This window comes from Quercus robur, chromosome 1 (assembly GCF_932294415.1).
Source record: "Quercus robur chromosome 1, dhQueRobu3.1, whole genome shotgun sequence".
NCBI classification, from domain to species: domain Eukaryota; kingdom Viridiplantae; phylum Streptophyta; class Magnoliopsida; order Fagales; family Fagaceae; genus Quercus; species Quercus robur.
The window spans coordinates 9,938,512-10,010,600 of record NC_065534.1 but is presented as its reverse complement, the minus strand read 5'-3'; the positions used below and the strand labels follow the sequence as shown (position 1 = coordinate 10,010,600).

At 34.7% G+C, this 72,089-nt stretch overlaps 4 protein-coding genes across 9 annotated transcripts; 3 read left to right on the top strand and 1 right to left on the bottom strand.

Moving 5' to 3' along the window:
* Positions 1-617: 617 nt before the first annotated feature.
* Positions 618-1,327, top strand: LOC126719843 (arabinogalactan protein 13-like). The gene has a single exon (XM_050422358.1). It carries the CDS (start codon positions 769-771, stop codon positions 949-951), a length of 183 nt encoding a protein of 60 aa, XP_050278315.1. The 5' UTR covers positions 618-768; the 3' UTR covers positions 952-1,327.
* A 5,054-nt stretch (positions 1,328-6,381) lies between these two features.
* Positions 6,382-32,211, bottom strand: LOC126719824 (mediator of RNA polymerase II transcription subunit 13). Of its 4 annotated transcripts, XM_050422341.1 has the most exons (24): positions 31,841-32,211; positions 31,594-31,713; positions 29,683-29,756; positions 29,410-29,549; positions 29,204-29,290; positions 28,378-28,465; positions 28,213-28,293; positions 26,547-26,624; positions 26,344-26,423; positions 24,830-24,908; positions 24,399-24,728; positions 23,987-24,046; positions 20,378-20,624; positions 17,984-18,220; positions 15,780-16,347; positions 14,998-15,686; positions 13,812-14,079; positions 13,591-13,738; positions 12,603-12,690; positions 12,405-12,483; positions 11,340-11,635; positions 9,255-10,359; positions 8,375-8,746; positions 6,382-7,336 (listed from the first exon to the last, which is right to left on the bottom strand). In XM_050422341.1, the coding sequence occupies exons 2-24, from the start codon at positions 31,615-31,617 to the stop codon at positions 6,732-6,734; spliced, it is 5,823 nt and encodes a 1,940-aa protein (XP_050278298.1). In that variant the 5' UTR covers positions 31,618-31,713; positions 31,841-32,211; the 3' UTR covers positions 6,382-6,731. The 4 variants fall into 4 exon arrangements, with proteins under 4 accessions (XP_050278298.1, XP_050278294.1, XP_050278302.1 ...); XM_050422337.1 differs by having other exon boundaries at positions 14,998-16,347; XM_050422345.1 differs by having other exon boundaries at positions 13,938-14,079; positions 14,998-16,347.
* Positions 32,212-35,645: 3,434 nt separating this feature from the next.
* On the top strand, positions 35,646-43,664 carry LOC126719811 (uncharacterized). 3 transcript variants are annotated; one of them, XR_007653198.1, is made up of 12 exons: positions 35,646-35,983; positions 36,067-36,097; positions 36,227-36,240; positions 36,325-36,375; positions 36,487-36,556; positions 38,526-38,595; positions 38,729-38,796; positions 40,451-40,574; positions 41,778-41,998; positions 42,077-42,116; positions 42,604-42,671; positions 43,366-43,664. XR_007653198.1 is itself a non-coding variant. In XM_050422325.1 (11 exons), exons 1-11 carry the CDS (start codon positions 35,741-35,743, stop codon positions 43,376-43,378), a joined length of 792 nt encoding a protein of 263 aa, XP_050278282.1. In that variant the 5' UTR covers positions 35,647-35,740; the 3' UTR covers positions 43,379-43,664. The 3 variants fall into 3 exon arrangements, 2 of the variants coding, with proteins under 2 accessions (XP_050278286.1, XP_050278282.1); XM_050422325.1 differs by lacking the exon at positions 41,778-41,998 and having other exon boundaries at positions 35,647-35,983; XM_050422329.1 differs by lacking the exons at positions 42,077-42,116; positions 42,604-42,671; positions 43,366-43,664 and having other exon boundaries at positions 41,778-42,002.
* A 10,237-nt stretch (positions 43,665-53,901) lies between these two features.
* LOC126715139 (uncharacterized) lies at positions 53,902-56,904 on the top strand. Its single transcript, XM_050415628.1, has 2 exons — positions 53,902-54,817; positions 56,066-56,904. Exons 1-2 carry the CDS (start codon positions 53,902-53,904, stop codon positions 56,902-56,904), a joined length of 1,755 nt encoding a protein of 584 aa, XP_050271585.1.
* The last annotated feature ends 15,185 nt before the right edge of the window (positions 56,905-72,089 follow it).

Here is a 72,089-nt window from a genome sequence, read left to right as displayed (position 1 = left end):
CAACCTAAACTAAATTTAAAAATTGCCAATATTCACAAATTAAATCAAATGAGATTGAATTTCAAAATTCAAATCCAATCTTTTCATTTGAACTTTGAAATTATCGTAACAATAATAATACTGATAAAAGATTGTTATTTTTATAATTATAAATATTTGCCAATTATTTTAAAGATATAATTGATGAAGATACTCATGCCCCCATGTTCATTGTAGCACAATCAATTGGAACAAACCTAAAACAAAGCTTCAACATTCACAACCAACCAAGCTCCAACTTAGAAAGAAACCTAAACAACTCATCACTTCTCATTCGTTCCTACCAAACAAACAAAAAAAAATCAAAATCAATTCATTTCCACCCAATAGTGATTATTGACAAGATTAAGAGATTACAAAAAATTATAAAAAATAAATAAAAAGTGGGGAAATGAATAATGATCCACACAAAAAAGCCAAAACAGTAGTTAAAGAAAGACAGCAAAATATGAGGACCCCACAAAGCTTGACAGCTGTATGGCAACAATGACACAGCCACCCTGTACATTGTACCCCCAACGTTCATTCTCTCTCTCTCTCTCTCTCTCTGTGACTGGTTTATAAATAACACCAACTAAACCCTTTATTTTACACTGCATTTCTACCATTCCTCTTTTGCCAAAAGAAAACCCATTTCCAAGGAGGAATCGTAGTGGTTCAATCTCTCTCTAGAAGCTAAAAAAAAGCAATCTTTTCTTCTTTTTTTTCCTAACACAGCATTTTAGAGAAATGGAGGCAATGAAGTTGAAGTTCTTTGTGGCATTGATGGTGGTTTTGATGGCCATCTCTTCTGTGCAAAAGGCTGCTGCAGCTACTGAGGCTCCAGCTCCAAGCCCAACATCTGATGCTGCAATCTTTGTGCCCACTTTCTTTGCTTCTCTTGTTGCTTTGGCTTTTGGTTTGGTCTTCTGAGCTAGCTAGCTAGCTATAATGGGTCAATTCCAATGACCCACATAGAGAGACAGCATGATGATTTCATTTCAATCCCAACCCATTTTTCATTCTCTCTGAATTCACTTTTTGTGTTTAGAGTTTTTTCATGACTATATGAGAGAGTGAGAGAGGAGGCAAATGGGTTGGGATTTTTATTTCATTTTTTTTGGGAGGTTCAGGTTAAGTTAATTATTGTTGATTATGTTATGATGGGATTTCCTTGGTTGTGACTTGTGATTGATGTGTTTTTTGGTGGTATTGTAATATAGATTTTATTTAATTGTGTGATTTCTTCATCTTCCTCTCATTTGTATCTGTGATCCCATTTGATGTAATAAATTCTATTCTTGTATTATATTACACTTCTGAAAATTTCAGTTTTATTTTATTTTATTTTGTAGCATTAGTTTTGCATTGGACAAGGATTTGAGACTCACAAGTTACTATTCTCCTACCCCCAAAAAAAAATGTTAGCATTAATGTTAAGTCTGTTAGATAATATTTTTCAAAACTCAACAATCTTCTGACATCAATTTATTGACAATTCAATCCCTTAAAAACAGTTGGGAAAAAATTTATGAACATAAAATTATGTAGATTTATTGTAATCTTAGTGATGAGCCATGGCTTGGCAGTTTCTGAATGGATTTTGTGTGGCTGTGTTGATGAACGACAGTAATTGTGGGGTCTGAAATTGTTTTGCTATTATTAATGTCATAACCAGAGCCCAGAGAGGCATGTGAATTCAGAAAAGAGGGTGTTCCAACTTCCAAGTGGAGCCTAACTTTTTGAATAACAAAATACAAATAACATGAAGTATCACTGAAGCATTTACTATTATATTATTTAAGTAAAAAGAGGTCTCATTTTGTCAAGATACATGTGAAATTTGTGGAAGAAATTGGAAATTGGAAGCCATTCTATGGCTGTGTTTTTATTTTATTTTGCTAAAATGTAGCTTTCTAACATTCTTTAGAATACCTAACGAATCTCTTGGATGTGTAGTCTTCTGTCTTACTCTTACATATATGATATATCAAATAATAACAGTATTTTTTGTTGTTTTTGTTAACATATGTGTCCATTCTTAGAACAACCTACTTAATCTCTGATTCTTTATTCCCGCTTACACCAATATTCAATTAGTGTTTTAGTTTGAAGATAAATGACGATTATTTAGAGCAGACATTTTAGATTAAAACTCTCCCTAAAAACCTGACTTAGATGGGGGAATTTTTTATTGTTACTTAAAAGTTAAAACCCAAATAAGTTATATAATTTTTGTGTTCTAGAGTATGTTACTTAGATGGCCCAATGAAACCCAGTAATGAGCCAGGTCTCTAGTCTACACTGTGTCATATTTCTAGCACATTTGAGGAATTAACTAATGACTTAAATGACTTAAAAATTGTGGTTGTGAATTGTGATGAACCAGAATCATAATTCATGGTCACATGGGAAGATATTTCTTTGTGAAATCACTGAAATATGGACATGGGGGAGAATTGATTGAAATTCAGGTGATGGAGACTTCTGGATGGCCCAGATGAAACCCATTGTTGTCAGTGAAAGCTTTCTCCTCCTTTTTTCCAATGCAAGAAGAATAGGTTGCCTCAACCGTCATCTCGTACATTTTTTTTCCTTGTCTTCTAGTTAATTACACTTTTTTTTTCTTAGGTGTGATCTGGGTCGAGATTATTTAACATGTCAATATATTTTAACCAAAATAATAATAATAATAATAATAATAATAATAATAATAATAATAATAACATGTCAATATGCAATTTAAAATTTTGAATTTTATCTATTTGATAATTGATATCACGTTCTTTAAAAAAAAAAAAAAAAAACTCTTAACTCATTAATTCTTATTACCTTAGATGCCCTGAAAAAAAATGAAGTTTCAAAAAGCACTATAACAATTTATTAAAATATAAATATATTAAACTCATGCATATAGATATAAAGACAATTAAATCTTTGATGTATAAAGCATGACCTGTTTAAATTTCAAGTCTACAAAAAGTGATCAACATAGAAAAGGAGGGAAAAAAACATTTATTCTTTTATAGTAGAAGTTATAATAAAGCTCTCACTTATGTAAATAATATTTTTTTTTAAAGCTAAAATAGACAGTTGGTTCCCAAAGTTTACCGAATGAATGCTTTTCATCCATGAAACTTCAAATGAGCCTACTGATTTTTTAAACATAAGGACTAATAATGCTTATTTGAAACTTTGAGAATAAAAAATACTCACTTGGTAAATTTTAGATACTAATCATGTATTTTAGCTCTTCTTTATTTCTTTTCTCAAATGCGACACCTCCATTCTTACTTTCCTTCTTTTTCTTTTCTTTTATTTATTTTTTTAATTTTTCAGTATCCTATTTATTATTTATTAAAAATTTATCAAACATTATTAAAAAAAAGATAAATTTTTTTCTTTATATATATATATATATATATATATATCATTTGTTACTTTCAGAGTAGTTATATTATATTAATGAGGTGTGATCACTTCAATGCAAAAGGATTTTTTTTTTTTTTTTAGCTGAAAATGCAAAAGGATTGACCATTGAAGTTTGAAGCGCTTGGTAATGCTAAATTGCTAAGGTATCATACCAACTCTATGAAAAGAGAATATGGCCGAACATACTGTTGAAAACTATAAAGTAGTTGAAATGAAGGGATTGCATATGATATGATTGAGCTCATAATTTTCTCTCTTATAGGTTCCCTCCTACTATGCTAAAATATGCTGTATTGAAGGGAATTTTATTATAGAATTTCTCGTCACAGTCATATATAGACTCAATTTAAGTAATTGATTTAAAGAGATCTTAGGACAAAATATAGGGTATTGCATTACTATGATTTGCCAGTTTCTTAAGTATCAATCTGACATTCAAAAGTAAATATATGTAACGAATGAAGGGGAAAAAAAAAATCTTCTTGACTTTGAATTTGAGAGCAATTACTAATATTTCTTGATATTGTTAGAGTTATTTTTTCTTTATTTGTTCTATTAGCATATTAATAAGGTCAGGGGCGAGTGTTCGCATGAACACCCTGAGTTGGGGAAAAAAACTATATACCTTTAAAAAATAAATTATTTAAATTAATATAAGTTGTTGATCATCCTTAAAAAAAATACTTGAACACTCTAAATAAAAATTTGAACTCATGAGATTTTGCTCACCGTTGACATAGTTTGTATTTGTGAGAGGCTTTTAAAATAAATTCAAGAGTTGACATTGTATAGAACCGTGTGTTACATTACTACTGCTCTCTGCACACAGTATAAAAAAACACTCATTACCACACACTTTCATATTTCATTATATGTTAATAGTGGCATCAAGTCATGTGGGTTATATATAATTGAACAATACATAATGATACAAAATTTGGCAAGTTCACTCACACAAACATTTGTGATGTGATAGATTTGAAATGACATATTATAGCATTTTTTTAAGGATAAAAAAATGACATTTTATAGCTAATCATTTAAAATTCATGTATACATTTATTTTCATAGATATAATAGAATATAACTTATGACATTCACTTCATTATAATTGTTATTTATTATTAGGTCAAAACACCAATTGATTTTTGGCATAGGTAGTATTCAAGTTTAAGTCCCTGACTAACTTAGCTAACATGAACGCACTTTAAATTAGCATATTAATAAAGCTCAAATCTATCCAAAAAAATTCATCAATAGCAAAAAAAAATGTTAAGTTATATACCCTTATTGAAGTCATTTATACTAAAAATTGGAATCCAAATCATTCACTTTAAATCCATTTATCAAAACCAACCTTAAAGAAAATTGCAAGAAAAATAGAAGGCCAAAAGTAGTTGTGATGTGAACTTGTAAAGAGAGACCACATGCCTCTAGGGTCCAGGAAAGTTGGGGACCATGTGGAAAACTAGTATTCTCTCTCTCTCTCTCTCTAGAAAGCTCACTTATTGCCTTAATTCCAAAACCTTGGCCTAGTTTGATTTATCTTCTTCTTCTTCTTTTTATTATTTTCTTTTCATATATATAAATATAATGCAAATAATCCACCCACCACATGTACAAAATGAAGTAGATACTTCCCCATTCTAATTTGCTTTGTTGAAGCATAAAATTGATCGAACCAGAAAGACAGCATATGAGAAATATTTTAAATATGATACAAGGCAGATCATATCATATGTTATGCACATGGAGTCTAATTATATAAGATTTTAAGGCCGAAGAAAGAACAAACATATAACTACCCACAAGAGTGGTTTGATTTGATTGGGGTCAGCTTTGTTTATACGTCAACATGAATGGGGGGCACAAGAATTAGTGCCCACCATGTTACTTTTACTCCATTTCTTTTCTTTCACGAAACAAGTTCGATCTTTCCTTGCAACTTACTAGTGTCATCATTGCAAACATCAATATCATTTTTTTCAATTGTTCTTATCATAAAATACTTTATTTGGTGAGAAAAGTTGAAAGCCTCACCAAATTAGATAAAGTTGGCTACAGGAGTGAGGAGACTCAACATTAAGTTTCTTCTAATGGTATTACTAATTCAAGAAAATCATTTTCATAGTTCTTTTTACAATTCATTCACAATTGTATAAAATTGTGATTGTATAAAATTGTCAAATGAAAGAAAGGATTAAAAACGTAATAAATATATTACAATTTCAAAAGTGAGCTTGGATTTAGATTTACTCACCTCTTTTGTCATAAAGATAAAATTGTTAAAGAAATGACTTGAAAATAGAATAATTCTTAGGTACTTTCGGAATACGGAAAATAGTACTCCCTCCTTTCGTATTTATGATGAAGTTCACTTATTAAATTCATGGTAGAATCTATCACGAATGTAAGAAGAGAGAACATCATTTCTTTGAACTCCAAGAGTATTTAAGAATTTTTCTTGAAAATAACCTAGCCGTTCGGGTTGTGTACTTTCCCATGCAAAACTTTCTTTAAAAGAGGTTGATGATCAATTATTTTGAATTTTTGAGTACACTGAAAAATTCAACTCCTACCATACACTCGCACATGTTTTGCTACTAAAGCATACGGGTCATTTGATTCATTTCCATTGCTCGAAGATATGCTAAATAGATAGCATGTAGACTCTGACATAATAATTCCTTTCTGGCTTCTGATAAGCCCTTGGTAAAGAATTTAAGTTTTTCAGCGACAACTCATGAACAGTCCATTACTAGGTAAGAAGAAATCAATTATAGGTCTCTTTAATCTCATACTGAATATGAGAGAATTTTTATAAAAAAAAAAAATTATCATGAAGAATTACAGTCTGCAATTAGTCTTACAAACCATTCATAAAGAATTAGACGAATGAGTATCAAAAAGTACCACAAATTAACAAAGTACTAATTGAAATGTACAAATCACATTAACTAGCCGAAATATCAGCTGTCCTAGAACGTTCATATACATTCAAAATCTTCAGTCAAAAGCTACAACCGTTACACCTATCTTTTTTTTTGGGTGAGTAAGACCTAACTATTTCTACCCAGACTGTTAAATTGCTTTCTGAGAATTCAAAACTGTGGATCATTGGACTAAAACTACATATACAGATCACATGTTACAAATATTGTACATTGGAATAGAACACCAGGCCCACTATTAGTAACCTAAACACTAATTCAGGTACTCATCCTCCAATAGAATCCCCACTAATAAACCAGCCAAAGTCATTTTCAAGTTTCTATTGTAACCTACACTTGTGACTTCTCTGGCTGCCGAGAGAGCTCTTTATCAGCAAAATGAAGAAGCCTTCTGAGTCTTAAAACCATGTCACAGTGGAAAGGTAATGCAGTTCGTCGCTCTAAGTATGCAGGGCTAACAGTCATCCATGATAGCGCATGAAGCTCTGCTGCAACAGACTCAAGAACTAAATGGGTTTCAATTTCAAAATCTTTAGCCTCTGAGCTTAAATTCCTACCTTTGTGGACACCTCGAAAAATTTTGTCTTGCAAAATATTAGTGCCTCCATAATAATCAATAAGACTGACAGAAAGAACGGAAGGCCATTCTTCTTTCAAGTTGCTTCTATAGTCTTTCCTCATGGAAGGTACAGCTTTTGAAACCACAAAACCAGTGGAAAGTGGAATTGCAGAGCCCTTGCTGTGAAGGAGATGGGCCAGGGGAGGTGACTCAGCAGTGAGGCATGTTGGGAGCTGAAGAGGTGATGGAGGGAGAAAGCGCATGCTGGGTGATGGGATCAAAATGTATGAAGCAGATGTAGCACCGAGAGACTTTACAGGGGAAAACCCTTCATGATAGCCTGATGGCCCCATACTACTACCACCTTGAGTACCTCCTGCAAAATGTAACTACATGAATATTACCACAATTTTCTTCAGCATAAAGCCGAGCAAGTTTCCACAGTTAGTTACCTTTAATTGTACTTTACAACAGTATTCCCAATTATTATTATTATAATTTTACAAAAGAAGAAGAAAACGGGATCAAAAGTTCAAAACTTCGTACCACATGGCTTCAGTGTAACAACTTCCCACACTCCCCCCCCCCCCCCCCCCCCTTTTTCTCTTTTCTGTTCTTCCTTATTTTCTCTAAGCGGAGGCAGACAGGATTCACACTTTTAACACAAGCAAAGTAAAGCCAGTGTTTCACATGTGGACTAGACCATGAGTATGTATATAAAAGCTTGCTATGTTCAAATAAACTCTAAAAAGTCATACAACATCTATAATTTGTTTCTCAGTGTATCCCTAAATTTTCTGTACCAAAACCTTCTGAAAGTAGCCTCTTCAAATAAACTCTAAAAAGTCATATAACATCTATAATTTGTTTCTCAGTGTATCCCTAAATTTTCTGTACCAAAACCTTCTGAAAGTAGCCTCTTCATCAATAACAAAAAGGTTGTTAGCAAACCAAATCCATGTCTTTGAACATAAGATTGAACCCCCAAAAAAATGACATTATTTTTCTTGAGAGGAGAAAATTTGGTTGTGTAACACCCCCCCACCCCCCCCCCCCCCCCCCAAAAAAAAAAAAACCTTTAAAAAAAAAAAGATAAAATATAAACATATATCCCAACAATCAATGCCTGATCCGTCCATTAATCATGTGCACATGCATACAGATTCATCTTACATTTAAGAATTTACGGCCCCATCAATACTTAGCCAGGGTAGACAAAAACAGTATGCATCACAGGTACAGCATTAACCAATAACGTTCTCAGAACAGTAAGCAGAGGAAATTGTAATGCATATGCCCCAGTTCCAAGTTTTTAATGTTTCGCATGACTGATGCATATTACTTTTGATTTAAAGTGATATGGACAAATTCAAGGGAAATGACAAATAAAACTAAAGGAAGTGTGGCCACTTACCAGGGGATGACGAATCTGATTGAAAAACTAAATGTAAAGAATGGTCAATTGAAAGTGAAACAAAACTGATACTCTGCACCCACTGAAGCAAACCTCTAGAGCTGTCAACCACAGTATGGCCACCCATAAGCTGCTTTCTAGCTGCAGGTTGTCCTAAACCACCTTTTATAAATCCAGAAGCTTTGGTGTGAGGGCTATACAAAGGACTAGGTGAGGAAGGTAGGTTTCTCTCTTGAATCAAACTCATTTCCTGTTGCTGTAAGGATGCACCATTGCTGCTTGCAAGAATTCCATCACGCACAGATCGTCGCAGTTGAAGAGGCCATTTTTTCACCTCAGAACCCCCAACTGAGTTAATGGCTTTCTGCCACTCTTTTTAAAATCAAATGGAAAAAACTAAATAAAATCAATGTCAATGCTAAATGAGAAATGGATATAAAAGGATATGTTACAATTTACTACCATGTTTGAAAATACTTTCAACATATAGGCTAAATCAATTTAATTAGAAGTGGCTGTAAAATCAGTAATAGCAAAGAACAGTATATGCAAAAGAAAACAGCTAAATGATATGTGAATTCTTCATATCATGACAAAATTGTCTCCTATAAACCAAAATATGGCAACTTCTCCACACCAAACTACATGCCGGTGGTGGGAAGAATCCTGAGGATAAAAAATTAATCATTTTAAATAGACGTATACAATATTGTAGATTCATTCTACAATACACAGCTGTACGCCAGCTACTACTAACTATTTAACTACAAGGCAGAGCATATAAAACATATTAACAATTAATTGGTGGTAACTTTCCCAGCACTAAACAAACAAAATGTGGAGGACTAAAAATATAAGATGACGGAACAAACTCATATACCTAGGTATTCAAGTTCAAAGAAACTTCCAATGCGTGCAATCACAAAATCTCTAGGCTTGGCTACACCAATATCAGGAGAAGAGCAGGCCTGAAGTATCTGACAGCCTTGCTGCAGAACTTGAATGAAAAGGCATTGCAGACCCTTTGTGTCCTGCCTGCTGCTGATTCCACCAAAGGGGAATACATGGCTGTCAAGCAATTCTCCCCTTGAATCTGTCCAGATGCATACTAGCCAACGCCAATCCTCTGTCCATCCATAACAACAATGCAGGCTTGGAGGAGTCTTTTGATGGCTAGATCCAAAGCCATCAGGTTCAGTACCATCAAGTTGAGAGCTTGATCCAGCATCTGCACTTCCTGCCGAACTTGAACCCTGCATAAAGCCTGCACCACTATCATCAGGCTTTGAAGATTCTGATACTATGTTACCAAAAATTGCAGGTGAAACTCCATGCTCCACAGAACCAGGTTCTGCTAGAATAAAAAGAGGTTCAAACATGTAACGAATTTCATCTTGCAGGGAGTAATCTCCAGTTCTAATTGGCTCACAACTTAAACCCCCAGTCCTTGTTGTTTGCCAAGAATTTTCCCAAGCACCAGCCCTAAGGCTAGCATCGATTTCACCCTCTCTTGGAAGGGAATGCCCAGTAATTCGAGGACCTACACAGTCCTTCCACATCCCTGAAATAGGAGAAGACATTTGTGTCATGACTGAGGAAGATCTACTAGATAATGATGATGACTGGACCATATCATTAGAGGATCCTCGCGAAATTCTACGAGCTTTGTTGTAAACAGTGAAGGCTGTCTCTTTAAGAATGACAAGCTCATGAAGTGATGGACTAGTAACTCTAAAAATGGCATCAACTGTCACAATCTGCAGTACTATTTTAGGAATACTAAACCCCGAAAGTACTAGAACATTTGATATTGTTGCTTCATCCACGGCTGCTGAGCAGCTTAAAGCCTTCCCAACCTGACTGTGCGATATCAATCTTTTCTCTCTATCTGATTGGAGAATGACTGATCCAAGAGCAACAGAAGATTCAATAACAGTTTGTAGAACTGCAATAGGCTCAGGGAAAGGGCACACCACATATATTACCTGGATACAAAGCACCAGTGAATCAGGTAATCTCATATCTGTTTGTCCATGATAAAATATACTGCAACAGCAAGCACAATGCAAAAAGAAATTTTTTTACTTGTATATAGCTGGTGAGCTATTGCCTGTTGAAAATTATTAAAGTCAGAAACAGCATTCCCACTCCCCCCACCCCTTCTTCCCCCAGCAATCACAAAACCCTTCATCATTGACTGGGAAGCACTACATGCAATTAATTTCAGAATTGAAGCAATTCCAAGAAAATGTTTTTCCATGTTTCTATCAATTGAAAAAATGCAGTTGGCTCGGTTAAAATAGCCCAAAATGCATCCAAGGTCCTTTCTTGGGAACAGAAAATGACAACAAGGTGATCCTTCTTTCAGAAAGTCATGACGATTTTTTTTTTTTTTTTTTATAATGAAAGTCATGACGCTTGAGTCAAGAAATAAGATCTAGATCAAACACAACAACATAAAATATGAACTGAACAACTTTAGCTAAATCAGATAGTGGAACTTCAGCTACTAGACTCAAACTCTTAAGAAATATTAATGAACATATAGATGCTCCAGAATACTGAAAATGAATATAAATTCATAGATTCCACCTAAATTTTTGAGAAATAAGGCTAAGAGAGTATCCGAGTTCCAATATTAAAATGGTGTATCGTGCATGAATCTAATTAGGATTCACTGTGGTGGAGGAACTGCATCAGGAAAAGGAGGAATTCCACTAGTAAGATATCTAATGAAATCATTGCTGCAATTGAGATCTCATTCAAAGAGAGATATCAAATATTTGGAGTTTCTTTTTGTATTTTATATTGATGATCCGATCCGCATGGCCCATGGTTGGGATTTGTTTGAATAATTAGCATAATACATCATCAAAATCAATATGTCAATCCACAATAATCAGGAAAAAGGAAAATAAAAACATTTCAATTTACAACACGATGGCAAATGATACTTGCCACTTACCATACAAGGACCGCTGCTTCCTTCTTTTGGATTTGTGGACAAGCATGGACCAAGTTTCAAGCCTTTTAGAACCTTTGAAAGTGACTTGAGATAGCTCGTCAAGTCCCAACCATTTGAAAGGGAAAGAAAATAATCGCTTATTGAGCCCACAAGAGATGCATTACTGCTTTCTATCTTCATTGATTGAGGACAATCCAGTAGAACAAAACCAGAAGATGACCCTTTTCCAGAATCTATTTCCATTTGGTTTCCCAAACATTGTGGTGAATGACTACCCAGTTTACATGTCTCGTAGACTGTAGAGAACAAAAAATAAAACAAAGCAAGAATGAAGGAACAGTTCATTATTCAAACATTAGGGTGAATGACTGCCTAGTTTACATGTCTCATAGACTGTAGAGAATGGAAAACCAAAAAAAAAAAAAAAAACGCAGTAAGAATGAAGGAACAATTCATTATTCTCCTCTCTTTTGCAGAAAGAAAAAAAAAAAAAAAGATTAAAACCTCATCGATAAGAAGGGAATGGTAAAAGTATTCTGAATGAAAACATGTAAATTTGAAGCATAAAATTGGCATTTGGTAAAAGTAAAATTTCATGTGATGGAACTCAAAATCCCCAAATGCTTAGCCATTGTAACCGTAACCCAGATTCTAGATAGTGTAGATAGCAGAGGCCTTTTGTCTTGGAGCTGTATATATATTCAATTTCAATAAAATGGTGCAAAAGGGGGTACAACCTAGTATACAGGATATACAAGAGGAACCTTATGTCTAGGAGCTAACCCTATATCCTTTATAACTAATCAAGGAGAATGCTTGATTCCAATAGACCTAGCACTCAAAACAGTGGGTAGAAATATTTGATATCACTAATAATCCAAATCTGGTTTGCTTGTCAAAACTAGGATAAAACACGAAACACTCTTTCAGCAGTAAAACCCAAAAAAAAAAGGATAGAATCATATAATCAGCAAGGTTAAACTCTCAATGCATACGCATACGCATACACAAGCTAAACAAAAGCCAATTCATTCAGATTTAAAGCATAAAATACCACGCACTCACCAGTTCCTAGTTGTTGGAAAAAATCAGCAGCAGCAGTAGTAAGTGGATCAATGTCAGGACATATAACACTGTAAGTAATCTGCAACAATTAATGAACATCAAAGTTGCAGAATTATTGAAAATGGAAAGCAACTTCTCAAGGCCCAAGGAATATAGCAGAAATGTACGGTATGTAAATAGATTTGATTTTTAGCTTACAGGTTTCTGCAAAGCATATGGTTCAAGAGGAGCCTTCTCCCACACTTGTAGGGAGCTTGCAGACGTCTTAAGCCAATCATCCTGGTACCTATAACAAAAATCATGATTTGCACCATCTCCGTATATGATAACAGTCAAATTTACACTCTGAGAAGCAGCCTATGATAGTCTACCATCACCATAAAACACATAATGCACAAAGAAAAAGGTCATTATTTGAAGCACCCCAAGAAACCCAAATCCCCCACTAATATCTTGAGAAAAATAATTTTTTTTTTTTTTATAGGTAATAAAACTTTTATTGAATGAAATGAACATCATGTTCACGATGATGAACACTCTGAACATGAAACAATAACAAAAAGCTCAACATATATATATATATATATATAAAGCAAAAAGATGACTACAGCCATTGAGTAATATAGTTTTCTAACGATATTTCTACTAACTATGTAGAAATTTAAGGGAAAACTTCAAGGATGAAATGGATTTTATGGATCACTTAAAACATTCAAAATTGCTTCATTGCACAATCTTGCAGTTGCTGTAAAGAACACCAACTCATAAAATATGTTATATTTCATATGAAATAAGGCAATCATGTCTAAAACAAGATGTCCTGAATTCGTAGTTTCAGGTATGAATATCAAAAGGCATTAGGACTAGATGGATGCCCAACCTCAGAATTTTTTTATTGAAAATTAAATATATTCATACTAAAAAATAATATGCTAAAAACATTTTATGAAGGACAGTTCTAATACGGAAAAGCAGTCAGTGCATTATTCTAAGAAAAAAAGATGTAATAAGCCTCTAATTTGTTATGAATGAGTCCTGATCACACATCTTCAGACATTAATATTAACTCGGGAATAGATGTATTATGCACGCTCAATGGAAATAAGCTTTCCCATTTAAACAAATTGCTATTGACAAGTAATTTGATCCATCACATATGTAAAATTTATTTAAATAGGTACCATACCCAACAAGTATAGCAGGCAAAGGAAGCACGAAAAGTGTTGGTCTTAGCCGGGTGCATAGTTGCTGCTCTGAATCTGAATTACAGATTTCTTGGTTAGATCTCCTTTGGGATGACTCATCCACCTTAGCTCCATCCATGGCACTAGACACTGTGTCAATGGTCCAACTGTTTGTTACTAAAAAGTCATTAATCTCATCATTTCTATACAAGCATAATTATACCTTTAAGGCCAGATAATCCACCAGCAGAAGACTGGGATGGGCTTATTGGCTCTGCAACAGAATGTGTTACAGTACTCAAAGAATCTCTACATTCACTCATAGAAGAATCAGCAGAAAATCCATCACCTGCACTTCCAGCATCACCTGATTGATTGCGGCCTTTGCACCAATCAGTGACAGATAATGGCCCATCCAAAGTGTTAAAGGCGGATTTTAAGGCAGTCTTTATGTCTGACTGCAACAAACTAATTGCAGACGAAGCATGAACCTGGAAAAAAAAGATATCGGATGGATCATTACTTGACCAACTTCCACGTGTATCACACTGAAACATCTAATTAAGTTCATTTTTTTTTTTTGTCCACAACCACAAAGAAAACTACTAATATATAATTCATTTCAACTGATCAAAAGAAAACCATAAAATTGTACAAACAGCAATAGCATCTTAATCTCAATTCTAAAGTTCCCAAAGTCCAAGCAGAAGGTTGCTTTCTAGAGGAAAAATTATAAGCAAGGAAACAATACATATTATATACCTAAAATATCAGAAAAGTATCCTGCTGTGAATATATTGACCCTGTGCTATTCAATGTATAAGTATTCATCATGCAAAAATAAATTCTAACACAGCACAGCCAAATACCATGTATATTTATTTAGGGACAGAAGCGTGGAATTAGTGCAAATATTTTAACAGCAAATAACAGATCAGATGGTTAAGTCCCAAACTAGTAATCGAAAATCTTTAATAATATAGGGTATAGTTATCCATTTTCTAGTTGCATTGTAAGCAACAAATTATGTAGCATGACATCAAAATATAATCAAGATCAGCTCCAACCAATTTATTCTCACATAAAAAAACTATTTTCCATTAGAAGCTAGAATATGTGGGCTGACAGTGACATATATCTGAGATCAGCAGCAACTTTTTTCTTTATTGGAAACTTTCATAAGCATTTGATGGGTATTGATTCTTGAACCCACGATCTCACCCTCCACCTTGCTCTTATTACAAGGGATGGAGGTGCCATTTGAGCTAGAGCTCATTGGCTGAGATCAACAGCAACATTATCTCAGCAAAAGCAATAAATATTATAGTAAAAACCAACTCCTAGAGAAACACAAGGCATATCTAGTAATGTAAAAAGCATTTCGGTGGACATAAAAAATGAAGGCTTACATTAGTAGAAAGTGGATCCACTAACTCCACACCAGCAATGTCTAGGGAATGACATGAAGCCAGTGTCCCGCCACAACCTGCATGAACCATAAAAGGCCCACAAGAAAACCCCCGCCTCCACTGCTCTTGTAATGCAAGCCAACCATAAGGACCATCACCACAGTCTCCATCTAGGGCCAGATCAACAGAGGAAGTAGCTTGTTGGACAAGTAATGCCATTCCATCAAGAAGCTCCAGAAGCGGCTGCCTTTTCCCAAAAGAAAGGATACCTTCCTCATGGAATGAATTATGAGGCAAGGAAGCGCTAACTTCCATACTTGGAGAATTTGAGGTCTTTGAAACTTTAGGAACTCCAACAGAGCGCCAGACACCAACAGGTGCATTCAGGTGCCCATCCAGCACTCCCCCATCAAAATCACCAGCTATTCTAACTGGTATAGATTCTTTCTTTTTCACCTCATATTTGCCAGATATATCATCTGTCATGGTACCCTGGTCACCAGGCAGGTGATTCAAAACGGTACTTCCAGTTAATCTACTAAAACCAATAGGTGAAAGGCTACTGGAAGCTAATAGTGTGTGCCTAATCCTGCACATGGAGGCCTGGAACATAATGCATTCAACTTCTGTTGCAAGCACTGTCTTCATAGACAAAAGGAAATGTGCCACTTCAAGGGTGCCTTCAGTCACTTTCCTCAGGGAAGATTTAACAGCATTTGTAGAATTGAGATTAGAAAATGTAGAAGGTGCCGCCCCCTCAGATGTAAGAATACTATTATTACCTGAAAATGATCTTTTATCATGTTGCTCTTTCCCTGCATCAACATGAGTGTAATATTTTTTTGAGTCGCTAGGACATGGTTTTGAGTTCATGGCCATGCTAGTCTTCTCGTCAGATCCATCATAGCAAGGAGAATAGGGTGGTGTTGCACCATAAATGTAATTGTTAGGACTTGAATTTGAACTCTCAACTTTTCGAGATTTTGGAAAATATGGACTTCTGAAAATCGATGAGGACAACTCACTTGTGGGGGTCTCCACAGCTCCATATTCAGAAGCAAATGTCAACAGTGCTTCAGCTTTTATTATATGATCAAACTCACCTGTAGAAGATGCTGCAGTGTGGTTCACCAGACCTGACGACAGACTGTTATTTGCGACTTCATGATTTTTGCTGAGACTCTCCTCTTGGGCTACTGGAGGAGGTGGATCAAAATTCTCAAAGGATTGAAAATTCCCAGGCAATAGCATCTGATCAGAAACATCCATCATCCCAACTGGACTACTACCTACATCTCCGCAATCTGGTGCAGAAAAGATAAGCGCCTGTGATTCTGCAGTTCCTGGGGGCTTCGCAAAACAAAGGATCATCATGAGATTTAATGGAAGTTTAATCATGTTACCAGAAAGCATTTTAGCGGGGGAAGGGGGGAATCTGGGTGAGCAGTTTGCAATCAAAATTTCACTTGAGGGGGCAAAACTATTTCAACAGATAGTTTAACATCATTTAGCATTACTGATATATACACAAACAACTCATCCTCCAACTTAACTAAGGATATATACTTAGAAAAAGTAATAACCAAAAAATTTTATTACCAAAGTAAAAGGCATGCCTCAAACATGCAGCCACTGGCTTCTTGAGGGAAAAAAGTTTTTTTTTTTTTTTTTGGAGAAACCAGACTAGTAGCCTGAGGGAAAAAAGTTCAAACAAAATATATATATTTTTTTAATTCCTTAAAATTAATAGAGAGAGAGAGAGAGAGAGAAACTTAAATACAATTGAAAATATCAAAGAATTCCGATAAATGAATGATACATTATACCAAAAAGGAAAATTTTGAAGCTTTTTGAGGTGACTAATATTGGGTCAAAAAATTCTCTTTCAGAAAGGTTCATGTCCTTGAACCTTTTCCGTTTTCTTTTTTTGATAAGTAAAAAGATTTTATTGAGGAATAGGAAATATTTTATGCACATATGTTATGTACACAAAATACTCCGAAAATAAAATCATCAATCATTACATGAAAGAGAGTGTATCAATAAAAATCGATAAGAGAATTCGAATCATTTGTGCCTATGACTCGGGGCCACTTGAATAATGCTCTTAAGAAACCAGATTTCAGCTCTAGAATAGTTCTTTTTTCATTGATAGAGCAATTGTTCCTCTCCCTCCATAAAATCCACATTAAACAAAGAAAGCTGCATTCCACTCAAAACAGCTTAAGTTAATATACCCACTGCACTAACCAAATAAAACTCTATCCCTCTTTTAGGCATTACCACTGCATTACGAACATAGCAAACATGAAATTCAACAATTCAGTAGCAATTTTGAAATGAAGTAGCAATTGGTCCATTAGTGCAACATATACCCTTCCACAAAATCTTGTGCCATTAGAACCATGAAGAACTTCTTAGCAAGACTTCAAATCAAACTTACCCTCAACTTTTGGTCTCCATCTCAATCGATCTTGGGTACAGCTCCATGCAAAAAATTCAAATAAAGGATGCCAAAGAAAAATATGTCTAACTTTGATGCTCAATCATTTAAAACATGGACAGATCTGCTATTCTATAATGAAGTCCCTCCTCCTACCAATTGTTCCAATTAAGAAAATATTGTTGCATCTTCGCCTACTGCAATTGAGTACAAATCTAGATACAGCTCTTTCAGTGCGTGATCACCACACTGTCATGCCAAAATCTGATTCAAATTTTTTTTTCCCAACTGTTCTATTATGAACACTTGAGAAAGAGAATACCTGAGGACAATTATCCCAAAACTTTATGCAAATAAAACCATTGTTCTATTGAACTGATAGACAAATCTTTTATCTCAAAGTTCAACACACAAAAATGTTTTTTCAAAAGAAAATATATCAGATCAGGTGCTCCACTATTCTTGTAACAGTAGTCTTATCAACATAGATCAAAGAAGTTATGCAACAAGAAACTGCAATTCTTGTAAAGTATAAGAAAATACCTCCCCGAAAGGCAAAGTGTCATTTTCGAAGAAGTCGCCAAAATCTCCAAACTCAGAAAGCAGAGCTTGGATATCCATGGGCATACCTCTGTCATCATCATCCCAATCCCACTGCTCATTTGCAACTCCTGTTATGGCAGAATTGTTGACGTCCATGGAACTAAAATCAGACTTGCTTGCATCTTGCACAAGAGCATTTGTAGCTGCACCCATCCCAGTTCGAGGACGCTTCGAACCCTGCATTGACATTAAAGTTCACTTGATTCATGGAGATCACAAATTCAATTCAGAGAACAAGAATGAAATTAGGAACCCATTACTTAATTGTAGCATGAAGATATCAAGTGAAATCACATTCAACATCCACCGAAAGAATTCCTGATATATCCTCACTTAACTAGCACTTGATCACCCCCCACTATGTACTATGATCATGAATATTGAGAAAGATTAATTGACTTTCTATTTAAACAGGAATGCAGACAGATGAATAACAGGGTCATTTATACTCAAGGGTACATCCATACCACATATGTCCTACTTAGAAAGAAAGTTCAACACTCCCCCCAAAACCATATTATTATTTAAAATGGACTTCAAAACATTAAGGGCAAGTGCCACAAACAATAAGAACAAAGTACTAAATAGAAGAACAAACATAGAATTGCTTAATTTCAGTTAGCCAACACACAAAAGCCAATTATGCATTAGGAGCTCACAATTTGAATAAATAACAAAACTGAGCATCCACAAGAAGTTCCACACCTTAGTCCTTTGAAGACATTCCTAACACACTAGGGGGAAGACGGCCAATTTGAAAAAGACATGATACATCATAAATAATACTATAATTTCAATCAAATGTAACACTGATATTGTCTTAAAGAAACCACCCTACATTTTTTTAATAAGTAATAATGTTTTATTCAAAAAAATATTAAGGAATACAAAAAACGCAGTGCACAAAGGCAGTGTGCTTAGGACCCATCAAAAAGATAAAAACTATGATGCATAGAAAGTACAACCATCAAATAAATCAGACAAAGTAAAAACTTCCAAAGCAGTTGTCCACTCAACACAAATCTGGAGGAGAGAAACCTTCAATTCCTTATTCGATCTCTCATTCCCTTTAAAGGTCTGAGCATTCCTAAACAAAGTCACTAATGTCACCAATTAATTTAAAATTCCACCCTTCCCTTATTTACAGCATGGAAGTTTTAAGGTTGCACCTTCCAAAAGAAAGCCTAGTACTAGCTACATGGAGACAAAACTTATTATAAAACTGAAGATATAACCTAAACATTAACTCTTTTTTTTTTTTTTGATAAGTAGTAAAAATATATTAAAAAGAAGAGGGGTGTCACCTGAGTATACAGGAAATATACATCAAGGACAAAAACATACCAAGTGCATAAAGTACAAAAGTCCAAGAAACCATGGATTGAAGAAAAAGAACGAAAGCCTAACACTGTAACCTAATCCAGAAGAGTCTTAAGGAAGAAGAGTTTAACTGCATCGAGTATGACAAAGAAAACTCCTTTTTTAAATTGCATCTGCCACTACCAGCTATCCATCAATACTAAAACTAACCCAGATAGGAGGCATTTTTAACCACCATTCCTAATCATTGAAATAGATCATAACCAAAATTGAGTTTTGTCCCAACACCCAACTACAGCAGGATGACCACCCCTCCGAATTAATGAAACTTTAAAAGAGAAATATTGTTATTACAGGTTACAACACTCAAGGATCATTTTTAGTCATTGTAAGTTGGGCGCACCAGCTGAGTCTTGAAACCATGGCTCAACTCTCCATATCCTATTCTGCTACAGGTAAAAGGTGCTTTTTTTTTTCTTTTTTTTTTTTTTAGCAAGAGCTTAATGGTCAAGGATCAAATTTTGTTCTTAGATGGAACTAAATAATTATAAAAAAGCTGTGAAAAATTACATAATAGACAATACATCCACCATCACTGACTAGATATGAATGTACCTATGATATGTAGAAAATTGGCTTGTCAGACACCAATTAACACTAGTTTGGGAAATTACAGAAGACCTAAACCTTTACTTCAACAATGTAAAGAACTACATTGAACCTTTCTGCAAGAGAGATTATAACAACTATACACTTCTTCATTCTACTATATATTGGTTTTATATACACATTCAATAAATCTCATATACATCTAACCATAAGGACCACAAAATGTATTCACAAACATGCATACACGTAGCCATGCCCTTATTCTATAGACTGCGAAATTGCCATGTTCGAGAACCTATGTCCATCTGCAATTGTTTTTTTTTTTTTGACGCACAAGTCCGTGGCCATGGAACATTGGTGAATTCAAAGATATTAAAAACTATTTATTTTTAGGTAATGAAGTACCATTTTTGTGCAATCATTCTCCGACTGATCATTAGAAGATAAACCAGACTGTCTACATGTTAAAGAATCAGCATCTGCCTCAAGTTCTCTGGCTCCTGCGGTCATCTTGTGATCACTCTCACTGGAGCTGCTGCTTATGCTGCCAATACTGCTGGTGTTACTATTGCTACTACTATTATAACCATGCCTGGTGTGTATTCCATTGATTTCAGCCGTTGATCCTTCCATGAAGTCCATATTGCTAGCACTGCAAAAACCAGAACAATATTCAGAGAAAAAAGAGTGCAAATTCAGGTACCAATTTACAGTATTGGGATGGACACTTTGTGAGGACAGCTGCATGGGGGAAAAAGTTATGTGAATCTTATTAGAAGAGGTATCTTTTTGGTGGATTGGTGCGACAAGCATAGAAGTAGTGGTAAAAGGGTTAACACTTGTTTGTGCATTGCGATGTTGCAAAGGAGTGGTCCCTTGTTTTCCTATGTTCAAATCATTGAGTGATGCCAAAGACCATTTTGGAGTTGCTTTTTGGATGGAGGAATTGGTTTGAATTTTTGAATGTGGTTCCCTTATGTCTAATGCAGATAATTTGGAGAGACAGGAATAATCACACTTTTAAAGGGGTGGAGGCGTCAATTATTGAACTTCATTCATGAGAACTTTGTTTGAGCGATCTCGTATCATGGGAGGTAGTGAGACACAGTCATTTGTAGACTTTATTGTCTCTTTCATTTAGATTATGATTCTTTATTTGTACAATTCGTTAGGAGGTTTTTGTGTATAGTCCATGATTTGGATAAACTTATATCTAACTCTCAGAATTCTTTTGTTGGGGGGAGACAGATTCTTGATTCCATTCTCATTGCTAATAAATGTTTGGATAGCAGAATGAGTGATATTCCAGGTGTGATTGTCAAATTGGATATTGAGAAGGCCTATGATCATGTGAATTGGGATGCCTTGTTTTTTCTCATGGAGAGGATGGGTTTTGGAGAGAAGTGGGGGAGGTGGATGAAGTTTTGTGTTTCTACCATCCGATTTTCAGTTCTTGTTAATGGCTCTCCAGTGGGTTTTTTTGGTAGTACTCGGGGCCTTTGCCAAGGGAAATCTTTGTCTCCGCTTCTTTTCCTGTTGGTGATGGAAGTTTTGAGTAGGCTATTGAAAAGAACAGAAGAGGGAGGCTTTATTAGAGGTTTTCAAGCGAATTCCCGTTCACAAGGAGGTTTGCATATTTCTCATCTTCTTTTTGCTAATGACACTATCCTTTTTTGTGATGCAACTAGGGAATAACTTTTATATATTCGAATAGTGATGATTTTCTTTGAGGCTATCACTGGCTTGAAAGTTAATATTGGTAAGAGTGAGATTGTTCCAGTGGGGGTGGTAGTGAGTTTAGATACTCTGGCTGGTGTCTTAGGTTGCAATGTTGGTAGGCTGCCCATGATTTACTTGGGTATGCCTCTTGGAGCTCATTTTAAGGATCCATCAATTTGAAATCCTATTATAGAAAATATGGAGAAGAAGCTTTATGGTTGGAAACGTTTATATTTGTCGAAAGGGGTAGATTAACTTTATTGAAAAGTACCCTTTCAAGCCTTCCTACCTATTTCTTATCCCTGTTTACTATCCCTTAGCTATGGCAGATAGATTAGAAAGGATCCAGAGAAATTTCCTGCGGGGTAGTTATGAGAAAGCTTTCAAATATCCACTTGTTGCTTGGAATAAAGTGTGTTGGCCAATTGAAACGGGAGGTTTGGGGATAAGGAGGTTTGGGTTATTTAATCAAGCCCTGCTTGGAAAATGGTTGTGGCGTTTTGGAAGTAAAACCAATCATTTATGGCGTCAAGTTATAGCTACCAAGTATGGAGAGTCTAGTGGAGGTTGGTGCACTAGAGTTAGTAGAGGTGCTTAGGGATGTGGAATGTGGAAGAATATATGTATTTTTTTGATAAGTTGTGGAATGTGGAAGAATATTAAAGGTGCTGAGTGTTTCTTTGGTCATGTGTTTTACGTAGCAGAAGAGGGTCTTCATATTTGATTCTGGTAATGATCTTTGGTGTGGGCACATTTTCTTAAAGGATATTTACCCTAATCTTTTCTCTCATGCTATAGGTAAAGAAGCTTGGATTTCTGAGTTGATTAGTATTTCACCAAATGGTGGTAGTAGGAGTTGGAATATTCAATTCCACAGGACTCCTGATGATTGGGAGGAGGAGAGAGTGTTTGCTTTTTACGAGCTTATTTATTCCAAAATGCCTAGGGGTGAGGGGACTAATAGTTTCTTTTGGAAGTTAACCCCAAATGGTGTTTTTGATGTGCGCTCTTTCTATAATTCATTATCTGCTACTCCTACCTTTCCTTTCCTGTGGAAATGTATTTGGGGTAGTAAGGTACCTAAAAGAGTGTCTTTCTTTTTGAAAACTGCAACTCGAGATAGTATTCTTACTATTGACAACCTTGTAAAAAGGAACTTGTCTTTGGTTAATTGGTGTTGCTTAGGCAATTGCGATGGAGAAACAATAGATCATCTTTTACTTCATTGCAAGTTCGCCCATGCCTTATGGAGTGAAGTGTTTTTGATGTTTGGTTTGCAGTGAGTGATGCCAAGGAGGGCTGTTTCTCTTCTTTTTGCATAGGAGAATTATTTGGGGTTACACTCTTCTTCGGTCTAAATATGGTTCCAGCCTATTTGATGTGACTAATTTGGAGGGAACAGAATACCCGCACTTTTGAGGACATAGAGAAATCTGCGGATTTTTTGAAGTCTTTGTTAGTTGGGACATTGCTTGGGTGGTCTTGTACTTGGGATTTTACACAATGTATTTCCATTTTTGATTTCATGCATTCTATCTCTGTTTGATTTGTTTGTATTTGTTTCTAGTACATTTTGTTCATCATCGTGAACATGACGTACTTTTTTTAATGAAGATATCTATTACCTATCAAAAAAAAAAAAAAAAAAGTGTACAAAAATTTCTCCTATTTTTCAATAAAATTATTGTTTATTAAAAATAATCAAAATATCATTATATACAAGTAAAAATAAAAGTAAAATTAAGTTTGTAACCAAAATTAAAAAACATGAAGGATTAAAAATTTAAGCATCAAATTGCACATGCATTAAAGAAGATTACAATGAAAAACAGATTCAACATATAAGAGAAAACTAATTAATAAGTATAGGAATTAGTAAAATCCAATGAGCTCTAGCTCAAATGGCACTTCCTCCTTCTATAAGAATGGTTGGAGGGTAGCCAAGAGCCTTGTAGATCAGTGGCATTGCTTGGTCTTCTTTATGAGGAGAACTAAGGTTCAAATCCTCCTTCCCCCTTGTTGTAACAAATGAATTATCCAAAAGAAAAGGATGGGTGTAAGGTCATGGGATCCACTGGGTGCATTACTTACCCAAAAAAAAGAACTAGTACGTACATACATTAATTAGATCTAGGGCACAAGTTCAAATGCTTATTTGAGATACAGAGTATCATGAATTTATGTGTCTTTATCTTTTTTAGGACTAAAAGTAGCTGAAAAAAAACTTAGTCAGGAGTATAAACGTTTCATTATTAGTCTATTAGAACATAAACAACTCATAAAAACAGTACTAACCAGTGCATAAAGAAAGATGATCCAGGTAATGAAGGCCCTATCCAATTTTGTAGCCAAAATCTGCAAATAAACATAATCAGTTTTAAGTAACATATAACAACATTTAAGGATCTAAACACATAGAGGAAAATTAAACCTGTGTACGCACACGCACATGCACACCCCAAAGAAAAAAAAATGTGGAGAGAGGAAGGGAATTTTCCATTGAGGGTATCACTTAAGTAGATAGCAGAAACAATGTCAGTGTTATATCTTAAGACAGAATTCTCAACAAATATGTGTGGCTCCATCACAAAACTAGACAAAGTGGAACCACCTTACTGGCCAGATTCATTCACCCCCCACGCCCCTCTCCTCTTCCCCCAAGAAAAATGTTGAAACATAAACAAAATCTGTAGAACATTTAAAGAACCTTTTCAGAGAAGATCGGGCAAATGATGTATGCAAGACTGGGACAAGCACTGCCTCAGCTGGATATATGAATGTCTTCTCATATACTGGTAATTGATCCGGTGATCCCTTCTGATCACCTCTTCCAACAGCAGGAGATTCAGCAACATGATTCTTGGGCAAATTTCTCGTGGAAACGGTGTTTGATTGCAACGCATTGTCACTTCCAGATCTAGGGCAGCCAAGAGTAACTTCAACATAACAATTTTGGCCCCTCATCTGGCAACCAGAACCTTGAGAAACATGATGTGGTAGACCTATAAATCCATTTGAAGTCTTAAACCTGCCAGAACTATTTTGAAAAGAAGAAAATATCAATCAAGAGAAATTTATTTAACATCAGAAGACACATTATGTTTATAAAAATGAATAAATAAATTTTAAAAAAAAAACCTGAAAAACACTTGTTTGACAAGATCACTTGGACAACATCCAGTAAGCCTACCACGAATTCCATGAGGAGAAACAATCACTGCCATTTCATAAATATAATACAAAATCAGTTGAGATGGCAAGGAAGCAAAGATTACATAACAACAGTTTAAAATCAAGGCAACACAATGTGTACAGCCAGTACTTACAAAGAAAATTGGGAAAAAAATAGAGAGAAAAAAGGGGAGGTCAGAAGTCAACTTCATTATCTCCTGTAGTAATGGGATGCTATGGTAAAAATTCCTCCTACAAATGCATTTGAATGATTGAATCACACCAGATGAAGACTATGTATAGAAGGGACACAGAGATATCAAAACCGTCAACACTAATTTCTTCTTTCCCAGTTGATGTATTTTTTGGATAAAATAAGCACGAGTCAGGAATGACAAGATATCAAAATCAGAATGACCTGCTAAAGCACAGCTTAATTTGTGCAAGTCCAACACTGAACTTCAAATAATATCAGCAACATCATGATCCCAACTACTTGGGTTGACTACAAAATTCCTATTCACCATCCTTACAGCCATACCTACTAGAAAATAACAAAACATCACTTGCTGATTTAAATCAGGAACCAACATTTTATCTTTTGCTTTCCCCTTGCCCATATAGCAACTTCAGTCCATGCAATATTGCTCATTACCAGCAAGCATGAGTTACATGTGGCCAAGCGTCCCCAACAAACTTCTGCTTGAAATGTTCTCATCCTCAATTGGTGATACTTTAAACAGTTACAAATAATTTCTGATTCTATCCTTTATTGTTACCATTCCATGAATATCTACATACTCTACCACAACTCATGATAGGTCTCATAAAAAATGGTCGTACCCAATGCACAAAGCTCCCACTTTTGCGGGGCCTAGGAGAGGTCATGTTAAGCAGCCTTACCCAAACTTTTGTTTGGAGAGGCTAATTCCTAGACTTGAACCCGCAACCTTATGCTTTTGGTGGAAGGCACTTGCCATCACACCAAGGCACATGGCTATATCATAAACTTCCTTCAAATAATTAATATAAAGCAATCAAGCAATACCATCAAAGCATTTCTCAACTTCCATTGTACACCCTAATTCAATGGAGAAGAGTTTTCATTGACATGTTAATGATCCATCAAAGATGACAAAACTTCTGCAGACAATGTCTCAAAATGGATTATCAAACAAAGATGAACACTTTCAGATATCCGCTGACCATAATTTTATTTAAACACCTTGCCACTTTAGTATCCTTTTTCTTTTATGCCAAGTAAAATCTACCAAAAGGTGGAAGAAAGTGGCACAACCCAAGAAGGCTAGAACATGGAAAGTTCCTGCTACTTTAGTATCATTATATTGTTTGGTGAGCAGCAAGAATCATTCATTATGATGACGTTAAAAGTTAAAACACAAGCATGCATGTTTGTCTGGCCATCCAGAAAAGACACGATAAGCAGACCAACAGAGGCCCAGCATAGAAATTACATCAACCTGGAAGTCTGTAACCGGAATTATTGGACGAACGGTTTAATACTCTTTCAACTTCACCACTTGACAGTGCCCTGATATGCCTAGAAACAGATAGGAAAAAGAATACCAATTCAACATGAATGGAAATAAAAACTGTCAGCCCAACAGAAGAAGCACTACGATACTAGGAGCAATAAACAAAATGAGGTGTGAACTTAACATACTTTGCTGATACTAGAACATGTACAAAGACTGCCTCTTCTGTGGCAGCAAAGATGAACTCAACCGTAGGTTGCCCTTTCCTGCAGATACACTAATCACATATCAACAACAACAACCAAGCCTTAATCCTAAAATTTTGCAGTTGGCTATGGATCCTCAACAGACTAATCACACATCAGCCAAAAAAGAAGTCCAACCTGATACTACCAAAATGACATAATACGGCAACAAATACAGAGCACAAGCAAAGCTAATCCTCACACATGCACGTGAACACAAGAAGGAAAAAGAAAGAAAGAAAGAATTTCCGACACTACAACTCACACTACAACTCAGTTCTGCTTAGGTATTATTTTCATAAACAAAGAGTAGCATATAAAAACATTTCTATATGTGTGTATGCATGCATCTAGGTTCGAGGCAAAGCCCAATTGAACAGCAACTCAAGGCAATCAATGGATTTTAACACTTTAAGATCCCTAGCACAAACTGGTCACGCTTGTGCAATTCCCTCCTAATACCAGGTTAGCAAGTTCAATGCCTCATCAGTGCTCAAAGTAACCAAATAAATTTTCATAGATACAAAAACCACAGATACTATGATTTAATATTTTGCACGAATAAAACCAACTTATATAGCTTAGCCAAATTAATGCTCCAATGTGAGAAGGAATGCTACCAGCAACAAATGAAAAATAAATCAGACCAAAAAATGCATTTGCAATAGATTAAGACAAATATTATGAAATTTCCGGATTTCAAGACAACAAAATTTTAATATTTAGACATTTTCAAGCAGAAATTTGCTATGGCCAGCTTCCAAGGATAACCCCTATTTGTCTTGTGATTAAAAGCTTAAAGTATCAAGAGGTCTAAAACACCATATGGCATTTTTTTTTTTTTCTAAAAGAAAAGAAATTTAAAAAAAAAAAAGGAAAAAAGAAAAAGAATTACAGGTCATCAGTCTACTTGAGACTATAGTCTATACTAATACATTTGTATTATTATTTTTTTTTTTACTCACTTCTGAAAATGGGGCTTTGAGGTCCACTTATAAATACCCATTTGATAATTTTATCTGAAAAAGACACGAAAATGTTGTAGATGTTGGCATGAACCCTTCTTACCTACATTCATAAATCACTAGATAGGTTCACAATCTCCTTTCACTCATCACCATTACTTACTGGGGTTACAGTTGCATCTAGATAGAATCATGGAAATTAGTAAATCTCCAAGATGTCACTGAATAACCAGGCTTTTGCCCTTATTCATTAAAGTAAGACTAATATAAGCTATTGAAGGAATGTGACAAATTTTGTTATTTCTCAACGAAAATTCCAAGGAATATATTATCACCATATTTGAAAACTGAAACCCAAAAAATTAAAATAAAAACACCAACTGCATTGTAGCAAATGTAGGGAGAAACCAAGTCATGTAGCAGACCAAAAGTAGTTGGAATGAGTTCATTTGAGTAGCAACATCAACACTTAAAATCATATAAAATAGTGATATCGTTTCTATTATATACTTTATAGCGACCAACATCATTGCCAGCAATATTACAACTAGTATTATTTCTCCTTTTTTTATAACTAAATCCTCTCTACTACTATTACTAGCACTGCCACTACCACTATTAATTGACTAATGATTGTGACATACCTCAAAATTTCCTCGCTTTGAGATGGACAATACTTCGAAAATACATCTCCAAATCTCATGTAGGAAAGTCCAATCAGTGATCTGCCAATTCCAGTAAGATAAATGTCAAGTTATGAACATGACAAGCTTCATTGCTTGTAGTTTGGAAAATGGATAATTAGTGACCTTTCTATACGATTCCTTAAAGCCTGTGAAAGGGCAGCAGCAACCTCTTCGGAATCCCCAGGAGCCAACCAAATTCCAGATGCAACAACTTCAAATCAAATATTATTAGTATAATCATATGGCACAAAAAGGTAATGCTATATGAAAATAGTACAAAGAAAGTTAGAAATATAAATAACAATATAATAAAACCAAAATAAACATTCATAATTTAGACTTTAAAACACACAGACACCAAGCCTTTGTGCCAAATTTTGTGGTCAGTTAGGGATCCTCAACAAGCTAATTAGGGTCAGACACATGTATTTTTTTCTATCATTCTATTGTATTTGAAGTCATACTCTCTGTTACTTCCTTGATTGAATTTTTTATCTTCCCCTCCTTATAAGTGCTAGGTGGAGGGTGAAGTCATGGGCTCATTACCCATTGGGTGCATCCGTAACTTACTAATCAAAAAACAAATGTTATATTTGCTCTTCCTCTACTTAAATCAACTTATTATTTCTCAGCAATGCATTCATCGCTCTCATCTAAACATTATCAAAAGACTCTCCCTTAACTTTTCATCAATAGGGCCACCCCTATCTTTAAATGAATTTCCTTAATTCAAATTCCATCTTTCATTGTATTTCTACTTATCATTCAAAACATTCTAATTTCAACTACACTTAATTTCATGCATATGTTGCTTCTTAACAACCCAACATTTAATACCATGGAGCATAGTAGTCTTGTAATAAAAAATTAACAACAAATAACATTAATTGAAATAAAAATGTTTTTAAAAAGAGTAAAGCAAAAGGAAAAACTCGAGAGCACATGATACCTCTTAATCTGGAGACTGCACTTTGAGTGTTTTCAACAACAGATGAATGATGCCCAGGAAGAAAAAGCCATAGCTTGATTTTCTCATCTGTGCATGTTGTATCATGTATAAGTATGCAGCGGTTAGATGACCAAAGTTGGTAAGCTACAGTATAAATACTACATGACAACAGGATAGTGAAAAATAACTATTGTGGCGTATACTACCAGGATTGTGCAAACCCTGAGATGGATCCCAGGGCCCCACAAAGGAATTGGTCCAGGTGCTGAGAAATCCTTCCTTTTGTAACTGCAGATGCGATGAAAGCACCAACAACGTAGCGGTATCTTTTTGCTCTACTTTCACACTGTTCATTTTCAAAAAAAATAATAATAATCTTGATATCACACTGCTTATACTACGTAAATAACTTTCTGATTATCTAGATCAACTTGGAGTAAAATAAAACTTTAAAATAAAAAATAAAAAAAATTCCCAACCCTTTATCAGGTAGAGGGTTCAAATCTGCTTCATGAGGAAGAAACTGGAACCATGATATTTGATTAAGATTTCCCTACAGATATGGTCAATAAAGTGAAAATGATTAAACCATATATATCTCTTATAAATGATGAGGAATAGCTAGTTCAGAAGAAGTAACAATAATCAATATGGAAGAAGACAACACGTATAGGATATACAAAGGCCAGATGGACAGTGAGAACCAAGCCATAACAAAAATTTTAAGTTACCAAATTTTTTATTAACACAATAAACTCATTGATAAGAGAGCCGAATTACAAACTCAGCACCAACCTTAAACAGGACTTTAACTTTAAACAATTATATTATCAGATTTGTGTAATCAAACATAACAGAAATCTGATAGAACAAAATGATTTGATCTAATCGATCTTTTAAATACAGTCCAAAAAGAGCTTCTTCTTCTTCTTTTTTTAACTCACATTATCTATATAATTTCATACTGTCTGTTAGCTTTAGTGATTCACGTGGTGCTTTGACAATAGATTCCTCACAACTGGTCATCGAATTGATGAAATAATCACAAGTACACAAAAGAACACGAGTCAGATTCCACTTTACAATTTACATCTTTCATGAAGGCTTGGTGGTTATGTCAGCCAGCATGTGATGTATGGTAAAGGCATAGTAGTAGGTGGTGGATTTGAAATTGACTGCGTTGTTGGAGGTCCCACAGGTGAAATGATGGCCATGGCAAGTTGGCAACAATAGTTCTGGCATAACAGCTGAGTACAGGAAATACCAGCAGGAGTTGAAGGCAGAGCAAGGGAGAAGTAAACTAGCATAGCCTACTACCCTGCGACTTCCCTTGCCAGGGGAAGCAGCAACTTGTGGGTTCTTGTTGTTGCAGGGAAGGCATCATAGATGCAATGTGGTAAGAACTGAAAATACAGACCAAAAATTCTAGTGACTGTGTTGGGTTCCAACAAAATGTTTTAGGTGTACAGTCCAGTATGCATCTCCATTGTTTATCCTCCTATTTTCAGAATACCCTATAATTTCTAACTTTTTCTCCTTTTTGGACAAGTAACGAATATATTAAGCACCAAAGGGAGCACAACCCATATAGTACGGAAGTATGAATAAAATTACAAAAAAAAACACCTATAGGTTATTCAGATTAAGCATGAATTGAATTTTATTATGATTCAGAAAATATCTTAATTGCCAATGCACTCTCTATCCCAAATGACAACTCCAGTTGGAGGGTGAGATCATGGGGTTCAGAATATCCCAATCACCAATGAGCTCCAGTTCAAATGGCACCACCAGGTAGAGGGTGAGATCGTGGGGTTCAAACTATCCCAATCGCCAATGACCTCTCTAGCCCAAATGGCACAACCAGGTGGAGGGTGTGATCCTGGGGGGTTCAGAGTATCCCCATTGCCAATGAGCTCCCTCCTATGGCACCACCAGGTGGAGGGTGAGATTGTGGGGTTCAAACTATCCCCAATTGCCAGTGAGCTCTTTAGCTCAAATGGCACAATCAGGTGGAGGGTGCAATCATGGGGTTCAGACTTCAGAGTATCCACATTGCCAATGAGCTCTCTAGCTCAAATGGCACCACCAGACTCACTCAACGTGTGTGAAATTACCAAAAAAAAACAAAAAATCAGAATTTCACAATCAACAACCCATCCACACTCACAATTTCATTGCACCAACCAAAGCTTAAAAGTCTTTCAATAAGCAAATATTGCAGAAAACAACCATGCCACTAACATAACCTAATAAGAGGCACCAATATGTGTGTGTGGTAACTAAGTCCAATTCATGAACCAAAATAAAGCATGCAGAGCAAATATTTAAGAACAAAAAAAAAAGAAGTTAATATGTTATAATCCAATTTCAAATTCAAAAACACATACAATTTTGAAAACATTGGTCCACATGACTTCAATTTGCAGTGAAGCTCCCTCACTGAAAAAAAAAGCTTCTCAGCACTGCAACAACTACTCTAGGGCACGCATGGTATTTTTTTTCCCAGCCTGCAAACACAACGCTCGTACAAACCACGAAGATTCTTAGTTGTTTCTCTTTCAGTAAACGAAAATTTCAAAAAAAAAACAAGTATAAGCTAATTCTGAATTTGAAAGTTGAAACCCTAAAACTAACCGTTTGTCCCGCGGAGCAGTTGTACGGACAAAATCGAAGAAGTCGGAAACGAGTTCGAGAATTCGCTCTCCTTGTTAGTCGATTCCGAAGGTTTTTGTTTTTATTTTTTTTCTCGCGAAACAAACAGGTAGAGGGAGAGAGAGAGAGAGAGAGAGATTGGGTTGAGAAAGTAGAATTGGTTTTTGAGTGTAGTTGGAGAGAGTAAAAACAGTTCAACAGTTTTTATTGAATCCAAGGGTCGAGATTGAAAGAATCAAAAAATAGTAGTAATCAAAGAATGAAAGAGGTCGGGTTCATAGATTTGATTCCTTTTTATCTCATTTTCCCCATTTCCCAGTAATATCGGGGGAGCCTCTGCTTGTTCGTGTCAACGGATCTCGTCCCGATCCGACACATGGACCACTTGAGTCCGTTTCACTTTTATTCCAAATTACCCGGATCCGATCTTAATTTTTCTTCACAAATATTTACTTAAATTTAAGGCAAAAATAAAAAACTAAAACTCCAATTTTTAGTCATTTTTCATTTCAGTCCTCTAAGTTTTAATTTTGTCATTTCAATTCTCTAATTTTCAATTTTTATCAATTCGGTATTTAGTTAACCATCTATTAACTATCTCCATTAAATGAGCAAAACAATGTCGTTTTGGCTCTTTTTTTTTTTTTAAATCATAATTAAAATCAATTAAAAAACCTATTATTAAAATAAAATAAAAAACATTTAGGGGAACGACGTCATTCCCCTTACCTAAAATCAAAACACAAATTGTGAAAAGTTTCTCACAGCTCTAACGTTTCTCTCATCAAATTGGTTCTTCTTTATGGCAGCTTCAGCTAGAAAAGAAATTAAACCAAGAAATCCAAGGAAAAGAAAAGTGAACAGAAACTTCTTCATACACACCGAGAAAAAGAGAGAGAGAGTGCAAGAGAGAGGCTTCAGAGATCTCAGCTTGTTATCGGAAATGGTTACTTTCAAGTTCCACTAGTACCAAATTGTTGGGCGTGCTTTGCCCACTGAATCTAATGAGCACCCTAAGATTTACTGCATGAAGCTTTAGGCCACGAACGAGGTTCGCGCCAAGTCCAAGTTCTGGTATTTTTCTGAGGAAGCTGAAGAAGGTCAAGAAGAGCAATGGGCAAATGCTTGCTATTAATGAGGATTTTGAGAAGAACCCAACCAAGAAAAGTGAACAGAAATAAGACTCTAGCCATTTTCCTAGTCAAAAAAAGTAGTGTTTGTATGGATGAGACACTGAGGTGTAATGATTTGAGGTGTATATATGTATGTATAGAGGTAATGGTTGGATATCAGTTTGTTAAAGGAGAAAAGGTTGTGGATGATTAGGTAGGAATTGTGAAGATGTTGTACATCAAAGCTTGTAAGCAAGATACTGATAGAGATTTCATATGCCATTGACTAACATAGATGTTGAGATTTCTAAACCAAGAAGAAGATTTCAGAACTCAGTCTCTCTCTAAAACTTGGCCTAAATGGTTTTTTTTTTTTTTTTAATTTCTTTTAATTACAATTTTTTTTTTTAAAAAAAAGCTCATTTAATAGAAACAACTAACAAATGGTTAACAAAATACTGAATTGACAACAATTGAAAGTTAGAGGACTGAAATGAAAAACGCTGAAAGTTAGAGGGTCAGTTTTGGATTTTTGCCTAAATTTAATAACAAAGTCCCGAATTATATATCATATCATATGGTATACTATATCAAACTCCTTTGTTCTGCCATGTGGATATCAAACTTACCCCTTTGCCCAACTGATTCCCTCTCATTCTCCCGCATGGATATCAAACTTACCCTTTTGCCTGGCTAACAACCCTTTAAAAAAAAAAAAAAAAAAAAATTTGAAAACAAACTCTTTTGTATTAATGGAAAGTTTTGGCATCTTAGGAAAAGAAAAATAGAAAGGTCTATGAGCATGCATATAGTGCGTGCGATGAGACTACTATTATTTAAGAGAAATAAACCTAAGTCTTTTTGTAGTTGGAGACTTATTGAGTAAAGTGATCCTTCTACGTGGTACTAAAGATCTTTATTTAGGTAAAATGTAACCTAATTAGGAAAAGTCATACTTAGTAAGTGAAGCTCGTAACGGGAATGCATACAGCAAATATTCAACAAATGTGAAATGTCCTCTAAGCTTGACAAACAGGAAACATGCGGAAGAAACAATTAACAATAATCGCTAAAGCCTTGAGTATAAAAAAGAGGCTTGGTTCCAAGAGAAAGACACCACGAACAATTCAAATAACTTATTGAGATCATTGTAGTTTGGTTTTTGGGACTCACTAATTTTTTTTTTTGAGAAAGAGGACCCACTAAAATTAGTTGTACTTAAGTTTGATTTAAATAATTAATTGTTAGTCTCATTTTATTTGAATATATTTGCTTCCAATCAATTTCATGTTAATATAATAATCTAAGCTTTGATATGTTTATTGTGAACCATTCAAACATCAACATTTTAGATGAATTAGACCTCAAATTAATCTATTTGCAATCCAATGTCGTCATAAGATAATGTAGCATTCAATATTGATACTAGATAACTTAGAATCTTATTTACTTATTTTCATTTTTCATTATTACTTGCATTTTTTTTTAAATGAAAATCCTCTTAAGTGAGATATTTTTTAATCTCATCCCTAATCCATAAAGTCAAATAATCCATCTAACCATCACTTTCAAGCTTGAAATAAAGTCTCGCACCATATGCAATTCACATATACAATGATCATGCTTAGAAAAATTATTCTATGTTCAAACTATAGTTGTGACTAGTTTGCATCTCTAAAATATGCATCACGTTAGTGGGAAAAATGACATGTCGGTAATTTTAACTAATTGGTTGAAAATCTAGAGCTTACCTCCACAAGAATTTATACATGTAGAACGACTATTACAAGAACTAAACATATATTCTTCCATTTTATTTCTTCTACTTTTTGCGGAACAAAATGGCACCGTTTATACTTTGCCTCTCTCCCCCCCCCCCCCCCCCTTTTTTTTTTGAAAATAACACTAAAAGCCAAACTATTTTGTTAGTTAGCACAGTTTTGAAAAAAATTTGGCATCTAACAACTCGAGACTAAAGGACTCAATTTCGGTGTTCTAAATCGAGCACGACCGATTCGATTTCAACATAGAACTCGAGCCTATTGGACTCGATTTCATTGTTCAGTTCTTCCCTTCAACAAACTAAAGCAAAACTCAACTCCAGCAAAACGTAGGTCCGATCCGATCCGAGCAAAACCTAGGCGAGCTTCGGCAAGGAATGAGAGATATGGAACAAGACAAAGTGAGAGAGAACCACCGATCCGATCCAATCCTAGCAACTCCAGCAAAACCTGTGCAATCCGATCTGAGCAAAACTCCAGGTGGGTCTTGGGTTTGTTGATGTCGTTGTTTCTCTTTGGTTGTTGTGTTTGATTGTTGAAGAAGATGAGTTTTTGGAAATGAGTTGTGTTTGATTGTTTGAGAAGAAGATTGTTTGATTGTTTCTCTTTTCTCTTTGGTAGTGTTTCTCCTTCATTATTTTCGTTTTTGTTGCGAGTACTGAAATCGAGTCTAAATAGCTTGATTTCAATTTGATGGAAACGAGTTTGATGGACTCGGGCTTGGCCTTCCAAAATCGAGTATATTACTCTCAAGTTGTTAGTTTCTTAAATAATTTTAAAAATGTGCTAATTAATGAATTTGTTTAAATCAGTCATATTTTGAAAAAAAACAAAAAAAAAAAAACCCTCTCCCCCGTCAGTCATCAGTCACCACTATAAAACCCACCGAAATTTAAGCCACACGGTCCAGACCCCAACGAAAAGAAAAGGCGTGCTCAATTTTACTTCACCAGAAAGCGGAAAGCAGTGTCTGTAGTACAACCATAAGAATGCGAGCTCTGCAACTGAGCAAGAAAACTCTCTCTCGTACTCTCTTCCTCGCCACCTCCACTTCCTCTTCCTCATCACCGTACCGAACTATAACCACCGCCGCTCTACTATCCTCACCCGCCTGTCACAACCACATCCACCGCTGCTCCGACACGTGGCTCTCCGCCTCATCATCCGCCAACCTCCTCCGCTCTCCTTGGTCCCTCACTCAACACCGCGGGATCAGAGTCTCCGGTTCCGATGTAAGCTACGCTTTTCCTTTTTGTTTAGAAATTGAATATGTGTTTGTTTCGAAAATGTGATTATTCCTAATTAATTGTCACAGGTCAAAGTCGGAAACGTGATCGAGAAAAAAGGTTCGCTTTGCTAATTGCGAATAACACTAATTAATTCTAATTTAAATTAAACTAATTCCTTTTTTTTTCCTCTTTAAATTGTGTGTATATATGCTAATGAAAACGTAATTTTCGTGTTGTGATTTTCAGGACGTATTTACCAGGTGATTTGTTTTTCGTTATTTAATATATATAATTTCGATTATTATGATATTAGCTTGTAACGTGGTTAATATTACTTGATTTAGGTGGTTAAGACAGATCATTCACATGAAGGAAGAGGCAAGGCCACTATAAAGGTTAATTTTAGTATTGATTTTGATTGTAATTAATTGTGTCATTATTATTTTTCGTGATCGAGCTTTCGTTTTCCACTGGTGTGAAAATTAAGTTGATTTTTCGAAATGTAGGTGGAGCTTCGTGACATTGAAAGTGGAAACAAAGTGTCTCAACGATTGGGTACCGATGAGAGTGTTGAAAGTATGCATATTTTAACTTTGTAGCTCCTTGAAAAATCTAGTGTGTGTTAAAATTAGCTTTTGAGTAGTGTTTTGTGGCTTTGTTCAAAAATGGGTAAAAGTACAGTCGTACTTGGAAAAAGTGTGCTTTTAAAAAGCTGTGTATGTACTTTTAAAAGAATTCAGGATTGGAACGAGGATTTTATTTTTTGAAGGGACCAAAGCATGAACTAATTTTTTTTTGTTTTTGACAACTCTGAATTGATATTTGAAAAGATAAATTAGACTAGTATTTATTTAGTGTTAACAAAATATAAATAAAATAAAAGACACAATAGAAGATATATGCACAATAATAATTTTCAATTGTAAAGTCATCTTGCCCTTGTCTTTCAATATAAGGAGTATTCATATTTGGGACACCAATGTTGCATGCCTTACAAAATGATTTCATAATGTTAAGTAAAGCATACAATCCATTACCTTTAACTTTTTGGATTAGCATTCCTGTGATTGATGAAATAGGCTGTTTGGCATCAACTTTACTAAAAGATTTACGATAATTTCCCATATGATTTATAAAAGCACAATCTTTTCCACCCCTAACTTTCTTTTTATAATTCTTAAATCCATCAACAACGAATGCATTATGCCTAGGAATCTCAGATGGCTTATTAAAGAGAAATTATTGTAGATAGAAAGCCATATCATTATTAGGCAAATATTCAAGCCATGACGGATATAGCATGAGCCATCAAAGATTGAAAGTCATGTTTATTATCTTATTATATGTCAAATATTCTTTTAACCATGAAAGGTTGAAAGTCATATTTATTTTTTTAGTTCTTCAGACCATCTTTCAGTTTTGGAGGTTAGTTTTAAATATTTGGGAGGGGCTAGGTATACATTTTTTGGATAAAAAATTGCAACTCATATATATATTTATAGATAATAATAATTTTTTATTTTTAAAATTTTAGGGGGCCATGCTCCCCCCCCCCCCCCCCCCCCTCCTTAGTCTTAGAATAGTTTCGTCCCTGCTATTTAGTTTTTCTAATGCTGGGATTATCACCGGACTGGGTTTTGGCTGAGCACCTGAAAGTTGGGTGCGGTTGATTCCAGCTGATCCATCGTTCAGCTGTGGGTATAAGAACCATCCACCTGACATGATTGTGTTAAGTGATGGGCTTACCTCAACTTGAACTGATTGACCCGTGATCACCTGTAGCCTTAACTCAACTTTTTAGAAACTAATTACTTGAATTGAACTCATGACACATTGCTTGGGTAGATGGCAAGTGGTACTTGCCATAGCACCATAGCACCAAGGTTCAACATCTTGTAGACCCATTGATCAGTTTATAATTATAATTTCCATAATTATTTTACTTACACTATTATGAATTAGGTGTTTTAAATAATTAAGGGTAAATTGTATCAACCTCTCTTGAGGGTTATTGAAATGACACTCACTCAACAAATAACTCCATGCTCTCTAACACTTTTAATTTCCTATGAGAATATTCTATTTAAAAAAAAGATTTCTACTAATTTGTACAAATCTCAAAGGGGAATGTCATTTATACAAACCTCAAGGGAGCAGTGACATTTTTTCCGTAGTTTTGGTAGGAATTTTTGTTTGAAAAACTAAGTATTCTGTTAGGAAAGTTAGGCATGGATTTATGTGTCATTTATACAAATCTCAAAGGGGTAGTGTTATGTTGCCCACTCTTTAGAGAAGTGTCATTTAGTAAAATCTGATGAAAGATATAATTTACTCAATGACTAAAATGGCTGGACTGTGGAGAGGCTTTTAACTTTAGCTTGCTATCAAGTTTATTACTTATATATATATAAAAAAAATAAAAAATTTAACCCAAAATTTTACTATCCTTTTCAGTATGGTCATTCTCCATCCCTGGAAGTCATTTAATTTGAATTTTATTCTTTGATAAGAACTCCATTGTGAAATTTTATATGGCTGCTTGCAGGAGTATTTGTTCAAGAGAAAACTTACATGTATATGTGCACTGATCGCAATGGCACTATAGTCCTGATGGAGTGAGTTTGTTATCCCCCCCCCCCCCCCCCCCCCCCCAATTTTTATACCTGTTTTCTAGTAAATATGCAATTAAGGTCAAAGATTTTATGGAACTATTTTACTAAATATATATTCTCTTTTAATTCTTAACAGCGTTAAAACGTTTGATCAGCTGGAAGTGTCCCAGGAGTTGTTTGGCAAAGATGCGAAGTATTTACAAGGTGAATAAATATCTAGGACTGAGCATTATATAGTTCATGATATACACCATGATATGAATTGAAAAATTCTAGAGTTGGTCAGAATTTAATTGATTTGATAATAACTCTAGTATTCTATCCCAAAAATAACCTCTATGAAAGCAGGAAATGGGTGTAAAAATTCACTTTATATGAATTCATGAAAATTGGTTTATAGTTCTTATCTGCACTAGGCTCTTCATCTTATGTTCCCATGTAGCTCCACCATTGTATGTCACCGCATGACCAATAAGTCACTGCCAGTATCACGACTCTTGCATTACTGGTACTTGACTATTTCATAATCACTAGTCCCATTATTTGGCATCGTCAACCTGCTTAACTCACTTCAACACACTCACTTATATATTTCAGATTTATTTTGCACATGCTTATTGCTACTTATTTACTGGTTAATGATAGTATTAAATTGACTATTCCTTTTAATTTAATTATTTTTTGTCCGTGAATTTGGCCACCAAAAAGCATGCTGTAGTAGTTAGTTTCCATATGTTTTGATGCTTCAAGAACATGTGTTTTTCTATATCAATTCATCATTTCTTGAGTTTCGTGCTTCCAGCCAAATATAACCCAATGATATTCCTCAAGATTTTGTCTTCTCTTATTAGGAATAGCAATCATTTTAAAGTAATTGTTTATAATTTAGTAATGAGTAAACATTTTGTGAAGTTATAGTAGTTGATGATTTTCTATCATGTTAACTATTGTTCCTATAAAAATTCTTGGAAATGCATATTATGCTCCGTTTGTTTTGATGTAAAATGTTTTACGGAAAACATTGTTAGCATTTTACAATGTTTGTTTTGTTGTAAAATGTTGGTAAAAGCTGAAAACATTTACAGTTGACCGTAAAGCCCTTTGTAAAATTTTGTAAAACATTTTACCTAAAAAAACTTGGTAAAACATTTTACAAACTGACTAACTCGCACACCCGCCCCCATTTGAACATGTTGTGACACCCCCACCCCCCACCTATCTCCTCTCTTGCTCACAAAGGTGGTCGTCGGAGCCCTAAGTCACGGTGGTCATTGGAGCCTTGAATCATGGTGGTCACTAGAGCCTAGTTCACGGTGGTTTGTGGTTGGGTTTTGGTGAATAGTGGTAGCAAAGCTTCGATTTGTGGCTAGGAGGCTCCAAATGTGGCATGGGAAGTTGATGGTGGCTGGGAAGCACCGATCTAGTAGTTGAAGATGTTGATTTGGTGGCTGGGGCCATGGATCCCTTGAGGTTGTGCCAATCTAGTGGTTGGGGCCGGGTTTTGAGCTGATCTAGTGGTGGCAAGCTAGACGGGCACCGATTTGGTGGCTGGCTGGCTTGGATTGTGCCGATTTGCTGGGTGGTTGGGTTGGATTGGATTGTGCTAATCTTGTGGTGGCTGGTAGGTTTTGATATGAGATTTTTTTTTTCCTTTTCATTTTAACCTTTAGGTCACACCATACGCTTGAAAGTGTCTTCACTGGAAACATTTCACAATAAAACAAATGGAGCATTATTTTCAAGTTTATTTTCATTTTCTTCCCCCTCCCACTTCTTTGAGGCTTGTGTTGCTTACATAATCAATTATTCCAGTGGTCACTACATTCTCTTCCATCTAACATATGGCATTCATCAACAGGTGAGATGAGAGTTATTGTAAGGCTTTATGATGATATACCTTTATCTGCATCGGTTCCAAAACGCGTGACATGTATTGTCAAGGAAGCACAAGATCCTATGAAAGGGGTCCCAGCCCCACCTAAGTAAGTTTTATGATTTTGCAAATGTAACACCCACACCCCCCCCCCCCCCCCTTTTTCCCCTTTGCCAGGCAAAGCTATTGTGGAGTGAACTCTCTCATTGAACCACCACAAGGGTGGAGGTGCTATGAGACCGAAAGGCCATTAGCATTCTGCAAATGCTCTTTGTGTGTTAAGAAATGTTCACCTTTACTCATATCCTGTTACCTTTTCTTTCTCATTTTTTCTTGCATGCTTCTTGGAATATAAATTGAAATATATGAGTTACATGATCAAATATGTGAGTATTAACTTGTTCAGATTATGATAATAGCTGTAAGGGTCTACATTATTGCCAAAGATCTAGCTCCACTATTATGTGTGTTGTGCGTGGGCAATATTAATTTAGGTGTTAATGTCACAGAAATGCAACATAATTGTCAGAAGGTTCATGCCCAGGGTGGTTAATTTTATTGACTAAGCAATTTTTGGTTATTGACTTGGTGCAAATTTTTTATAATGTTACTTGTCATTTTATTTTTTAATTTTTTTAAGTTCCCCAAATTTCTGGATATTTTTTTGTTTGGTACAATGCGTAATACATTACCATAAAGTTGGATGATATTTCAATTTTTACAAGCTAATTATTGATGGCCATTATGTTCCAGCTTGCTTTCTTCGTCCATTGTGTATGTCTCTGCTATGGGTCAGAAACATCTGCCTATTTTACAGTATAGTGTGTGACCATGTTTGGTTCTGTGGTGTGGTCATGATTCTTATTTCAAACTTATTTTGGTATTATACATGGTGTTTTTCATTGTGCTAAAAGATTCCTGCTGTATGGGTTTGTGACATGCATATATGTGATGAACTTCGCTTATGGTTGGTGCATGTGGGACACACACAAGTAATTTTTTTCTTATTATGTGCATACGTTATGAATTTGGCTTATGGGCTGCATGCACACGAACAAAAGCAAGCATGTGTGCACACACCCAAGAAAGACATTCTTAAGAAGTTCTGTGTTTATAAGTAGGTTATCCTTTATGGCCTGATTTTGGAAATTTTTGATCTAGCTAATGTTATAAAAGAACAAGATTTTCTGATGAAACTTAATGTTGTTAATGCCTAAATTTTCTTTTTGCTGTACTTTTGCAATATGTGCCAGATACTTTATTTTTTATATTCATCCTTGAAATGTGGGTTTTCCATTGCATAATTTTTCAGCTGAAGAAACACAATCTTCTTATTCAACCAGCTAGCTGACCTTGTAATTGCTAAAGTTTGTTTATCAGAGGTGTTCACTAATTGTCTAACTGTGGACCATGCGTACACCTTGGCCTGTATGATGAGACTGGCATGTACTGTATTGTCTAATGAAGGCTGTCATGCTTGCAATTGAATGTGATTTTCTGTCCTATTGTCCCCTTTGACAATGCAAAATCAAAGTATTTCACCTTCTTGATCATTGTTCTGCTTTTGCTTGTATCAATGGAATCTTATCATAATAATTTCTTTCCATTCAGGGATAAAAAGGTTGTATTGGAAAATGGCCTGACTGTTGAGGTAAGTTAAATGTTATTTTTCCCTCTAATGTTTAGCTGCTAAATTAGTCACTTGTATAATTACTATATAAAGCAAAAGATGAACTCAGCAAAAAAAAAAAAAAAAAAAAAAGTGGCAGAAGGTAGTTGTGTAAATGGAATATCCGAATTTTTCATGGGATATTTTTTCTATTATATCATGCATGGAGGGTGCCAGGGACAAGACATAGTGTGGGTCCTACATAGAAGAAGGTGTGCTGTGAAGCTTCATGCTTGCCAAACCATTATATCCATCCTCCAAATTAGGCTTTTACTTTAGATACCTATAAAAAGAAATACAGTCCTGATCACAGATCGTACTCGATTAAAGTGATGAAACCAACAGCGATGATAAGCAACATGGAGAAAATATGATATGCGCATGTGTGTAGTGGGGATGGGTGAGGTTCTGGTACATGTACTATGAAATCTAAGTGGTGTATGTCTTATCAAATTTTCTAATTTTCCAGGTGCCAATGTTCGTCGTAGCCGGTGATGCTGTAGTTATTAATACTGAGACTGACTCTTATGTAGAGAGGTAAAGTTTGTATGTTGTATCTCTAAGATAAAGTTGAGGATTGTCTTGGGTATTTTGTGGCTGTCATGCTTGCAATTGAATGTGATTTTCTGTCCTATGAATAATAACTTGGATAAACTACAGACCCAGATTGGTTTCTTCCAAAAAAGAAAAGAAAAAGAATGGTGACCTACTCTATTTTGAGAGCAATGAAAAGATTGCATGTGACTAATCCTGACTAGATTGTTGAGAATCTATAGCCGACCCTAAAATTTTGGGACTAAGGCGTAGTTGTTGTTGTTGACCTGCTTGATATTGAAATCCAAAGTCCTAACCATTACCGTTTTGTGATATAATACTGTTTAAAAGCTACAGTTCAGTATGTTAGTCTCAAGAATATTAAACTATCATAGTACATGCTTGTCTGTATTGAGTTTATCGACCAGTGGTTGATAGGAAACTAAATTAACTCTGGCCTGTTTGCTATTTTTAAGATATCATGTTGATAAATTGACTTTTCATGATTTTAATTTTTACAAAATATTTTATTACTGTCAGCTACAACTTTTATCACCTAGTGGTTATTCTTTTTATTTTCATGGAGGTGGATGGTATCAGATGTGTTTAAAAATATTGTTTGTTCGTGATTCTGTTGCCTGGCTTTGCTAATAAAAACTGTGCCCCCCCCCCCCCCCCCCCCCCTTCTTTTTTTCAGGGCTAAGGCATAATCTTGTGTTGGCTTTATTCTGAAGGAGATATGGAATGTCAAATTGTGCACCATGCATATCTCTGGTTCCTACGGAAATCAATCTTTCAATTCATCGATTTTAGACAATTTGCTCGTACCTACACATGGTATTTAAACTTGAGGTATATGAGACCTACAGGATTTTTATTTTTATTTTTTAGATTCTAAAAAAGTGCGGTGAGGCAATGGGAGATGACACAATTTGTGAAACATGGAGAGCTTTATACATATTTTCTATGAATAAATTCATACTGTTTTGGTACTTATATATGAGTTTATGAGTAGGGGAAGAAGATGACTTAAAATTGCACATTGCTGCTCCTTTTTGTTTCCCTGTGGACATTCAATTAATATGAAGTTATTCAATACAATGCTCATGTAACTTCAGTCCTTTTATTTATTTTTCATTTATTATTGTTATTATTATTTAATTTTTAGAATGTGAATGTTGCCTTTTAAAGTTTTCATTGTAGGGAGAGGTTTGTGTCCAGTGGTGAATTCTACTGGATATGCTAGGATATGGGCACGTGTCCACCAGACATGCTAGGATACGGACACGTCCAAAACTAGACACGTATCCGCATTTCAATGTGTCTAGTGGAACTGACCACTGGACACAAGCCTAACTCTTCATTGTAAAACAATTATTTTGAAAATCACAACTCCATTTTGAGGGTTATTAAAACTTGACTGGGGTATGCATTCAAAAGTAGAGAGAGGGTGAAAAAAAATGGAAAAAAAGAATAAGAAAAAAAAGACATTAAATGGTGAACTGAATTTCACAAATTGATAGGATTTAATGTGTATAATACATTAATAACATGCATTAATTGCCTCTAAAAAGAATGAGAAAAGTTAACGCATGTCCAGATTAAGTGTATTGGTTTAGAAATTTTTTTTAGACATGTAGGATATGGACATGTTAGGATATGGACACGTGTCCACTGGACATGTTAGGATACAGACGCGTGTCCATTGGACACGCTAAGATAAGGACACATGTCCAAAACTGGACATGTGTCTACATCTCAATGTGTCCAGTGGAATTGGTCACTAGATACAAGCCCAACTCTTCATTATAAAACAATTATTTTGAAAATCACAACACCATTTTGAGGGGTATTAAAACTTGACTGGGGTATGGTTCAAAAGTAGAAAGAGGGTGAAAAAAATGGAAAAAAAGAAGAAGAAAAAAGATCTTTCTAGAGACCATTTTGAGGGGTATTAAAACTTGACTGGGGTATGGTTCAAAAGTAGAAAGAGGGTGAAAAAAATGGAAAAAAAGAAGAAGAAAAAAGATCTTTCTAGAGACATTGAATGGTGAATTGAATTTTACAAATTGATTGAATTTAATGTGTATAATACATTAATAACATGCATTAATTGCCTCTAAAAAGAATGAGAAAAGTTAACTGATGTCTTGATTAAAAGTATTGGTTTAGAAATTTTTTTTAGAATTTTTTTTAGAAAAAGGTATTAACATTTTTTATTATTTTTTATATTTCTTATTAAAGTAGTGTTAAAACTTTCTTAAAAGGTTTATTAAAAAAACTCTTGCATTCATTGGTAATGAGGATAGCAAAGGAAAAATTGTTACTTCTTCTCTCTCTTATTTTATACACTTTTTAGAGATAGAATCAAGAGTCATGTTAACGAGTGTCCTTAGAGCATTAGTTAACAATCCATTTAAAGAAAGTTTTTATGGGAAAAGAAAAAAAAATTTATGTTTTGACAACTTTTTTTATTTCCCATAAACGTTACGTCAAAACTTTCTTAAAATTGATTGTTAACTAATGACTTAAAGACGTTTGTTAACATTTCCCTAAAATCAAAGAATCATAGAATAAAAAAATATAATTCTATTTTTGAAAATCACAACCCCATTTTGATGGGTAATGAAACTGGACTGGGGAACGCATTCAAAGAGTCTTTTGGGTTAATATTGTAAAATTCAAAGTTAATTTGCGTTATACGAACTGTTCAAAGATAATTGGGAAATTGAGGAGAGAGACTGAATTTCGGCAATGGCATTGCCGAAATTCAGCCAAAAAGCAAGAGAGAGAATAAAAAGCAGGAGTGAGAATAAGGAAAAGGAAAAAGCAGGAGAGAGAATAAGGAGAGAGAAAATGTTGAATTTCGTCAATTCCATTGCCTAGTTTTCCTGCCTGAATGCTGTGTGTCCGAGTGTAGAGTGCTCTTAAAATAAAAAAAAAAGGCAATCGCGGCAATGTCATTGCCGAAATAGGGGAATAATTTTTTTTTTTTTTTTAGCAATTGTGATAATGGCATTGCCGAAAATGGAAAAAAAAGGTGGTTTTGAAATCTCTAGAAGAGTAAAAAACAGGTTTCATGTCCACAATATTTTCACAATAAATCACATATAATTAGTTATTATTAGTTAAAAAAATTTGTGACAACTAATTGTGGCAATGGCATTGCCGAAATAGGAAAAACAATTTGTGGCAATACCATTGCTGAAATAGGGAGAAAAATAAAAGTGATAAACTACTTGAGGCAATTGCATTGCTGAAATAGGGAGAAAAAAATTGGAAATACCATTGCCGAAATAGGGGAATAAAATTTTTTTTAGCAATTGTGACAATGGGATTGCCGAAAATGTGAGAAAAAAAGAGAGAGAAGGATTATGGCAATGGGATTTCCGAAATAGGAAAACAAATTTCGGCAATTCCATTGACGAAAATGTGGAAAAAAAAAAAAAGAGAAAGATTTGTGGGAATAAATTTTCCCCTATTTCGGCAAAATGTGAAAAAAAAAAAGGAGAAAAGAATTACGGCAACGAGATTGCCAAAATAGGGGGGAAATTGTTTCCCCCCTATTTCGGCAATACCATTGCCGTAAATGTAAAAAAAAAAAAAAAAAGAAAAAAAGAAAAAAAAAAGAAAAGGATTACGGCAACGGGATTGCCGAAATAGGGGGGAAACAAATTTCCCCCTATTTCGGCAATACCATTGCCGTAAATGAAAAAAAAAAAGAAAAAAAAAAAGAAAGAAAGATTTGTGGGAATCAAAATTTTTCCCCTATTTCGGCAAAATGTTAAAAAAAAAAAAAGAGAAAAGAATTACGGCAACGGGATTGCTGTAAATGTTAAAAAAAAAAAAAAAAAGAGAGAAAAGGATTAAGGCAACGGGATTGCCGAAATAGGGGGGAAACAAATTTCCCCCTATTTCGGCAATACCATTGCCGTAAATGAAAAAAAAAAAAAAAAAAAAAGATTACGGCAACGGGATTGTCGAAATTGGGGGGAAACAGATTTCCCCCTATTTCGGCAATACCATTGCCGTAAATGTAATAAAAAAAAAAAAAAAGAGGATTACGGCAACGGGATTGCCGAAATAGGAGGGAAACGAATTTCCCCCTATTTCGGCAATACCATTGCCATAAATGTGAAAAAAATAAATAAAATAAATAAATAAATAGGAGAAAAGAATTACGGCAACGGGATTGCCGAAATAGGGGGAAACAAGTTTCCCCATTTCGGCAATACCATTGCCGTAAATTAAAAATAAAAAAAAGAAAAAAAAAAAGAAAGGAGAAAAGGATTACGGCAATAGCGTTGCCGTAAATGTGAAAAAAAGAAAAAAGAAAAAGAGAAAAGTACAGAAGGATTAAAAAGAAAAAAAAAGAAAAAGAAAAAGGAGAGAAAACGGCAATTGGATTGCCGAAAATGTGGGAAAAAAAAAATTTCCCTATTTCAGCAGTGCCATTGTTGAAATTGTGGGGAAAAAAAAAGAAAAGAAAAATTGTGGTAATGGTATTGTCGAAATAGGGGGAAAAAAAATTTGTGACAAATTAATTGTGGCAATGGTATTGTCGAAATAGGAAAAAAAATGTTGTGACAATCTAATTGCCGAAAATGTGAGAAAAAAAGAATTGTGGCAATGGTATTGCCGAAATAGAAGAGAGAGATATAAAAAAAGTACGCATATTATTCTTTCAATATATTTTTGACTGAACCAGTTTGGTTTGTCATGTTCTTTTAGAAATAGATAAGGATAGATTCAAGTACATTGATACATTGAATCTTTTTCTAAAGTGCACGCTGTAAACAAAAACAAAAAAAAAGTACATAGATTCTTATAGAACGAAAAAATGACTGATGTGCACGCTGTAAACAAAAAAAACAAAGAAAGTATACGGATTCTTACCATAGAAAAGAAAAAATGATTGATGTGCACACTATAAACCAAAAAAAGTAAAGAAAGTACCTAGATTCTTACAATATAGAAGAAAAAAATTATTGATGTGTACACAGTAAACCAAAAAAGCAAAGAAAGTACATATATTCTTACACTACGGAAGAAAAAAATGATTGATGTGCACGCTTTAAACAAAAAAAACAAAGAAAGTACATAGATTCTTACATGTACATGTACGTTGTAAACAAAAAAAAGCAAAGAAAGTAAACCAAAAAAGACAAAGATTCAATCAACCAATCACCTCAACTCCTCATCTCATTTGATTTTTATTCTCTGCAGAAAATATATTTTGCCACACCTAAATCTTCAACGTGATTCTTTTTTGTCTACTCCTCATCTCATCTCATCTCACCTCATCTCCATTCTTTTTTGTCTGCTCCTCATCTCATCTGACTTATATTCTCTGCAGAAAATAAATTTTGCCACGCCTAAATCTTTCTTTTTTGTCTTTTTATTGTTCAATTGGTAATAAAAGAGAAGGGAAGTGCGAAGTAGAATTGCATCTCATCACAATTCCTCAGGTTGCAAAGTTATTCTTTTACTTTGTTTCAGTGTGCCACAACTAAGGATTGTAAGTTTTTTGTTAATGTAAGGTTTTTTGCTTTGCTTATTAACTTATAGCTCTAGAAATTAACAAATTTATTATTATTGTATAAACATGTGCTTTGTAAATATTAGAAGCTAATACATTGTAAAATATTATGTATTGTTGTAATTGTAATTAATATTATTTGTATGCCTATGATTATGATAATTGTTGGTGTTGTTGTTGTTGTTGTTGCTCTTGTTATTCAAAATTTAGATTAATGAATTATTTTTTATGGTTATCTGATTGTGTGTTTTTTTTTTTTTTTTTTTTTGCAAGTACCACTCTATAATTCTCACTCTTTTAGTTGGCATCACAATTGTGGTAAGCATCTCAATTATAGTTAATACTAATTATTGTGTGTATGATTATTTTTTCTAAAACTATTATTATTATTATTATTAAAAATTTTGCTTCATAAATCCTTTATTTGAGTTTCTTTCAATTTTGTTGTAGATATATTTGAAATGGAGCAACAACAATACCACATCTCTAATGATGCAATGGAAGGCAATGTACGTTGCAAGATCCAAATTTATTAATGTCCTAATAATATATACAATTATTCAATTTACATGAAAATAATTTAAACATTAGCAATATAACATTGTATATATATATATATTTTTTAAAAATTCAGGTTTCCACCTTACGAGTGCGGCCTCAATCGTTTGCACCCCTCCTGCAGTTAGGCGAGTGTATCGCCCCATATTTGCATCAATGTAGATTATACCGTGTTACCCGCCTACCACATATAGATATTGATTGGAGTCTTATCACTTCTTTGGTGGAGCGATGGCAATGTAGTACCCATACATTTCACCTACCTAATTGTGAAATGACTATAACTCTACAGGATATAGCAATCCTTACAGGATTGCCTATTGATGGCAATGCAGTGTGCGGGCCAATAAATTTGATTTGGAGTACAGAATGTCGTAATTTACTTGGGGTGACACCACCTGAAACAGCATTGAAATTTGGTGGTCTTAAAATAACATGGGTAAGGGATACATTCTCAAACCTACCAGAGGGTGCCAATGCTATAACAACCCAACAGCATGCTAGGGCATACATGTTTCAGGTTTTGACTTTACTATTTGGAAATAAGAGCCAAAGTAGATTGCATTGCTGCTTTCTCAAGCTGTTAGACGACTTTGGTGTAGCTGGGGAATATAGTTGGGGTAGTGCTACACTTGCTTACCTTTATAAAGAGCTATGTATTGCTGCTATTAAAAAAAGCACGGAGATTGCAGGTCCTGTTTTCATATTACAATTATGGGCATGGGAGCATCTTCCATATCTGACCCCAATTCCAATAAATCCAACAAATTTAAATGGCGACGACCCATACGGTTGCAGGTATAATATTTACTTTTTATTTCTATACAATTTTGTAATCCTTGATACTTCCAAACCCTAAATATTGTATGACAATCATTAATTGTGTATAGGTGGGATACCAAAAGAACATTCACTCATACACCAACGCATGTTTTGCGTTCATACCGTTCTAATCACGATACATATAATAATAAACAGGTAATATATCACAATGCATTAATGGTTAATTTACTAGTTATATTATTGTCTTGATTGATTATAACATAGTTATTGTAATTGGAATTGTAGGTTGTTTGGACACCATACGATAACTATATGCATCCATGGTGTCTTGCAGAAAGAAATATATGGACTACAACAGCGCCATTGCTGTGCTTCCAAATTGTAGAGTATTACCACCCAGAAAGAGTCATGCAACAGTTTGGGTTGTTGCAAAGATGTCCAAGGTGGCCTACAGACAATTTGGATAAATCTGTGCATTGTATAAAGTTGACAGGAAAGTCCACTGTCAATTGGAGAAGGCAGCATGACCAATACTACCAGCGTTGGAACATGCGAGCTGAACTTCTAGTTGGAGATGACCATTTTGATTCAAGTGTGGACTACGCAACATGGTACCAGCAAAATGGTCACCTATTCACAACACCAGAGGCGGCTGCCCATATATACCAGGTTATTATTTTAGCTTTTTCGATAATACTGCACTAATATTGATAACAAGTTATTTACACATCCAAATACTGCACTAATATTGATAACAAATTATTATTTTCACTTTTTCAATATTACTGCACTAATAAATGTTATTTTCCTTTTTCTGCGGCAACAAACTGAGGTCAATAAAATGTTAAATTTAGCTGTTGCAAATCAACAGAGGAATGATCTCACAGCACAACAAGTCCTTCCACCAATAGTAGAGGGCCTTACTTGACTGAAGTTATCAATGGAAGCAAATATTTCCTCAGTCCCTACTGAAAGGGTGACAAACTTCGGGCGACGACAAAGGCGCCAAGGAAGACAGCCGCAAACCTATACTGAAACCCACTCATCTACCTCTGCACAACGTGGACAATGCCGAAATGATGATGCCGGACCATCCACCTCCGCACAACACAATATGTACAGCTCTACCCAAGCTGGGCCATCAACATTTGCTGGTAATGAGCCAACCACCTTCAGTGAGTATAATCCAATTAATGTTAACGAGTATTGCATGAATTTATATCAACAGATTGGGTCATCCACTTCCATAGGACAAGGATTTGAGGGTTTGTTTAGCTATGACCATTATCCCCAACCTAATTCAACACCTCCCTCCTATCACCCATCGCCACCTCCATCTTATGCTGGGCAATACAATTATGGCCAAGATAGCCAGTACAACTATGATTTCTGCACGCCACAAAATACATTGGTATGTGCTCCAAACTCTGAAGAAGAGGCCTCCGTAACAGACTCTGAGGAAGATGTCTCAAATGAGGATAGTGGGGAAGATGCAGAAGATACCCAAGATATGGAGGTGTCTTCAGATAATGAAAATGACGACTATGGTAATTATCAAACAGAAGTTGATATTAGAACACAGCCGAGGCGCATGGGGAGAATTCTTGTGCAAGCACGAAGGTACCCACAACGAGAAAATAGGCATCCTCCATGTTGTGGAACACAACAAAAATTGAATGTACCTCATCGTCGCAATTACTAATCAATGTAAAATGACTGTTTATTAAAAATATATTAAAGTATTATCATTATTTATGCATCATTGTAGCAAAAAATATTATGCCTAGATAGTATACATAGCACATTATACTACTAACCGTAAGACCATTGTGAAAACAAGAAATGTGTACATTTTTCCTTTGGTAAATCTTTTTTCCTTTGCATGATGGCTACTGTGGTGTACATTTTTATTTTCATTCTCCACAGCCTCTCTTCCAAACTCTCGTAAAAGTGTCAAAGACAAAAAAAAAGTACATAGATTCTTATTCTCCACAGCCTCTCGTACATTGATTCTTATTCTAAAGTGCAGGCTGTAAACAAAAACAAAAAAAAAGTACATAGATTCTTATAGAAGAAAAAAATTGACTGATGTGCACGTTGTAAACAAAAAAAAAAAAAAATAAAGAAAATATACAGATTCTTACAATAGAAAAGAAAAAATGATTGATATGCACACTATAAACCAAAAAAAAGCAAAGAAAGTATATAGATTCTTACAATATAGAATAAAAAAATGATTGATGTGCATACTGTAAACAACAATAAAGTATATAGATTCTTACAATACCGAAGAAAAAAATGATTGATGTGTACACTGTAAACCCAAAAAAGCAAAGAAAGTACATAGATTTTTACAATATAGAAGAAAAAAATTGATTGATATGCACGCTATAAAAAAAAAAAAAAAGGTAAAGAAAGTACATAGATTCTTACGTGCACGCTGTGAACAAAAAAAGCAAAGAAAGTAAAAAAAATAAAACAAAAAGTCAATCAACCAATCACTTCAACTCCTTATCTCATCTGGTTTATGGCAATGGCATTGCCGAAATAGAGGAGAGAGATATAAAAAAAAAGTACGCATATAAAAAAAGTACCCTATAAGGATAGATTCAAGTACAATGACATTGCAAAGATTCTTTTCAGTATTTGTGGCATTGCAGAGATTCTTTCAATATATTTTTGTTGCCGAAATGGTGGAGAGAGATTGATAAAAAAGTACACATATAAAAAAAAGTACCCTATAAGGATAGATTCAAGTACAATGGCATTATAGTGGCATTGCAGAGATTCTTTCAGTATTTGTGACATTGCAGAGATTCTTTCAGAATTTTTTTGACCGAAGGAGTTTTGTTTGTCATGTTCTTTTATGGTAAAAGTACCCTATAATGTCACTGAATTTAACTGATATGAAACTTGCATCCTATTTAAACAGTACTAATGTCACTGAAATTTCCACCGTTCTTATTTTCTACTCTTTTTCCCCTATAAATTCTATCAACCTTCTTCTCCACTCTTGTTCCCCTCATAATTTTACCAACCATTTTCAAATCATGCGTGCCATATATTCTACAAACAACTATAAGTAACAACACTTGCAAATATCTATCCGTTCGTTATCTCTTAGAAGGTGAGTTATATTTCTTAAGTAGTTACTTTTCTTTTTATAATATTCATGTTGATATGTTTTAGGGGCATAGCTAAGCATGAAAATCTTTTTTTTGTTAAATTATTTGTTCATGCAAATCTTGTTTCTGTATTATGTGTTTTGCAACATGAACTGATTTGTATAATATGTTTTAAATTATTTATCCATGAATTCTTGCCTAAATTTCAAAATTGACGTATATTTCCTTAAAGAAATACTTAGTTTGTTAGCCTATAATATACACGTATGTTTAATACTATTATTATCAATGAATATTTTTAATGGATTACCTTCTTGTATTGCATTGTAATGGTTGTGTTGTGTTAATTTATTAATACTATTATTATGCTTTACTGTAGATGGCAGAAAAGTTGTTCATTTTTCTCATCCATTCCGGTGGAATAATTAAACATGGAGAAAATGGGGTTTATTACGAAGGGCCACCTCCTTCTATGCTTCCATTAAGCCGGGGTGTTACATTTGAAGATCTATGTGATAGAGTAGCATCCACGCTTCATATAAACAAAGAAGATTCAAAATTGACTATTTGGTATAGATTTCCATTTCAATGTCATCCACATCCTGTGACTTACCAGCAAGTTTTGGTAGCAGATGATAATGGTGTCAATGCAATATTCGATATGTTAGACCGCCAATATGGATTTGTAGGTGCAGAGTTATACGTGGGTGTAGAGCCTATAAGAAGCCACCGAGATGTTTTCCCCATTCGATATGCCAACGAAGGATCGAGTGCATTGTTTAGTTATTCACATGGCGGGCACTTCCATGATCCATATGCCACTCATATTGGTCATTAGTCTCAAGATGCGGCTCATTCTCCAATCAACATTGGCGGTGCTGACTATCATTCTCCATATACCCATGTTGCAACTGAGGACCAACATGTTCCTTCTCGGCCAATGAACAACAGTGATGCTGACTATGATAATCCAATTGAGCATGTCACACAAGAGACTACTTGTTTTGAGTTTGAAGCTCAGTATGACCAAACCGCCTCTCAGAGAGCTGCTAATGATCCTAATGATACACATCGCATAGCTGCTACTACTGAAAATGAAGTCCATACATTATCAGAAAGGATGCGGACTATGGATAATGATGACCAACTTGATGACGATGAGGTCCTTGATGATATTGGAGATGAATAGGAGCCTCCAAATGAAGGTAATCATGAAAGCAGTTCAACTATGGGAGTCCATCAACCTTCATCACTAAGCTTTTCACAGAACACGTGGGATAATATAATTGATCCAACCCCACCATTTGAAAAGCCCACTCAGAGTATTTGGGACCCTACCCAAGAGTTTTATGTGGGCTTGCTTTTTGCCGATAAGGATGAACTACAAGCTGTTGTTAAACGCTATCACATCAAGAGGAACCAAACATTTTGTGTAAGAGAGTCAAATCAAGAATGTTGGTTTGTAAGGTGCAAAAATTGTTCTTGGCGTCTTCGAGCATGCTTCCGGGCTACATATGGGTTGTTTGAGGTTAGGAAGTACAATGGTCCACACACATGTACAGAGTCTACGCTCACACAAGATCACGAGCAATTAGACACCCATGTTATTGAGAAAGAGTTGAGGGATGTTGTCAAAAATGATCCAACCATAAAGATTGCTTCACTTCAACAGACTCTTTACAATAAGTACCAATACAGACCTTCTTATTTCAAGGTGTGGGAGGCAAAAGAGAAAGCAATTGGTAGAGCGTTTGGTGATTGGGACAAATCTTACCAATTATTGCCAAAATGGTTGAAAGCTTTGACTGATTCAAACCCGGACAGCAGGGTTATTTGGAGAACAATACCTGCTACTATGCCAGGCTGTGCAATATTCGAGAGAGTGTTCTGGGTTTTTGGTCCATCAATTGAAAGTTTTCAACATTGTAGGCCAGTGATTAGTATAGATGGAACTTTCCTATATGGTAAGTATAAAGGTACGTTACTGATTGCATCAACTTGGGATGGTGACAACAGACTTTTTCCACTTGCCTTTGCCATTGTGGAGAAGGAAACTGATGATAGCTGGTATTGGTTTTTGCGTTGTATTCAGATTAATGTCACTAATCGAGAAGGGTTATGTGTCATATCTGATCGTCATCCTGGTATAATGGCAGCGATACGTGAAAGTTCAAAAACGTGTACAAAAACACTTTTGAACGTTTAGACCCCCAAAAACCAATTTAATCAACACACGCAATATGTTAAACAACTAGTGTGCGGAAACTTAACATATGCTATAATATGGAATTGATTAAACAACTATCTAAGCCACAACAAAATAAACCATAGCAGATAATGTAAAGGCAGAGATAGAGAGGAAGGAAGATGCAAACACAGAGATAACACCCGGATGTGTTATCGAAGAGGAAACCGAAGACCTCGGCGAAAAACCTCTCCGCCGCCCTCCAAGCGGTAATCAATCCACTAGAAAATACAGTTGGGATACAAGGACAGCAATAGACCCTCCAAGCCTAATCTACCCAATGCACCTAAGCCCTCCAAGCTTCTTGCTCCAACGAGGTTGCGCCGAACCTTTTTCTTTTCTAGCTTTCCGGATTCCGCTACTACACTGTAGCATCAACCAATGAAGATTGGCTCCTTCCTAACTGCTTCCCAGAACTCCAAACGACTGTCTCACAGAGATGATAATGGTGAGAACCAGGTTTGGTATAAAGCCTCTCAAGGATTTGACAATGGAGAGGAAGAGAGTGAGGGAATTTGATGAGACTCTAAGGTAGAGATTGTGGGTGAAACAATCTGGTTTTTCTTTAGGGTTTCTCTCTCAAAATTCTCTCTGGAAGCTCTCTTTCAATTGTGGGTTAAAAGGGTATTTATACTGGAGTGAAGAGGAATGCGAAACGTCAGGTTTTTCCAAAACAGGGGTGGCTCGCGGCTTGACCTCGCGGCTTGACCAAGTCGCGAGATCCAGTCGCGAGTTAACCGTATGGCCAGTTGTCCTGTTTTGTCCTGTAGTGCTCCAGCTAGCATGACTGTTCATCTTCCAGCATGCTTGGCACGTGTGCATCTTCTGGCGGGTTGAAGCCGCGAGTCCACCCGCGAGTCCCAGCCGCGACACTCTGTTTTCTTGCACACTCTTGAGCAATCTTCACACTATCTCACTCACTACCCTTACAACAATCCCACCTAAATACAGGGTTACTAAATGCTGAATTACAAGCAAATTTGGCACGGAATAAAGCCAATTAGATGGTTGAATAAATTCAACCTTACAATACGGACTATATGTCAATCGACACGTTGGTATCATCGTTTTTGCCTTCGCCATGTGGCTAGCAATTTCAATCAACAAATTGGGAATAAAAACTTGAAGGCTATGGTAATGTGGGCAGGCATGGAGAATCAGTTACGAAAGTATCAAATCACCAGGGATAGAATTACTCAATTAAGTGCAGATGGTGAGAAGTATTTAAGGGAAATGCCGGTGGAAAAGTGGACGTTAGCATACGATGGTGGACATCGTTATGGGGCAATGACCACAAACTTGTCTGAAAGCTTCAATGGAATTCTAAAGAGTGCTAGAAATCTGCCCATAACTGCATTAGTTGAACTTACATACTATCGTTGTGTCGCCTATTTTGCCGATCGGTATACTAAGGCATGTGCAGAGGTTACTGCCGGTGAACGCATTACGGCTTATGCAAAGAATAAATTCAATAAATGGGGAAAAAAGGCACCAAAGCATTCAGTTACCGTGTTCAGTCATGAAGATGGTCTGTTTGAAGTCAGAACACTAATAAACCCTAACTCTGCATATAGGGGTAATCATCGTCATGAGGTAAATTTGAGGCAGAACACTTGTAGTTGTCAAAAATGGCAGGTTTATAAGATTTCGTGCTCACATGTCATTGCCGTGTGTAAATATCAAGGCATCTCTGCAATGCGATATATCGACCGTTGCTACCATTTGGAAGAACAAGTTGCTTGTTATGCACCTAGATTTCGCATAGTTCCAGACAGTGTACATTGGAATGAGCCTAATTTCCCGGTCTTGTATCCTAATGTCAAGTTGCGTCGTGAAAAAGGTCGACCAAGAACAACTCGGCTTCGAAATGAAATGGACGAAGGGGCAGAGCATCAACCAAGGCCATTGTGCAGTCTCTGTAGGCAAGAAGGCCATAATAGAAGAACATGCCTCACTCGAACTGTGGCTAGCTCCACTAGTGGCTAAACTGAATGACCCAACATAAGTATTCAATCTACTTCAGTGGATTGGTTGGACTGTTGTTGTTTTTTTTTTTTTTTTTAATTATGTTTTTAGGTGTTGGACCATATTGTTAGTTTGTATTATTTGAAAGAACATGGTACTAATTCCATATGCTATGATGTTTTCTAGCATTGCAAGTTAGATTGGGGTGTACGTTTATTTATTTTGTGTCTGTGTGTCTATATATATATTGTGTATTATAGTTTAGGGCTTCAATAACACCTTATAGTGTGCACATCAATAATCATACACACATTATAGTGTGCACATCAATCATTTTTTCTTTTCTATGGTAAGAATCTGTATACTTTCTTTGTTTTTTTTGTTTACAGCGTGCACATCAGTCATTTTTTCGTTTTATAAGAATCTATGTACTTTTTTTTGTTTTTGTTTACAGCGTGCACTTTAGAAAAAGATTCAATGTACCAGTGTACTTGAATCTATCCTTATCTATTTCTAAAAGAACGTGACAAACCAAACTGGTTTAGTCAAAAATATATTGAAAGAATAATATGCGTACTTTTTTTATATCTCTCTCCTCTATTTCGGCAATACTATTGCCACAATTCTTTTTTTTCTCACATTTTCGGCAATTAGATTGTCACAAATTTTTTTTCCTATTTCGACAATACCATTGCCACAATTAATTTGTCACAAATTTTTTTTTCTCTATTTCGGCAATACCATTACCACAATTTTTTTTTTCCCACAATTTCAGCAATGGCACTGCCGAAATAGGGGAAATTTTTTTCCCACATTTTCGGCAATCCCATTGCCGTTTTCTCTCCTTTTTATTTTTTTTAATCCTTTTGTACTTTTTTTTTTTTTCACATTTATGGCAACGCTATTGCCGTAATCCTTTTCTCCTTTCTTTTTTTATTTTATTTTATTTTATTTTTAATTTATGGCAATGGTATTGCCGAAATAGGGGGAAATTTGTTTACCCCCTATTTCGGCAATCCCGTTGCTGTAATCCTTTTCTCCTCTTTTTTTCCTTTTTTTTTTTTCACATTTACGGCAATCCCGTTGCCGTAATCATTTTTTTTTTTTTTTTTTACCATTGCTGAAGTAGGGAAATCTGTTTCCCCCCTATTTCGGCAATCTCGTTGCTGTAATCCTCTTTTTTTTTTATTTATTATTTATTTTTTTATTTTACATTTACGGCAATGGTAATCTCTTTTTTTTTTTTTTTTTTTTTTTCATTTACGGCAATGGTATTGCCAAAATAGGGGGAAATTTGTTTCCCCCCTATTTCGGCAATCCCGTTGCCGTAATCCTTTTCTCTTTTTTATTTTTATTTTATAACATTTATGGCAATGGTATTGCCGAAATAGGGGGGAAACAATTTCCCCCCTATTTCGGCAATCCCGTTGCCGTAATTCTTTTCTCTTTTTTTTTTTTTTTTTTTTTTTTTTTCTTTTTTCACATTTTGCTGAAATAGGGGAAAAATTTTGATTCCCACAAATCTTTTTTTTTTTCCACATTTTCGTCAATGGAATTGCCGAAATTTGTTTTCCTATTTCGGAAATCCCATTGCCATAATCCTTCTCTCTTTTTTTTTCTCACATTTTCGGCAATCCCATTGTCACAATTGCTAAAATTTTTTTTATTCCCCTATTTCGGCAATGGTATTTCCAATTTTTTTTCTCCCTATTTCGGCAATGCAATTGCCTCAAATAGTTTATCACTTTTATTTTTCTCCCTATTTCGGCAATGGTATTGCCACAAATTTTTTTTTCCTATTTCGGCAATGCCATTGCCACAATTAGTTGTCACAAATTTTTTTAACTAATAATAACTAATTATATGTGATTTATTGTGAAAATATTGTGAACATGAAACCTGTTTTTTACTCTTCTAGAGATTTCGAAACCACTTTTTTTTTTTTCATTTTCGGCAATGCCATTATCACAATTGCTAAAAAAAAAAAAAATTTATTCCCCTATTTCGGCAATGACATTGCCGCGATTGCCTTTTTTTATTTATTTTAAAAGCACTCTACACTCGGGCACACAGCATTCGGGCAGGAAAACTGGGCAGTGGAATTTCAGCAATGGGATTGACGAAATTCAACATTTTCTCTCTCCTTATTCTCTCTCCTGCTTTTTCCTTTTCCTTATTCTCTCTCCTGCTTTTTGGCTGAATTTCGGCAATGCCATTGCCGAAATTCAGTCTCTCTCCTCAATTTCCAAATTATCTTTAAACAGTTCGTATAACGCAAATTAAATTTGAATTTTACAATATTAACCCAAAAGACTCCGCATTCAAAAGCAGGTAGAGGGAGGGGGATTTTTTTTTTTTTTTGAGAATGATAAAAAAAAAAATCTAAAGACATTGAATGGTGAACTGAGTTTGAGAATGGACATTTTTTTTTAATAAATTTTTTATTATTAAGAAACCAGACTCGAGGGTCAATTTTATTGCAAGATGAAACAACAGTTACAAAGAGTCATGAGAATGGACAAATTGATTGAATTTAGGATGTGTTTGGATATCACTTATTTTGCTGAAAACTGAAAACAATAAATAAATAATTTTCAGTTACCGTTCACACTCACAAAACACTGTTCATTTGCCTTAATGCACTATTCAACACTGTTCATTTGCCTTAATGCACTGTTCATGTCTCATGAACAGTGCAAAAGGTGTCGGTCAAAAAAAAAGAAAAAAGAAAGAGGAATGAAAACGCAAACACAACCATAAAACGCGTATCCAAACACTTACTTAATGTGTATTAATACATTACATTAATTGCCTCTAAAAGGAAAAACCATCCATTCAATGATGATGAGGATGGAAGGGAAAAAGTTGTTACTTTTTCTCTCTCCTATTTTATACACTTTTAGAAGATTGAATAAAAAAAAAAGATAATTTTATTTTTGAAAAGGGTCATGTTAATGATTACTTTTAGGGCATTGATTAACGATTTATTTTAGGAAAGTTTTGATACAACTTTTATGGGAAATAAAAAAAAACTGTCAAAACATTAATTGTTTTTTTTTCCCATAAAAACTTTCTTTAAATGAATTATTAATCAATACTCTAAGAGTATTCGTTAGCTTTTTACTTTTGAAAATCACAAGCTCACAAACCCCATTTTGATGGGTATTGAAACTTGACTGGGAATGCATCAAAAAACAGAGAGAGGGAGGAAAAAAAAAAAAAAAACTTTCTAAAGACATTGAATGGGGAACTGGTTTTGAGAATGGACAATTTGATTGAATTTAATGTGTATAATGCATTAATATCATGCATTAATTGCCTAAAAATAAGGGAAAAGTTAATTCATTGGTGATAAGGATAGAAAGGAAAAATTGTTACTTTTTTCCCTCATTTTATACACTTAGAGGAAATCTATTTCTATTTCTATTTCTATTTCTATTTCTATTAACTATAAAAAAAGTAGCTATGCCACTACAGTGACTTTTGGTTTAGTTAGTCACTTAACCCTTTTTTTTTTAATTTTTTTCCTTTTCGTTTGTACTTTTTTTATTTTATTATATATATATATATATATATTGTTATACTGGCATAATAAATTTCACAATATTCACAATTATTGAGGTATCAATTTCTTATAAGTCAAAATAAAATAATAAAATATGAAACTGTAATTATCCACAACTGGAAATAAATGTTTTGTGAAAATGTTGTGACACTTATTGGGTGAATATGTAAAAACTATAGTAATTTTGGTTTGTTCAATATATACTATTCATTATTTATTTATTTATTTATTTATTTTTCCAGTCCTCGATTTGTGCTCTTTTTTTCTATATATAAAAAGAGTGAATAGGCTCATGAATAGTGTTATGAACAATATTTTTGGTTTATTGACTTGCCTTTCCCCCCCCCCCCCCCTTTTTTTCCTTCAAGTTCACTAACTAGGTTTTAGTTTTGTATTTTTTTTTTTTTTTTTTTTAAATTTTATTATTTTTATTTATTTATTATTTTTAAGGATCCTTATATGTTTACTTTCTACTTGTAATGTAAGCTTACATTGTATACACACAAAAAGTAGCAAATATTATATACATTTGCAAAAAAAAAAAAAAAAAATTGTACAAATTTTGCAAATGTGTACAACATTTACCAATTTTTATGTGTTTACAATATAAATTTACATTGTAAGTGCAATGTATATTTCAATGTATATATATATATATATATATATATATTATATAAAAAGAGTGAATAGGAAAAGTTACAATAATTTCGTAACAGTAGTTTTGGTTTATTTAACTTTCACTGTTTTACTGGCCTTTTTTTTTTTTCTTCATGAATGCATAAAGATGTAGTATATTATTTTTGGTTTGTCCACAATAATTTTCACAACACTTTCATAACAAATCAAATATGGTAAATTGTTATTGGTTCTAATTTAAATTTACCAATGAAACTACTTTTTTGCCCACCAATAACAACTTGTAGTAACCTACTACTTATGATTTGTTGTGAAAATGTCATGGACATAACATTTTTTGTGTGTGAAAAATGTTAAGACATTTTGATGTTGTTACAATATTTTCAAAATTGCTGAGCTGTCAATTCTTTACAAGTTAAAATAAAATATAACAAAATTATAAAGGTATTATGAAAATGTTGCGTCATTCTGTTGTGTTTTTAGAAATTTTTTGTTGAGCCAAAATTCACTATTCCACATACAATTTTCTTGAGTTGACTTTTTGTATATTTTTTTCTTTACACACTATTTTAAGTAAAAACACATAGTTTTGCACACAAAAACAAAAACAAAAACTTAGGAAAAAAACAATTTTCATCCTTTATGTTTGGGGTAGTTTACAATTCTTCCTTAAACTTTAAAATCAAGCAATTTTTCCCTTAATATTTTGAAAAAGAGCAAATATGTCATATTGTTATTTTCTTAGTTAAACTCTAATGAAAGCTTATGATTCTTAAAATAATTTATTGTGTAATGTCTAAATTACTCATGCTAAATTTTAACATCTTAAAAATTTTCTTTACGTATTTTGAGTTTTAAATGATAAAAATTCTTGGAAAGTTAGAATGATGATATTCGATAACACATGCCTTTTGTTATCTTTTTTATTTTTATTTTTTTTTAAAATTTTAAATTTCTTAGCAAATCTCAGTTGTTTATTGTTGGAAGATGATGATATTCGTTATCATTTTTAGAAGTTTTTAGAGAATAGATATATTGTCTTTAGCAAGTAGGTACTAAAACACTATTATAGTTAAATAAATATTTATATGTTAAATAGCTATCCTAGCTTTGTGATTGATCAAAATTCTTAAATGAATGAGATTAACTTTTTACGACATAATTATCAAAATTCTTAAAATTAATGTCTCTTTTGATTAATGTAAATCTCTATATACTTTATGTAAGGACACGTTCTTGGCACCCAAGCCCAAAGTGTAGAGGGATGTCAGCCCAGTGAGCCCAATATAATAAATTTGCAGAGAGTGAGTCAAAGAACTAGGCCCTAGCGATATTGACAACTACTAAAATGGACTTAGAATATGATCAAGCAAGTACAAAGAATATAGAAATGAAGGAAATCCTTGTCCGAGGAGGTCAGTTATCATATAAACCAATTAAACATGTTGTAAGTGCAATTTTGATTGCTATAGTGTTTTTTCTCTATTTTTCCGATCCCTTTCCTCATGGAGGGTCTCTTGCATTATATAGCTTTTTCTGGGCCATCTTGACCCTACACTTGTTGATCATTTGATCCCTTACTTGAGTACTTGTCCCATTAGACACCCTCTCTAACTTTCTGTGAATTGTGGTAGCCAAGACAGTACTGTTCAGGGGTTTCTTTAACATAAATGCGGCAAAAAAAGTAGCTGCAGTGCATTCAATGTGGTGGTAATAGCTTTCCATTAGATATTTTTATGTTCCTATCATCCTTATACGTTTATGATACACGTCGTTGTCATTGAAGCTTCCTGGAAGGTCACCATGATAGCTGGAGTACACGTCTGAGCTATAATCATCATGTTCGAGGAGTCATTCCTCCTCGGACCACCCTCCCCTTCTGTATTTTGCTCATTAGATCCTAAGACTGAATTACTCATTGCCATTCGTTCATCCTCGGACTATCCACGCTCTTGGCCAAGCCCAAGGCCCAATATATGAGTTGGCCCTTTATCCCTACACTTTAAAAATAAAATGATTCATATATTTGTTTTGTAATACAAATAAAATCTAGAATTGACCTTAATTATTACAGTACTTTTTTTCCACGGGAAGCATGTTGTTATCCCAACACTTTAAAAATAAAATGATTCATATATTTGTTTTGTAATACAAATAAAATCTAGAATTGGCCTTAATTATTACAGTATTTTTTTTCCACGGGAAGCACGTGCCTTGCACATGCTACCCTAATTAGTAGAATAAAAAGAGAAAATCCATTTATTATTTATTAATGTCAAAATATGTCACAACCAGAAAAAGTAATTAAAGTAGGCGCTCTGGCACTTTCTCACAAAATGACAATAGTATAAAACCCATATTTTTTTGCAAAAAATATGTGAATGGATTTTTGCCTAAAAATTAATATAAATTATCATTAAATTAAACTTTTGAAAAACAATAATATAAATGGACACACCTGATTTCATAACTTAATGATTTGCATGACTTTGAGTGATGGATAATTTCTACTCACTATTAAACATCCTTCATTTTTGTTGACCACTCATAGTTATACAAGTCAGTAAATTATGAAATTGAATGCGAATATGAGTGTGTCAATAGTATTATTGTTCGAAAGCTAAGGAGAATCAGGAGATTGATGTTGAGTATTTAATTTCCATGTTTAAGTAATCTCCCAATATCTGATAGCATCATGCCCATGCATTCAAAGGTCTATGCAAGGAGATCACCTTCATTTTTTGTTGTTAACATGGATATCCAGAGATCTTTCAATACATGGCTACTTTTCGGGTTTGAATAATTCTCTCATCTCAACATATATTACATAATCATATGGAGGAATCTCTTGGGGGCAAGAGAGTCAATATTGTATCGGAGGCTATATTGGTTTGGCCAGTGGTACAATATATTTTGAATACCGGTGTACCGTTTCGGGTTTATCGCTATTTTTTATATTTATAAATATATATATATATATATATATATACATATGTATGTATGTGTGTGTGTGTGTATATATTATAATAAATATAAAAGTTTACCATAAAACATTTCCTTAATTCAGAACTAATTGGGGGTGCCAAGATGTAAGTTGAGAGTTGTGAACACAAGACCTCATGGATTTCATGAGACATTGGAAACTGCTAAACCAATCATTTGGGATCAAATCACCTTCATGTTGGTTGCACAAAAAAGTAGAATTGAAAATTTAGCAATAAGATAGGAAGCCAAAATGGGCTTTTATCCTTTTCTCACAAACTTTTTAGCAAAATGCCCCATGTTTGAAACTAATTAGGAATATGTAAAACTCGATTTTTGGAACATCGAGTTATAGCAAACGTGGACTTAGAAATTTTTTTTTGGAAATCGAGTTTCATGTAAAGTACTTGAGTTCATGGAACTCGAGTTCTACTTGAATTTTTTCAAGGAACTCTAGTTCTATGAACTCGAGTACTTCACATGGAACTTAAATTCCAGATTTTTTTTATAAAATTTTTAGTTCGCTATAACTCGATTGTCCAAAAATCGAGTTTTAAGTTAAAACTCATTTTTAGAAAATCGGGTTTCAAAACATGGGCATTTCTCTAAATAGTTTCATATATGAGACATTTTGCTGAAAAGTTTTGACGAAAGGGGCAAATGTCCATTTTTTCCAAGATAGGAAGGAGTAGATTCTCTTCTTAATTAGAACATGGTATAATCAGTGTTTTAAAAACCGGACCGGACCGGCCGATTCAATTGGGAATCGGACCTTAATCCGATCCGGTTATGATTAAAAACCGGAAATGAAGGAAAAAACGGAAAAACTGCCGGTTTAACCGAAAAACCGGAAACCGGTACGGTTAAACCGGTTTTAAGCTTGTTCACTAACACTTCAGCTACTGTGTTTCTGAGCAAAAAAATAAAAATAAATAAGAGATTTTGTTTCAGATTTAAGAAGAAGAGAGGTTTTGACTTTGAAAATGTTGTTAAGTTTAAAGCTGTGAAGCCTTATATGCCCACATTGACACCAAAAATATTAGATTTACTATTTATGACTTGAGTCACTTGACATAGTTGAAAAGAACTGAGGAAACCCAAACCAAAGAGATGCAGCCACGCAGGTACAGTTTGTCCACTTCAATTTAAGAGCTTTTCTTGCTGCTCTTGTATTTTTTTTTTTTGGCTGAATAAAAAGAATGAGAAAAATCTTGCTTCTGCTCTTGGAGACTTGCACATATATTGACCGAGAGAGAGTATTGAAGGCAAAGAGATGAGAAATTAGAAAAAGATAAAAGAAGAAACTAGTACAGAGCTTTTAGTTAACCAAGGTGGGGATGTAAGGTTTCAAAATATGTGGTGGGTGGAGTATCAACGTGTAAAGAACTAAAGGTAGGATATGTGGTGGAAAAGAAATGGGCAATGATATTGTCACTCATTGGTGACTTTTTGATATTTGAAAAATGAAAGAATAACTAAAATAATTTTTGTAGTGAGCTTAAGTTTGGTTGTCTAATATATAAATAAAGAAAGATGTTATATTTATAATGTTTTTACAATAAATTATAGGTGGTTAATTGTTATTAATTCAAATTTGAACTTAATACTAAGATTACTTTTTTGACAACAACAACTAGTAACAATTTGCCAATTAAAATTTGTTGTAAAAATATTGTGAAAATATTGTGAACATATCATTTCTTATAAATTAAAGTTAAGGTTTAATGTTTTACTGTTATTTAATTTAATTTTTTAGTTAAAATATTAGTCGTAAAATTATTTATTTATTTATTTATTTTTTATAATTATTAATTAATTATTTATGACAGCATCGGTCCGACCTCGGTCCGACCATAAAACCAAGAACCACTCTCTATTCCGGTTCTTTGACCGTACCGGTTTTTAAAACCATGAGTATAATAGCCCTTATTTACGTACACTCTCCATTAGTGTTAAACCTGGTCGCATTTTTTGCAAAGAAAAAAGAAAAAAGAGAGCGACTAATGCGTAAGTGTATAATAGAAATTTTAGGTAAGAGTTATGAACCTAGGTAATCATGGATCTAATGAGGCCCTATGGATCACAAAACCAACCCCTTGGGGGTAAGATCACCTTCATTTTGACTACACGATCGAATATGTAGAATAGAAATTTTAACACTAAGATAAGTATGAGTAGGTTCTCTTTTTGATAAGGACACGTTGTAAAAGCCCCTATTTACACACTCCATTAGTGTTGTACCATGATATGGGTTTTATATTTCGAATTATATTTAGGTAATAGGATATTTTTGTATTTATTTATATTTTTGATAATTAGTTGCAACAATGAGGAGAAGGCATTTGAACCTTGGATGTCTCCATCTACAACATTGAAAATGTTAGTTGATCTATGCAAGATTGTTGGCTATTAATAAAACTAGTCACTAACCCATGTGATATACGGGAATAGCTACTGGATGAGTTTTAGGAAAAGAAAAAACCATTATTTTTGAGTTGGAGTAGTAAGCAAAAATGCATTTAAAAAATGATATCGAAAGAAATAGCACATTGTTTTATTAGTTAGGTAGAAGAAAGTAATGTTATTTTATTTATTAGTGTTTTGTGAGAAGGAATAAGAGATAGAATCTCTAGTTTAGTTTGTGTCGTATATATAGATATATACAAGGTAAGTTGTAGTATATATAGCAATAGGTGCGTATTGAAAAGTCATAATATTTCAAATTAGATATACCAAAAAGTGCCTATTGAAATGTTATAACCTATTGGGTAAGGTCATAACCCTTCATATTGGATATATATGAAAGGTGTTTATTGAACGAAAATGTGTCTATTGACTGAAAATGTGCCTACTGAATCAAAACGTGCCTATTGACTGAAAATGTGTCTGTTGAATGAAAATGTGTCTACTAACAAAAAAGTGCATATTTAATGAAAATGTGCCTATTGAAGGTGGTCATAATCCTTTGGTTATAAATAGTGGTTCATATTCATTTGGTAATTTTTTCTCAATTTCTTTTCTTTCATCTTTCTTAAAAATACAAAAAATTTGTGGATTTTAGCTATTTGTAGAACCCAATAAACTTGATTTAATATGTGCTTGTTAATTTGAAGTAGTTCGTTCATTGCCATAGAAATTAATTATCCAATCATATTTTTGGCATTTCATTCAATTTTTCATAACTCGTTTCCTCTTAATTGTATGATCAGTTGATCAATAACTTCAATTTTGAAATAAAATAAAATAAATAATTATGGGTACCCTTGTAATTGTAGTCCGGAGTCAGAGTATATGGAGGAAATTGTTGAAACCATCCTGTCATATTGATGTTCTTGCTCAAGACTCTTCAACAATCATCCCGCAAAATGAAATGCTGCTTTAACTAGTCAAAATTCTATTTGCTGAGTGGACTCGCTTTCTTTCTTTTTTTAGTCCCAACTTTTTTACTGCCACTTCCCTTTTGTCCGCCACTTCAACATTTTTCTTTGTTCCGTAGTTGAAGCCAACGTTAAATTTTCTTTTACTTTTCTAATATGGGTCAGTGGAGTGCGTATCCTTGTTTTCTGTGTGGGTTTGTTTCCTTCACTCCTTGTTTTTCATTTCATTCATCTGTTTAGTTTGGGCAGTTTTTTTTTAGACGGTTTTTTCTTTTGTTAAAGAGTGAAAAGGTCTAAGAATCAAACCACACAACTATTCGGTGTTTTTAGATGTTTACATGGCAATAATTTCTGTAGTCACGTGGCGCAATGAAGAGTGGTCAACGAAAATTTAAACATTTCGACTATTAGTTATTATATAGATATAGATATATAGATTTTAATGAGAAGAGTAATTATACGAGTTTATTTATTTTCTTATATTATATTAGATAATTGAGTTTATTTATTTTTTAAATAAAGATAATAGAGTTTTAATGAGTATGTTTTTATTTTATTTTTTTTTTATTTTGAGAATTGAAAGTATTTTAACGCACACACGGGAGAAAGGAGAAGGTCTTAAAAAAATTGACAGTGGTGTATATAAAAAAATGCCTAACTCTTGGATACAACACACATATTTTAAACCTTTTTAATTTACACTTATTAATGAGTTTTATCTCAAGTGGATTATAAATTCTTGCCATAATTGAAATCTGAATGTATTGTATTGATAAATATAAGCATGGGCGAGGATATTCCATTCCGATATTGATCCCAAAAATCTCACTAATGAAAAAACATACTAGTTTGTTCTCGGCTAGGGCTTCTAAAAAACCCTAGACTGTAGTATCGCCGTTTCCTTTCTCCTTGAGAAAGAAGAGCGTTCCCTTTAGCGACTTGGGTTGCTAGAAGGGCTTTGTTCTATTCTTTGTGACGGGAAGTGTAGGCTTGATTGAGGGTATGGACGAAATTATTAGAAGGTGCGACGGGCTTTCTCTCTCGGCTAAGGAAGGTTCAAGGGTGAAGCTTTCTAGTGAGGTGGCGGCATTAGAACATGTGTTGGCTGCGAAGTTTCTTACGAAGAGAAGTTTGAATATGGATGCAGTGGCTCGCACTTTTCGTCCCCTCTGGAGGATGAAGGAGAGTTTTTAATTGACAAGTGTGGGGAATAACACGATGCTTTTCGAGTTTGGTTCAGATATTGACGCTGAAAAGGTTTTACAGGGTGAACCATGGACTTTTGATCGCCACTTGGTCATCTTTCAGCGTTTCGAAGGAAAATGGCCGATAAAAGAGTTGGAATTTAAATTTTGTGTGTTCTGGATCTAGATTCATGAACTCCCCTATAGGTTTATGACTCCGGAAACAGCTATACTCATAGGAGAATCCATTGGTTCTGTAATTCCAACTAATGACCATGGGGAGATGAAGGGAGGAACTTTTATGCGTGTGAGGGTTATGGTGGATGTATCCCAGCCTTTATGTCGTGGTAGGAAAGTTGTTTTTGATGAAACATCCGAAGGATGGGTGGCATTCTAGTACGAATGCCACCCTAATCTCTATTTCTGGTGTGGTATGTTGGATCATGATGATAAGGATTGTGAAGTGTGGTTGAAAAGCAAAGGCAGCCTGTCAGTGGAAGATCAGCAATATGGACATTGGTTAAGGGCGTCTCAATTCAGTTAGTTGAAACGGCAGTCCTTGGAAATTAAGGGTCATGATGGAGGGGTATCTGATCCTCGTCCTAAGTCTGGGCAAGCTTTGTTGGGTGAGTCACATCGGTCCATCTCTAGTAACCTCCCTCGGCAGTCTGTAGTGAAGTCAGCAAGGTCTGATGAGCCGGTGAATAGAGAAATGATGGTGGCGAGGGGAGAGCAGGCCCAGGACCATCAGAATTCGAAAATGGTAAGTTCCAGGATTATAGGAAATTTGAATTCCAATATGATGGGTGCAGATTTTGAGGGGATTTTGCAGGATATTAATAAGGCTATTTCAAAGGAAGAACGTACTCCCGATCCTGTAGTTGTGGAGATCATTCAGGATTTAGCGGAGAAAAATCTTAATGATAGCCGGATTCAAAGTAAGTCAGAGTTTTCGGAGCCAAGGGAATATATAAGGCAAATGAACCCACAAAGGGATGTTTTCGTGGATGGAGTGGGCTTAGGAGAATTAATCTGGGTTGGTTAGAACCTAAGGATAGAAATAAGGGGGGCAAGAAAACAAGAGCTAAGGGTCTGGAGGAAACTATTGGGGGCAAGGAGCTTGATGTGGGCCCTCATATTGCAAATGAGCCGAAAAGAGGTAGTTGGACCAGGTTGGCTAATTGAGCAGCTGTAGAGAAATACCATGAGATGCATGAATCAGAATTGGGCTCAAAATGGAAATTAAACTTAGATAAGGGTGGGGTTAAGTCTGAAGGGGAAAAGGAGAAGAAGTTGAGAGTGGATGAAGAAGCTAAAAGTTTGGGATTGCTATTTGGTACACATCTAGGAGTGGCGAGGGTTGCTAAGCAACCCTGCCGAGCCCAATGAGTCTGTTAAGCTAGAACTGTCGAGGACTTGGGAACCCTCAGACAATAAATGCCTTAAAGAAGGCAGTTAGGATAGAGAAGCCCAATTTTGTTTTTTTGATGGAAACTAAATCAAATGTTGATTGGATGAAGGTGATTAGGGATCGATGTGGTTTTAAGAAAGGTTTCTTTGTTCCTAGTGTTGGCTGTAGTGGAGGTTTAGCCTTATTTTGGGAATTGGATGTAGTGGTTCATGTTTTGGGCTCTTCACCATCCTACATTGATGCTATTATTAAGGGAGGTAGCAATTTCATTCGTTCGCATTTAACTGGGTTTTATGGGAATCCAGATACTTCGAAGAGAGTTGAGTCGTGGCGGCTCCTTAAGTCCATTTCTTCCACCTCACAACAGCCTTGGCTTATTATTGGGGATTTTAATGAGATTAGAAGAGCTGAAAAAAAAGAGGGAGGTGCAGCTAGACCGGTTCAACAGATGGTTCGTTTTAATAATTCTATTGACTATTGTTGGCTGAAGGAATTAGACTTTGTTGGGCCAGTTTTTACGTGGATTTATCAGAGAGGAGATGGCTATCAAATCCGAGAAATACTTGATTGTGCTCTAGTGTCATCGGACTGGGCTATGTTATTTCCAAAGGCTTGGTTGTTTCACAAGTCCATATCTGTTTCTGACCATTGCCCATTGGTTTTGAAATTTTTTGAAGAGCAGAAACGTGGTAGGCACAAAAAACTTTTCAGATTTGAGTCCATGTGGTTAAAGGACTCTAAATGTGAAGGGATTGTGACATCAGCATGGAATGAAGGGCTGTCCGATACCTCATACCATCCTATATAGGCTTGCTTAAATGCGTGTAGAACAAAACTGGAAGCATGGAATTGGACAGTGTTCGGTCATGTGGGAAAGGAAATAAATAGATTACAGAAGCATTTGGAGTGGCTCGAAGTTCAACCAACAGACCCGGGTATAATCCAAAAAATAAGGGAGACTAGAACCGAACTTAATTGTTGGCTTGAAAAGGAAAACTCCATGTGGAAGCAAAGATCTCGGTTGGATTGGTTTCGTGAGGGAGACCGTTATACTAGATTTTTTCATGCGAAGGCTTCATCAAGGTTCCAGAAAAACAATGTTGAGGGTATTTATGATGCACAAGACGTATGGCAGATTGATGAAAGTGCCATTGGAAAAGTCTTTGTGGACTACTACTTAGAGCTTTTCTCCTCTTCTTCACCTACGGATTTTACAGAAATCTTAGAAGCAGTTGAGCCCAAAGTTACCCTAAAGATGAACTCTTGGCTGATAAAAGAGTTCCACTCGGGTGAGGTCTTTTGAGCCCTGAAGCAGATGTACCCATTGAAAGCACCGGGTCCTGATGGTATGCCCCCTTTCTTTTTTCAACATTTCTGGCCTACAGTTGGTAATTTAGTCACTAAAACAGTGCTTGATTTCCTTAATTTTGGTATCTCTCCCCCAAAATTTAATGAAACTCATATTGTTTTAGTTCCTAAAATTAACAAACCAAAGAAAGTAACGGAATATAGACCCATTAGCTTGTGTAATGTGATTTATAAGTTGGCTGCTAAAACACTTGCTAATAGGTTGAAGAAAATTCTCCCTTCTATTATCAGTGATACTCAGAGTGCTTTTGTTAATGGTAGACTCATTACTGATAATGTTTTAGTTGCTTTTGAGACTATGCATCACATTAGCCAGAGAAGAATAGGTAAGAAGGGAGAAATGACATTGAAGCTGGATATGAGCAAAGCATATGATAGGGTAGAATGGAGCTGCTTGAATAAAATTATGGAAAAATTGGGCTTTCATCCTAGATGGTGTAGCTTGATGATGCAATGTATCTCTTCCGTTACCTACTCCATTAGAATCATTGGTAAACCCACGGGACACATTATTCCATCTAGGGGCCTTCACCAAGGCGATCCCCTCTCCCCTTACCTTTTTTTACTATGTGCGGAAGGTCTATCAGCCTTAATTAAAAAAGCAGTTGCAGATGGGCATATGGAGAGTATTTCTTTATGTAGGGGTGGTCCCCTATTATCTCACCTATTTTTTGCAGATGACA

Bases quoted from the DNA above. Each gene is read 5' to 3' on its own strand.
- LOC126719811 (XM_050422325.1), top strand. From the start codon at position 35,741: ATGCGAGCTCTGCAACTGAGCAAGAAAACTCTCTCTCGTACTCTCTTC. The intron at 35,984-36,066 runs GTAAGCTACGCT...TAATTGTCACAG, and splicing joins TCAGAGTCTCCGGTTCCGAT to GTCAAAGTCGGAAACGTGAT. The intron at 36,376-36,486 runs GTTAATTTTAGT...TTCGAAATGTAG, and splicing joins GAGGCAAGGCCACTATAAAG to GTGGAGCTTCGTGACATTGA.
- LOC126715139 (XM_050415628.1), top strand. From the start codon at position 53,902: ATGGGAGTCCATCAACCTTCATCACTAAGCTTTTCACAGAACACGTGG. The intron at 54,818-56,065 runs GTATAATGGCAG...TAATGTGGGCAG, and splicing joins CATATCTGATCGTCATCCTG to GCATGGAGAATCAGTTACGA.
- LOC126719843 (XM_050422358.1), top strand. From the start codon at position 769: ATGGAGGCAATGAAGTTGAAGTTCTTTGTGGCATTGATGGTGGTTTTG.
- LOC126719824 (XM_050422337.1), bottom strand. From the start codon at position 31,617: ATGTGGACCAATGTTTTCAAAATT. The intron at 26,424-26,546 runs GTATGTTAAGTT...ATCTGTTTCTAG, and splicing joins CATGTTCTAGTATCAGCAAA to GCATATCAGGGCACTGTCAA. The intron at 13,739-13,811 runs GTATAATTATGC...CCATTGACACAG, and splicing joins TGGATTATCTGGCCTTAAAG to TGTCTAGTGCCATGGATGGA.